We start from the raw sequence: 72,089 nt of genomic DNA, 5'->3' as shown, positions 1-72,089 counted from the left end.
AAATATCTTAATATCGCCTTCATATTTCAGAGAGAGTTTTGCTGGATATATGATCCTTGGCTGGCAGTTTTTCTCCTTCAGTGCTCTGTATATGTCGTCCTATTCCCTTCTTGCCTGCATGGTTTCTGCTGAGTAGTCTGAACTTATTGTTATAGAGTCTCCCTTGAAGGAAACCTTTCTTTTCTCCCTGGCTGCTTTTAAAATTCTCTGTTTATCTTTGGTTTTGGCGAGTTTGATGATAATCTGTCTTGGAGTTTTTCTTTTTGGATCAATCTTAAATAGGGTTCGATGAGCATCTTGGATAGATATCCTTTCATCTTTCATGACGTCAGGGAAGTTTTGTGTCAGGAGTTCTTCAACTATTTTCTCTGTGTTTTCTATTCCTCCTCCCTGTTCTGGGACTCCAATCACCCGCAAGTTATTCTTCTTGATAGAGTCCCACATGATTCTTAGGGTTTCTTCATTTTTTTTTAATTCTTTTATCTGATTTTTTTTCAGCTATGTTGGTGTTGATTCCCTGGTCCTCCAGATGTCCCAGTCTGCATTCTAATTGCTCGAGTCTGCTCCTCTGACTTCCTATTGCATTGTCTAATTCTGTAATTTTATTGTTAATCTTTTGGATTTCTACATGCTGTCTCTCTATGGATTCTTGCAACTTATTAGTTTTTCCACTATGTTCTTGAATAATCTTTTTGAGTTCTTCAACAGTTTTATCAGTGTGTTCCTTGGCTTTTTCTGCAGTTTGCCTTATTTCATTTGTGATGTCTTGAAGCATTCTGTAAATTAGTTTTTTGTATTCTGTATCTGATAATTCCAGGACTGTATCTTCATTTGGGAAGATTTTGATTCTTTTGTTTGGGGGGTTGGAGAAGCTGTCATGGTCTGCTTCTTTATGTGGTTTGATATGGACTGCTGTCTCCGAGCCATCACTGGGAAACTAGTTTTTCCAGAAAATCCGCTAAAAAAAGAATGCAGTCATATCCCTATCAGAGTTCTCCCTCTGGCTCAGGCTATTCGGATGTTAATGAAGCCGCCTGGGGAGGGTGGGGGAGGAATCAGAGAGATAGGAGAGTAGCACCTCAGAATATAGCCAGAGTTGCTTGTCTTGCTCAGAATGACTATTATATCTGAGATTTCCGTGGGAGCGTCGCCTATGTGTGCTGGCTGTGTGGAGATTGCCCCCGGGGGGTCTCGACCACTGGAGTCACGGTCAGATCCTCTGCTGCCAGCCTGGGATGGTGCACTCCCGACTCCAAAATCAGTCGCTGCCTCCCGGGGACTCCCCGTCCCACCTACCGCGTTGCCGCGCCATCCCCGCAAACCGGCTGTGCTCCCCCCCGGGGTCAGCTCAGGCGAGCGGAGCAGCTCCCCGCGCTTGCGCCGCGACCGCGTGTCCCGGCTGGGACGCCACTCTCCCCGCTCCAAGACCCGTCACTGTCTCCCGGGGACTTCTCCCACCGGCTGCGCCGCCACGCCACCTGTGCCAACTGGCTGGGCCCACCCCCGGGTCAGTTCAGGGGGATGGAGCTGCTCCCCAGGCCCGCTGTCCCCCAAAATCCCGGCGGGATGGCTCCCCGGCTAGGATGCTTCTCTCCCTGCTCCAAGACCAGTCACTGCCTCCCGGGGACTTTTCTCACCAGCTGCGCCGCCACTCCGCCTGCGTGAACTGGCTGGGCCCCCTCCCGGAATGAGTTCGGGGGCTAGGGCTAGGCCTCTCGTTTGTGCCGTCTGCCCCCCTGGGCTTTGCCCCAAATCGGGCGCCGAAGGTCACCTGACTGGTACGCTGACTCCAGGCTCTGAAAACAATCGCTGCCTCCCCGTATTTGTTCGTTCTCCGTCTCTAAATCTGTGTTTGTTGTTCAGGGTTCGTTGATTGTTATGTATGCGATCGATTCACTTGTTTTTCCGAGTCTTTGTTGCAAGAGGGATCCGCGGTAGCGTCCACCTAGTCCGCCATCTTGGCCCCGCCTGGTTTGTTTATTTTTGAATACTTCCCTACTTTCTGGCACCACCTGGTGCTCCAGGTTCCTCTTGAATATTTCCTGCCCTAGCCCTAAAATCAGCCATTTTTTCAAGGAGCCCTGGTTTCTTTAATAGAGAATGACAGTAGAAACCAAGATCTGGGCTCTAGGTGTGCTTGCTGCTAAAAACTAAACCCATTGCCATTGAGTCGATTTCAACTCATAGCAACCCTATGGGACAGAATAGAACTGCTCCATAGGGTTTCCAAAGATTGGCTGGTGGATTCGAACTACCAACCTTTTGTTTAGCAGCCATAGCTCTTAACTACTGAGCCACCAGGGCTCTGCTTGTTGCTACTAAGTTGTCATTATTTCTAGTTCCTCTCAGCTGGCACAGCATGGAAATATACTAGCATATAGACATATACATATCTATAAATATTTCTTTATGCGGCTATTTGTATCTCTATTAAGGTTCCTGAGTGGCACAGTTTGTGCTCATTTATTAACCAAAAGGCTGGCAGTTTGAACCCACCCAGCAGGAGAAAGACCTGGCAATCTGCTTCAGTAAAGATTACAGCCAAGAAAACACTATGGAACAATTCTACTCTGCAACACATGGGATTGCCATGAGTCAAAATCAACTGGATGACAATAGGTTTTCTTTTTTTTTTTTTTTGTATCTATATTAAGCTAAATATGAGTTCATACTAATGTCTTCAACTCTAATGCACTCCAAGATGAATCATTCTAGACTCCTTCCTTTGCTTATCTGTAACCTCCCACTCCAACAGTGAGAAACCTGTCTCCCATTGATACCATTATTTTTTACTATTTAGCATCTATACTTTATTTTATTGGTAATCTTACTCAAATTTCCCTCTGTAAACCACCCTTTCCCTACTCTCACTCCATGTAGTTTGATGGAGTTCCTACTCAGTGGAATAATGGTTGGACTCATCTACCTGGCCCTGGCTAGTTAGCATAATCCTTTTCCATGGCCATGGCTACTACTGGTTCTGTGACAGATATAGGGCTCAAGGTAGCCCAAACCTCAGAACTTGTACTGGAGTAAATGGAAACAAGAAATTTTCTTTCTACTGCCCTTGGAGCTCTGATGATGCAAGTCTAATTCTCTAGAGGAATGCCATCAGGGCAAAACCTGCCTGAGAAAGATGCAACATAAAGGAAAGGTGAGCCAAAAGGTGGGTGGAGACAGCTTCCTGATAATATCTCCTGAGCACCTGGATCCAGTCATGTCTCCCTGTGAATGCTTCCATTGTGAACTAATAACTTTCCCATTTTGCTTAAACTTGTTTGATTTGCATTTATGCCATTTGAAATCAGAATTTCTGAGTTCTTTATCCACCTAGGTTTAAGTGAACTAAATTAAATTTATGATCCCAGGGCACTGGAACACAAAGCACATATTAGGATAATATCCTTTAACCCCACAGACTTCACTAAGCCCAAGGTTTACCTTTAATCCATTGAGAGTTATACCTCAACAGCAGCATTTCTTTCGTGCAAAAACAAAGTAGACATTTTACGTGGACAGTTGGGAAATTCTTAACTTAGGCCACTGGAAAATAAAGTAGCGTATCTGTCTTTTGTAAGAAATTGGGACAGACTGAAAATCTTTGAACTTTTGCTTGCCCCACCCCTTTATGCAGATTTTCCTTCACTTCTTTTTTTTCCTCATTTTTAAATTACCATTTGTTGGAGAACATATAAGCCTTAAAACTAAGAGAAAAAAGAACCTTACTTAATTGAAAGCAGTTATCAGCTATCTCAGTTGCTTAAGTGTTGAAAGGAGGGTTCATGACTGTCTGCATATGCATGTTTCTTCACCAAAAAATTAATCCATTTTATTCAGATAGATTAATATTCACTCCCCTTAGTAATACCATGAAACTCTTTAATATATTTGTTCATGTATCTAGTCTTCAAAGGTTTACTGACTATCATATATATATGTAATAACTTGGTTGTTGATTATTTTCAATATGAGATTTGAACCACCTTTTAAAATAAAATGCTGAAGTAGGTATTTTGCAAGCTATCGTCCTTTTTCTGCCAAGAAAGCTGTGTAACCTTAGCAACCTCTCTGGCCCAGTGTTTCATCTTTAAATTGGAACAGATTGGACTAAATGATCTCTAAATTTTTTGTAAAGTCATGAAGCCTTTCTTTGTATGAGATGCCACTTCTCTTATATTGTTGGAAACCTACGTACCTTGACCAATGTGGAGTTAATCTGACTAAAGCCGTATTCCATACTTTGGCTTTTTGACTCCTCAATCCAAATGCTCACTTGAGTATGGCCGAAACTTAAACGGATTTCCTGGTATGAAAACAAAATCATTTTGCTGTCTTTTGCCGATATGCCTGAATAATTTCCTTCTCATCATATTCTTTTTCGATCCGATGTCATTATTAAATTCTGCACTTACCAAGAAAGAGTGGCAGTTGATCTGTCTTCTTGACATTTAGTTTTCTATTTAGCTTCATGATAACATCGAAGCACTTGTTCCTATAATTAAAGAAAAAAAAAAAAACCTCTAGGGCAATTTCAGTTTTCATTATCCTATTGACATCTGTACCACGTGTGAAATTTTAACATCATTTAAAATATTTGTTTGTTTACTTTTTTGAGTATTTGAGCTAATTCTCCACTAGAGGTAATGCTTAAAGTAATTCTCAAACTTCAGAGTGCTAACAGCAGGTGAGAAAATTTATCAGTTTTTTTGTTTTTTTGACCAAACAGTTCGGAAACTTCAGTCTGAGAGGGACATATTTATTCCTGCCCCTTATGTTTCCCCCAGGTGGAGTGACATCCATTGATGGAACACTTCTGGCCTGTCTTCATGCCCTCTCTTACTCTTGCCCTCGGATTCACCTAATGATGAGCTTGGGAGGTGGAAGTGGGCTTTCATTGCTCTTCCTTTTCTTCTGCTCTTCCTCCCAAGCAAACTGCTTCAGGGATCATGTGCTCTTTATTATTTCCTGCCATTCAACATGCTAACAGTAAAGTTTCTGCTCCCTAATGAGTACAGTCTTGTCTTGACAATGTCTATAATTGTCACCTCTCATTATAAGCCTTGGTTGGCTATTTTATCCCTATAACTATTCAAAACTTTTCCTTCTCTCACTAAGAGTGATCTTATAAACTGTCATATATTTTAAAGGAAGTTTGCATCTTTTCTGACTTACTATATGTGACTTTGTTAGTTTCCATTAGGTTGGCTTCAACTCATGGCAACCTTATGTACAACAGAAAGAAACATCGCATAGTCCTGTGCCATCTTCAAGGTCGTTTATATGTTCGAGTCCATTCTTGTGGCTATTGTATCAGTCCATCTCATCTCCCTTGTTTTCATTGGCCCTTTACTTTACCAAACATGATATTCTTTTGTAGAAAACTGTCTTTACTAATGACGTATCCAAAGTCAGGAGTCGAAGCCTCACCATCCTCACTTCAGACGAGCATTCTGGTTGTATTTTTTCTAAGATTGATCTGTCAGTTCTTTTGGTTCAAACTGATTGATAATAGCTGATTGGTTCATTCTTTCTTTTTAGGAAGAAAGGCTTGGCAACCGACTTCCAAAAATTCGCCAGTGAAAACACTGTGAATCACAACACAGTGATTATAACTCTAGGTAATATCTAAAATAGCAACAACAAAAACAAACCTGTGCGACCCAATCATTTGCTGTAAAATTGAGAGAAACTTCAGTTTTTAACTTCTTTCTCCCATTTATTCCTTATTCAATGACCTAGCTGGAAATATACAGTGACATCTGTAGCCTTAGACTAAGTGAACCATTTTCCTGGGTGTAAACACATCGCACACGCCTTCATCTTAAGGGAAAGGAACTGGTGGTACAGATTGTACATGATGAGTTCAGCCATATGAGAGAAGAGAGGAAGGAAACCATTCTATAAACGGAGTTGACTTGGGCCTTGCAAAGAAGGTGGAAGGAAGTTTGTGTTTATGGAAGGATGGGAGCTGAAAGACTGACTTGGGAAGTCATGAATAAATGTTTTTTAGACATGATGGAAGAAGATATTGCAATACACTTGTATTTGCTGTTTTGGTATACTAAAGAACCCATTGCCGTCAAGTCAATTCCAACTCACGGTGGCCCTACAGGACAGAGAAGAACTGCCCAGCAGAGTTTCCAAGGAGTAGCTGGTGGATTTGAACTGTCAACCTTTTGGTTAGCAGCCGAATGCTTAGCTACTGCACCACCTTCTTTAGGGTAAAGGAACTCGCTGTCAAATTGTGCTTTTCACTCTAAGAACTAAATTAAAATTAAGGTGTATACTTGATATTTTTTCTTCCTATTTTTATTCTACTCCCTTTGTAATGTCATTATATAAGGTACTTTGAGCCAAAAATAGGCTTGTGTGTATAAAGCAGCCAAATGAGCCAAGTGAATATGACATTTTCTAATTTAGTAGTTAATCTTAGAAAGGGCAATTACATAGTTCTCTAACTGCGCCTCCCTTTTAAAATGGAGACCCCTCCCCCAGAAAGAGAGTAGAAAATGTGAAAACACTTTAGAAGCAAGTCCAGATATTCTTTAAAATACCAAAAAATGCCTCTTTGTTTTCGCTACCCCGTACTGGTAAGGTATGCCTACTAAGATTGCCTAGAGATATTTGGCAAGGAAAAAAAAAAAAAAGTTGGCTCTCTGGGCAGTTCTTACCCTCAGGAGTAATGGGCACTCCAAGCTTCAAAATACTGGGCACTCGCACTGCCAGTTTTTGAGGGAAATTTTTCTGCCTATAGTCCCTGATGGAAGGACAGCCTCATTCCTCTAATGATTCCTTGGGGAATCGCTCCCCAAAACCCCACACAAGTGGGACAAAGCCAATTAGATTTAGAGATAGTAAATGATCCATGGGCACTCTGTCCAAGACTGGTTAGAGTACTATTATCTGTGTGTTCTACTTGAACAAAGAGAGAGAGAGAGAAAAAAAAGAGCCAATCGAATCCTTTGTTTAAGGAATTTGAACTAAGTTTTAGTTAGCAGTGTCAGTTGAGGTCAAAAGGTAGATGTAGGTTAGACCATGTGGCTGTAATGGGCAGTAACTGTGAATACCCAAAAGGAGCACCTTAACAGAGATGCAATGAAGCAGATATGCAAAAAGAAGCGGCAATGCCTTGAGAGAGACACTATTAGAGAGGGAGAGACTGAAAGAGTGTCCAGTTCCAAGAATCACCTCAGTTTTTGATGGCATCCTAGTAATATCCCCATTCCTGTTCACGGGTCTCCTTTCAACACATCCTCTTTCCCTTGAGATAATTGACTGGGCCTCTCTTTCTTGACTCCAAGGCACCAAGTAGTATTTTCAATACAAAATGCAATAACACATTGTTATAGCCATGTGGTCCCTCAGACTTCCCCAGCGCTTTAGTGGCAAAATTTATGCTCCCTTTTATGAATGAATGAACAAGGCCAGAAGAAGTATATTCTTATTCAACAACACTTTTTCAATTTTTTTTTGTCTGATAAAGTATTTCTCCTTCACTTTATTTATTTATTTTATTGTACTTTAGATGAAGGTTTACAGAACAAACTAGTTTCTCATTAAACAGTTACTACACATGTCTTATGACTTTGGTTAATAACCCCACGACATGTCAACACTCCCCCTTCTCAACCTTGGGTTCCCTATTACCAGCTTTCCAGTTCTCTCCTGCCTTCTAGTCCTTGCCCCTGGGCTGGTGTGGCCCTTTAGTCTCTTTTTTTTTTTTTTTTTAATGGGCCTGCCCAATCTTCGGCTGAAGGGTCAACATCGAGAGTGACTTCATCACTAAGTTGAAAGGGTGTCCGGGGGCCATACTCTCAGAGTTTCTCCAGTATATGTCAGGCCAGTAAGTCTGGCCTTTCTTTTTGAGTTAGAGTTCTGTTCTACATTTTTTCCCAACTCTATCAGGGACCCTCTACTGCGATTCCCTGTCAGAGCAGTCAGTGGTGGTAGCTGGGCACCATCTAGTTGTACTGGACTCAGTCTGGTGGAGGCTGTGGTAGATGTGGTCCATTAGTCCTTTGGACTAAACCTTTCCTTTGTATCTTTAGTTTTCTTCATTCTCCCTTGCTGCCAAACGGGTAAGACCGGTGGTGTATCCTAGATGGCTGCTCGTAGGCTTTTAAAACCCCAGACACTACTCACCAAAGTAGAATGTAGAACATTTTCTTTATGAACTATGTTATACCAATTGAACTAGATGCTCCCCAAGACCATAGTCCCCTCAGCCCTCAGCCCAGCAATTCAGTCCCTCAGGGAGTTTGGATGTGTCTATGGAGCTTGCATGACCTTGCCTTATAAAAGTTGTGCTGGCTTCCCCAGTATTGTGTACTGTCTTACTCTTCACCAAAGTTACCACTTGTCTATTGTCTATTTAGTGTTTTTCCATTCCCACCCCTCCCCTTCCTCATAACCATCAAAGATTGTTTCTTTTTGTGTGTAAACCTTTTCATGAGTTTTTACAGTAGTGGTCTCGTACAATATTTGTCCTTTTGTGATTGACCCATTTCACTTAGCATAATGCCCTCTAGATTCCTTCATGTTATGAGGTGCTTCACGGATTCATTATTGTTCTTCATCGTTGCATATATGTACCACAGTTTGTTTATCCATTCATCTGTTGATGGGCATCTAGGTTGTTTCCATCTTTTTGCTGTTGTGAACAATGAACATCGGTATGCATATGCCTATTTGTGTGATGACTCTTATTTGTCTAGCTTATATTCCTAGGAGTGGGATTGCTGGATCATATGGTATTTTTAGTTCTAGCTTTCTAAGGAAGCACCATATCATTTTCCAAAATGGTTGTATCATTTTGCATTCCCACTAGCAGTGCATAAGAGTTCCGATCTCCTCGCAGCCTCTCCAACATGTATTTCCTGTTTTTTTTGATTCGTGCCAGTAATGGTGGGGTGAGATGGTATCTCATTGTGGCTTTGATTTGCATTTCTCTAATGGCTAGTGATTGTGAGCATTTCCTCATGTGTCTGTTGGCTGCACGAATGTCTTCTTTGGTGAAGTGTCTGTTCATTTCCTTTGCCCTTTTTTTAATTGGATTATTTGTCTTTTTGTTGTAGAGGTGTTGGATTTTCTTGTAGATTTTAGAGATTAGACCCTTGATTTGTAATAGCCAAAAATTTTTTTCCCAGTCTGTAGTTTCTCTTTTTACTCTTTTGGTAAAGTCTTTTAATGAGCATAAGGGTTTAATTTTTAAAAGATCCCAGTTATCTAGCTTATCTTCTGGAGTTTGTGTGTTGTGGTTTGTATCCTGTTACTGCAGTGTATTAAGGCCTCTAGCATTGATCCTATTTTTTCTTCTATGAACTTCATAGTTTTGGGTTTATATTTAGGTCTTTGATATATTTTGAATTAGTTTTTGTATGTGGTGTGAGGTGTGGGTCCTGTTTCATTTTTTTGCAGATGGACATCCAGTTTTGCCAGCACCATTTGTTAAAAAGAATGTCTTTTCTCCATTTGATGGACTTTGGGCCCTTGTCAAAGATCAGGTGACCATCGGTGGATGGATTTACATCTGGGTTCTCAATCCTGTTCCATTGGTCAATGTATCTGTCATTCTACCAGTACCAGGCTGCTTTGACTACCGTAGCTGTATAGTAGGTTCTGAGGTCAGGTAGTGTGAGTACTCTTAGTTTATTCTTCTTCAACTTTAAAGAATGTTGTTGGTATTTGGATCGGGATTGAGTTGCATTTGAAAATCACTTTAGGTAGAAATGTCATTTTCACAATTTTGAGTCTATGTATCCATAGCATGGTATGTTTTTCCATTTATGTAGATCTCTTTTGCTTTCTTGTGCTGTGTTTTGTAGATTTCTTTATATAGGTCTTTTACATCCCTGGTTAGACTTATTTCAAACTGTTTTTTTTTTTTAGGGGCTACTATTATTGTTTTCATGATTTCCTTTTCATCGTTCCCTGTATTGATGTACAGGAATCCAACTGATTTTTGTATATTGTATCTTGCTACCTTGCTGAATCTTTCTATTAGTTCCAGTAGTTTTCTGGTGCAGTCTTTTGGGTTTTCTCTGTATAGTATCGTATCATCCGCAAATAGGAACAGTTTAACTTCTTCATTACTAGTTTGGATGCCCTTTATTTCTTTTTCTTACCTCATTGCTCTAGCTAGAATCTCCAGCACAATGTTAAATAGGACTGGTGATAAAGGACATCCTTGTCTTGTCCCTGTTCTCAAGGGGAATGTTTTCACCCTCTCTCCGTTAAAAATGATGTTGGCTGCTGGTTTTGCGTAAAAAAAAAAAAAAAAAAGATGCCCTTTATTATGTTGAGAAATTTCCCTTCCATACCTATTTTATTGAGAGTTTTGCCAGGAATGGGTGTTGGACTTTGTGAAATACCTTTTCTATCAATTGATAAAAAAAAAAAAAAAAAAAATACGATCATGTAATTCTTTTATTTATGTGGTGGATTACATTGATTGATTTTCTAATGTTGAACTATCCTTGCATACCCAGTATGAATCCTACTTGGTTGTGGTGTATTATGTTTTTTATATGATGCTGCGTTCTATTGGCTAGAATTTTTAAAAATAATTTTTATTGTGCTTTAAGTGAAAGTTTACAAATCAAGTCAGCCTCTCACACAAAAACTTATATACACCTTGCTACATACTGCCAATTACTCTCCCTGTAATGAGACAGCCCACTCTCTCCCTCCACTCTCTCTTTTCGTGTCCATTTCACCAGCTTTACCCTCTCATCTCCCCTCCAGGCAGGAGATGCCAATATAGTCTCAAGTGTCCACCTGATCCAAGAAGCTCACTCCTCACCAGCATCCCTCTCCAACCCATTGTCCAGTCCAATCTATGTCTGAAGAGTTGGCTTCGGGAATGGTTCCTGTCCTGGGCCAACAGAAGGTCTGGAGGGCATGACCACCGGGGTCCTTCTAGTCTTAGTCAGACCATTAAGTCTGGTCTTTTTAGGAGAATTTGGGGTCTGCATCCCACTGCTCTCCTGCTCCCTCAGGGGCTCTCTGTTGAGTTCCCTGTCGGTTGTAGTTGGGCACCATCTAGTTCTTCTGGTCGCAAGCTGATGTAGTCTCTGGTTCATGTGGCTCTTTCCGTCTCTTGGCCTTGTAATTACCTTGTGTCCTTGGTGTTCTTCACTCTCCTTTGACCCAGGAGGGTTGAGACTCATTGATGCATATTAGATGGCTGCTTGCTAGAGTTTAAGACCCCAGACGCCCCTCTTCAAAGTGGGATGCAGAATGTTTTCTTAATAGATTTTATTATGCCAATTGACTCAGATGTCCCCTGAAACCATGGTCCCTAAACACTGCACCTGCTACACTGGCCTTCTAAGCATTCAGTTTATTCAGGAAACTTCTTTGTTTTTGGTTTAGTCTAGTTGTGCTGACCTCCCCAGTATTGTGTGTCTTTCACTTGACCTAAAGTAGTTCTTGTGCTATTCACTTGACCTAAAGTAGTTCTTGTGCTAGTTCTTATCTACCATCTAATTAGTGAATACCCCTTCCCACCCTTCCTCCCTCCCCCCCTCATAACCACAAAACAATGTTTTCTTCTCAGTTTAAACTATTTCTCAAGTTCTTATACAATATTTGTCCTTTTGCAACTGACTAATACCATAATTGATTTATCCATTCATCCATTGATGGGCACCTTGGTTGCTTCCCTCTTTTTGCTATTGTCAACAGTGCTGCAATAAACATGGGTGTGCATATATCTGTTCGAGTAAAGGCTCTTATTTCTCTAGGATATATTCTGAGGAGTGGGATTGCTGGATCGTATGGTAGTTCTATTTCTAGCTTTTTAAGGAAGTGCCAAATTGATTTCCAAAGTGGTTGTATCATTTGACATTCCCACCAGCAGTGTAGAAGTATTCCAATCTCTCCATAGCCTCTCCAACATTTATTATTTTGTGTTTTTTGGATTAATGCCAGTCTGCATTTCTCTAATGGCTAATGATCATGAACATTTCCTCATGTATCTGTTAGCTACCTGAATGTCTTCTTTAGTGAAATGTCTATTCATATCTTTTGCCCATTTTTAAATTGGGTTATTTGTCTTTTTGCAGTAGAGTTATTGCAGTATCATGTAGATTTTAGAGATCAGGTGCTGATCAGAAATGTCATACCTAAAAACTTTTTCCCAGTCTGTTGGTAGTCCTTCTACCCTTTTGGTGAAGTCTTTGGATGAGCATAGGTGTTTGATTTTTAGGAGCTCCCAGTTATCTAGTTTTTCTTCTGCATTCTTAATAATGTTTTGAATACTGTTTATGCCATGTATTAGGGCTCCTAATGTTGTCCCTATTTTTTCTTCCATGATCTTCATCGTTTTAGATTTTATATTTAGGTCTTTGATCCATTTTGAGTTAGTTTTTGTGCATGGAGTGAGGTATGGGTCTTGTTTCATTTTTTTGCAGATGGATGTCCAGTTATGCCAGCATCTTTGTTAAAAAGACTGTCTTTTCCCCATTTATCTGTTTTGTGTCCTTTGTCAAATATCAACTGCTCATATGTGGATGGATTTATGTCTGGATTCTCAATTCTGTTCCACTGGTCCATGTATCTATTGTTGTACCAGTACCAGGCTGTTTTGACAACTGTGGTGGTATAATAGATTCTAACATCAGGTAAAGTAAGGCCTCCCGCTTCGTTCTTCTCTTTCAGTAATCCCTTATTTATCCAGGGCCTCCTTCCCTTCCATAAGAAGTTGGTGATTTGTTTTTCCATCTCATTACAGAATGTTGTTGGGATTTGGATCGGAATTGCTTTAAATGTATGGATCGCTTTTAGTAGAATAGATATTTTTATAATGTTAAGTCTTCCTATCCATGAGCAAGGTATGTTCTTCCACTTATATAAGTCTCTTTTGGTTTCTTGCATACTGTAGTTTTCTTTGTATAAGTCTTTTACATCTCTGGTAAGATTTATCCTCAAGTATTTTATCTTCTTGGGGGCTACTGTAAATGGCACTGATTTGGTGATTTCCTCTTCGATGTTCTTTTTGTTGGTGTAGAGGAATCCAACTGATTTTTGTATGTTTATCTTGTATCCCGATACTCTACTGAACTCTTCTATTAGTTTCAGTAGTTTTCTGGAGGATTCCTTAGGGTTTTCTGTATATAAGGTCATGTCATCTGCAAATAGACATACTTCTACTTCTTCCTTGCCACTCTGGATTCCCTTTATTTCCTTATCTAGCCTAATTGCTCTGGCTAGGACTTCCAGCACAATGTTGAATAAGAGTGGTGATAAAGGGCATCCTTGTCTGGTTCCTGATCTCAGTGGGAATGTTTTCAGGCTCTCTCCATTTAGGGTGATGTTGGCTGTTGGGTTTGTATAAATGCCCTTTATTATGTTGAGAAATTTTTCTTCTATTCCTATTTTGCTAAGAGTTTTTATCATGAATGGGTATTGAACTTTGTCAAATGCCTTTTCTGGATCAATTGATAAAATCATGTGATTCTTGTCTTTTTTTTATTTATGTGGTGGATTACCTTGATTGTTTTTCTAATGTTGAACCATCCCTGCATACCTGGTATGAATCCCACTTGGTCGTGGTGAATTATTTTTTTGATATGTTGTTGAATTCTATTGGCTAGAATTTTGTTGAGGATTTTTGCATCCACATTCATGAAGGATATAAGCCTATAATTTTCTTTTCTTGTGGCGTCTTTACCTGGCTTTGGTATCAGGGAGATGGTGGCTTCATAGAATGAGTTTGTTAGTATTCCATCTTTTTCTATGCTCTGAAATACCTTTATTTAGTAGTAGTGGTGTTAACTCTTCTCTTAAAGTTTAGTAGAACTCTGCAGTGAAACCGTCCAGGCCAGGGTTTTTTGTTGTTGTTGTCGTTGGCAGTTTTTTGATTACCTTTTCAATCTCTTCTTTTGTTATGGGTCTATTTAGTTGTTCTACCTCTGTTTGTGTTAGTTTAGGTAGGTAGTGTATTTCCAGGAATTCATCCATTTCTTCTAGGCTTTCAAATTTGTTTGAGTATAGTTTTTCATAGTAATCTGACATGATTCTTTTAATTTCAGTTGGGTCTGTTGTAATATTGCCCCTCTCATTTCTTATTCAGGTTATTTGCTTTCTCTCCTGTTTTTCTTTTGTCAGTTTGACTGGTGGCTTATCAACTTTGTTGATTTTTTCAAAAAACCAGCTTTTGGTCTTGTTAATTCTTTCAATTGTTTTTCTGTTTTCTATTTCATTTAGTTCAGCTCTAATTTTTATTGTTTGCTTTCTTCTGGTGCCTGTGGGTTTCTTTTGTTGCTCTCTTTCTATTTGTTCAAGTTGTAGGGATAATTCTTTGATTTTGGCCCTTTCTTTTTTGATGTGTGCATTTATTGATATAAACTGACCTCTGAGCACTGCTTTTGCTGTGTCCCAAAGGTTCTGATAGGAAGTGTTTTCATTCTCATTGGATTCTGTGAATTTCTTTATTCCATCCTTAATGTCTTCTATAATCCAGTCTTTTTTAGCAGGGTATTGTTCAGTTTCCAGGCGTTTGATTTCTTTTCCTGTTATTGATTTCCACTTTTATGGCCGTATGGTCAGAGAAGATGCTTTGTAATATTTCAATGTTTTGGATTCTGCTAAGGCTTGCTTTATGACCTAATTTGTAGTCTATTCCAATGAATGTTCCATGTGCAGTAGAAAAGAAAGTATGGTTGGTTGCTGTTGGGTGGAGTGTTCTGTATATGTCTACGAGGTCAGGTTGGTTGATTGCGGCCTTTAGATCTTCTGTGCCTTTATTGAGCTTCTTTCTGGATGTCCTGTCCTTCACCGAATGTGGTGTGTTAAAGTCTCCTACTATTATTGTGGAGCTGTCTATGTCACTTTTTAATGCTGATAAAGTTTGTTTTATGTATCTTGCAGCCCTGTCATTTGGGTGCATAAATATTTAATATGGTTATATCTTCTTGGTGTATTGTCCCTTTAGTCATTATATAGTGTCCTTCCTTATCCTTTCTGATGGATTTAACTTTAAAGTCAATTTTGTCAGAAATTAATATTGCCACTCCTGCTCTTTTTCCATTGTTGTTTGCTTGATATATTTGTTTCCATCCTTTGAGTTTTAGTTTGTTTGTTTCTCTAAGTCTAAGGTGTGTCTTTTGTAGGCAGCGTATAGATGGATCTTGGTTTTTCATCCATTCTGCCACTTCCTGTTTCTTTTTTGGTGCATTTAGTCCATTTACGTTCAGGGTAATTATGGATAGGTATAAATTTAGTGCTATCGTTTTGGTGTCTTTTTTTGGGTGTTGTTGACAGTTTCTTTTTCCCACTTAATTTTATGTGCTGAGTAGATTATCTTTATATATTGTCCTTTCCTCATATTTGTTGTTGTTGGTTTTGTTTCTGCTGAGTCTGTATTTTTCCCTTGTATTTTATTTTGATGAGCAGGGTAGTTTGTCTCCTTTGTGGTTACCTTATTATTTACCCCTATTTTTCTAAATTTAAACCTAACTTTTATTTCTTTGTATCGCTGTATCTTCCTCTCCATATGGAAGGTGTATGATTACATTTCTTAGTCCTTCTTTATTATTTTAATGTTGTCTTCTTTTATATAATAACATTGCTGTTACCCTGTTTTAAGCTTTTTTTTATGATCTTGCTTTGTTTTTTTGGATTTCCCTGTCTGTGTTGACTTCTGGTTGCTCTGCCCAGTGTTCTAGTCTTGGGTTGATACCTGATGTTATTGATTTTCTAACCAAAGAACTCCCTTTAGTATTTCTTGTAGTTTTGGTTTGGTTTTTACGAATTTCCTAAACTTGTGTTTATCTGGAAATGTCTTAATTTCACCTTCATATTTAAGAGACAGTTTTGCTGGATATGATTTTTGGCAGGCAATTTTTTTCCTTCAATTTTTTAAATATGTCATCCCATTGCCTTCTTTCCTGCATGGTTTCTGCCAAGTAGTCTGAACTTATTGTCTTTCCTTCGTAGGTTACCTTTCATTTATCCATCGTTGTGCTTATAATTCTCTCTTTATCTTTGGTTTTGGCAAGTTTGATTTTAACATGCCTTGGTGACTTTCTTTAAGATCTACCTTATGTGGAGTTCAATGAGCATCTTGGATAGATATCTTCTCATCTTTCACGATATCAGGGAAGTTTTCTGCCAACAAATGTTCAACAATTCTCTCTGTACTTTCTGTTATTCCTCCCTGTTCTGGTACTCCAATCACTTGTAGGTTATTTCTCTTGATAGAGTCCCACATGATTCTTAAGGTTTTTTCATTTTTTTTAATTCTTATATCTCATTTTTCTTCAAATATATTAGTGTCAAGTGATTTGTCTTCGAGTTCAGAAATTCTAGCTTCTACTTGTTCAATTCTGCTCATCTGACTTTCTACTGAGTTGTCTACTTCTGTAATTTTATTGTTAATCTTCTGAATTTCTCATTGCTGTCTGTCTATGGATTTTTCCAGTTTATAAACCTTTTCATTATGTTCCTGAATAATCTTTCTAATATCTTCAATTGCTTTATATATGTGTCTCTTGGCTTGTTCTGTGTATTGCCTCATTTCCTTCCTAATGTCTTGAAGGGCTCTGTATATTTAATTTTTGTATTCTGGTTCTGGTCATTCCAGGAATGCACTTTCATCTAGAAGATCCCTGGATTCTTTGTTTTGAGAGGCTGTTTAGGTGATCATGGTCTGTTTCTTTATGTGACTTGATATTGGCTGTTGTCTCCAAGCTATCTATAAGTTATTGTATAGTTTATGCTTGCTTACTGTGTAGTAGCTTCTTGCTTTGTTTTATTTTGGTGTACCCCAATGGGTTGCTTGAGTGAGCTAGCTTGATTATTTTCACCTTTGGAGCTCTGACATCCTGTCCCCAGATTGCTAGAGCTGTTATTTGGTACATCGGTCTAGGAATCCATTCAGTTTTCTTGTATGAATTCAGCTCAGGTTTCCAGGTAGGTGATCATCAAATGTGTGGTACAGGCTCTGTCTCTACAGTCTTAGAGGGGCAGAGGTGATAGGCGTATATACCGGTATCTGATTGTAGCAGGGGCTCACGCTCTGAACAAGGCAGGGGGCTGAGAATCAACCCCTGATTGTCTCTGAGGAAAGTGCGCCCCTGTTCCCTAGAGCATGCAGGTGGGTGGGTTCTGCAGATGGGCCATGGGCACCCAAAGTTTTTGGTTGTAAGAACTGGGGGGTACCAGTTATCTTTGGATCCCTGTTGCAGGTTGGTGGGTGACTTGAATGGAGCTACCTATCCTAGGCCCCTGATGTGGGTAGGTGAGGACCTTGTTTAATAGGCAAAGCAATGTCAAACATCAAATACCCACCTCCCCACTGCACAACTGAAAGGTTGGAGTCTGCCAGCAAGGGCCTATTCTCCTGAAACAGGCTCACACAGGTTCGTGGAGAAGGGAAAGATGCTTAAAATCCATGGACCGTTTATGCCTGGACAGGAGCCGCTTCTGTGTGAGCTCCCTGGGTTAGTGGAGCTAGCAAATTATCTTTTCCCCAATTGAAAATTTTTTCCTTTCCCAAGGCTGGGAGGATAGCTCTAGGTGCTCAACAGTGCCTATCTCAGGCCCAGGGAATTCAGTTGCTGAAGCCGGCTTGGGGGGGAGGGGGGGAGGAGGGGGCACGGTAATATATACGCAAGTACTTAGCTTTTGCTGAGAGCACCCTTATTCTCACGTTCTGGAGGTGCGAGAAGGCTGTGTGGCTGGCTGCTTCTCCCTGAGAAAACTGTAGCTGAACGCTAGTACCAGCCTGCCACCACCGTCACTCCTGGAATGGTGCCTGATTGCTCCCCGCTATTCAGGTCCGGTAACTCCTCTCTGTTTCTGAAGGGTCTTGTCCTCCCCCTGCTCCTCAGTTTGTTTTCTAAGCTTGCCATTGAAGTTCAGGGCTCCCAGCTTGTCAGAAATATACTTGTTTCACTTGTATTTTCAGGTCTCTGTCGTATTTATTTCTTTTTGTTGTAAAGAGAGCTCGCAGGAAGCGTCTGTCTATTCCGCCATCTTGGCTCCGCATCCTCTATTGGCTAGAATTTTGTTGAAAATTTTTGCATCTATATTCATGAGAGGTACTGATCTGTAATTTTCTTTTTTTCGGTGTCTTTGCCTGGTTTTGGTATCAGGGTTATGCTGGCTGTATAGAATGAATTCAGAAATATCGCTTCCTTTTCTACATTCTGAAATAGTTTGAGTAATACTAGTGTAAGCTCTTCTCAATATTTTTAAATGGAAATATCTCAGCTATCTCAGGCAGGTAGGGCAGCTTCTGTTGATCTCCTGGTTCTAATAAAACAATGTACTTACTATATTCTCTCTGGCCAAAAGTCAAGAATGGTAAGTATATCACTTTTAAACATTTTATATAGTCGAATTTTATCATAGCTTTTATTAAACCTAGAGTCAGAAAACTTAATCTCATCAACTCTATAAACTCAGTCACTTTAATATTTTCTCAGTAATTTCAGGCTTCTTATCACAGGTGGTATTTATGGTTTGGGGGCACTGAACTATTGTTGCTGTAGATGTTCCTTGCTCTATAACTTGTCCTGTCTGGACTTTTGTCATTTACATTCATTCTCATGTCTGCTGAGATGTCTCTGGACCTGTTTTAGTCTCTTTACAGTTGGAATAGATCAGTGCTACTCAAGTTATCTGTGGTGAAGAATATTTTTTTTTCCCTAAATTCTTGTTAACAATCTTAGTATGCAACCCATACCGCATGCAACTCTCCATGTCAATTTGAGACTGGTCTATACCTTTTTCAAAAGGGGAATCTACTCATCAGGCATTTGGATGTTGTAATAATGTCAAATTGTTACAAAAAGTTTCCGAATGCTTACTTTCAATTCTTGTGCTTATTTTTATCACAGGCTCTTAATGCGCAGTTTGTGGAACATCATCCATCCATGGACCACACCTTGAGTAGCATGGGCTGAGGCTACTCTTTTCAGTGGATCCCCTGTTGGAACCTGAAAACACCATTTTAGATCACCAGCTTATTCAACTAACTTATTTGCTCCTCTTAGGGGCAGAAGAATCTAAAATATTCTCCCGTATTACTCTGAGTTTGTAAGAAACTTGGAGTTCTTTCTTAGACACTACTTGCCTAGGCACTCAACAGCCGTGTCACAACTTATGGCATGGAGAGTCTCCTCTGTGATGTTTGTCACCTCCTGTTCTTCATCAGGAAGGAAGATACAGGTTATCCCACCACCAACTTCTTTGCTCTTGGATATCTAACCCTATGTTGGGATTTATCATGGCTACAATTTTTTTTTTAATACCCACCTGGTTTGAGTCCTGGGTTAGGAGGGAGGGAACACCAGACATTTCTCAGGATCTTATCAGCATCTTTTTCAAATCACCTTTCTTAAGTTCCTTCCTATTCCAGATTAGGCAAGATTTGTCTAGTGTTGGAGTGTAGGTAGGGGAAAAATTGGCTTTTAGTCGCTTTTTTTTTTTTTTACTATTTAACTTATAAAGTATACTTCACTCCTTAGATCTTTATGGCTCAGTTTTGTGGAACCTAAAAGACAGACCAAAAGAACCTTTTATTTTACTCCCCCCAAAGCTCCACTTTACGATGCTTTTTCTTTGCTGTGAATTCAAGTAACATATCAAGGTCAAAATTTTGCTTATATTTCTCTGTATTCAGCTGTTTTAGCCCTTGCCTGAAGCAATGGAATCACTTGGATGGAGGGTGGTGAGAAATTTCAAGTAATTTCACAGATATTAACTCTGCATCATGAGTATACATGTAGTCCCAAAAATGTTGTTGTTGTTCTTAGTTGCCATTGATTCAATTCCATCTCGTGGTGACCCCCATGTATAACAGAATGAAATATAGCCCAGTACTGTGCCATCTTCATGACTTTGGTATTTTTGAGTCCATTGTAGCTTTTGTGTAAAGTCATCTCATGGAGGGTTTCTCTCATTTTTGGTAACCCTCTGCTTTATCAAACATGCTACACTTATCTACCAATTGGTCTTTCCTGATGATGTGTCTAAAGTAAGTGAGCTAAATTTTCACCATCCTCACTTCTAAGGAGCATTCTGGTTGTATTTCTTCTAAGACTGATTTGTTTGTTCTTCTGGAACTCCATGGTATATTCAATAATCTCAGCCAACAGCACAATTCAGATGCATCAATTCTTTTTTTTTCTTTTTCATTGTCCAGTTTTCACAAGCATATGAGGTGATTGAAAAGGCCATGGCGTGGGTCAGGCACTCATATGGAAATCTGCCTTTAGCAGTAATGTATTATTCTTACTTTTCAAATATCTAGAACATGTACTGGAAGCTTTTAGGATGGAGTGGCAGCTATGGAGGGGCCCTGCTCAGATCTAAAGCAACTGTTGCATGGAGCATAGCTGGTTGATAGTCCCAACTGCCACATCTTTGGATCCTGCATTCATGCCAGGCCACAGTTCCCTGAGGCTGCTTCCAGCCAACACCTAAGCAATGTGTCAGTATTAGAACCAGGCATCCTGTAGTGGCGGGATTCCTCTAATGGGCAACTGAGACTTCCATTGGCCTGATTGAGACTTTCTCAGAATCTGCTGTAGTCTGAGGATGTCCCTACCTAATTCTTCCTTCCCTCTCACAGGCATGATTCCTGCATTGATGACTGAAGGCTCTCTATGCCCACACTGACTCCCTCTCTGTTAATCCTTCACGACTGTTTCCCCCAATAAACCTCTTGCAACTATAATCACAGGTTCGAATGTGTTTTTTTGGAGGACACAAACTGACACAGAATTGTAGATTTAGCAACCTTCTAAAACCATTTGTATAAGCCATACAGCTATGGTTTTCAAGTAAAAGGTCAAGGGAAAGATGAAGATACAAACCAAGGTAAAGGCTCCTGATTGAAGTGAATCTGGGTTGCCCAGAGGTGGGTAAGTTCTATCAAGGTCTCCCAGGGTTCCTAGGCTCTATGGGAGAGTTGGAAACCACAGAATCCACTACTGTTGGTGAAAGTGGAATTAGTGCATGAAGAAAATGTGAAGAGAATCTATACACTGTTCCTAACCCATCTTAGGCTATAATTTGTCTCCCTGCACTCTGAAGGAGTAAGCAATTAGGGTCCTAATCGTTGTAATATGTCCATCATTGGGTGATCAAGCAGGGGTGGCTCTTGCACAGGAATGTATGCCTAGAAATGAGTCTGAATATTGATTCCCTTCTCAAATTATAGACAGGGGGAAGAATTTGTATGACATGCAATCCACGTTATTGAGATCCTCAACTAGTTTAGCTTTGAGTTTCCTGGACCTATTGGAAGAAAAAAGAAAAAGAGAATACTTGAGACCACCTGGTAATCTCTGTACACTAAGGTGTAATATCTTGTGGGTCACACCACTTATTTTTGAGGTGACAGAGAGTTGTTTCTATAAGAAATAAGTTACTAATTAGATTTGATTTGGTTTAAGTTTTCTGGCTGGAAGAGAGTATATGTCTCCATACAGAGACCTATAAAAACTATGCATTTGATCCATTTTTAATGCCCAGAGCTTGTTGTAGCCAGGTATAATGATTTCAAGGAATAAAACCAATTATTTTTTGCAGTTTAGCACCAAGACAGAGATGCTGCTGCAAGGATAATTACCAGCTGGGTTAGAAGCCTCCTAGATTGTTCCGCTATGCCAAAAAGCTGCATTTGGAGAGCTATGGGCTTTAAAAGACAACTTGGACATAAAGAAAGCACTGACTAGGAAAGTTAAGGTTACAGACATAAGCTCCTAATAGTTCATTCTAGCAGAAGGTGTAGATGATAACAACTCTCAACTCAGGAGTGTTTAATGATGTCATTGGAGAATTGAAGATGCACAACAGAGATATTATTTCCTTCCCTCTGTCTCACCATTCTTTCCATCCTCCCTCCCTCCTTTTTTTTCTTTTGTTGTCTTTTCTTTGGAGAGAACTAATCAGACTTACCAGGGTTGGAATACTGTCTCTGTGATTGATGTGGCCTTGGACCAATTGAATACTCTATAGGCCTCAATTCCTTCTTTGTGGAGCTAATAAAATATGCTTGTAAGAGTAGTGTGAGGAATATGTAAGAAAACTTCTTTCTATTGGGACACAGTGAATTTAGAGTACTGTAATTTATGTTTATATAGGACTCAAAGGTCCCTGGATTTTTCAAAGTAAAACTTCCTTTTGGTAGGCATTGTAAGTGTGCTTCAAACAGAGGAGTTGGTGTCAGCCTAATGGGTAACCTCAGGGAAAAGATTCTCTGTGGAAGCTCTGAGCCAGTGGAAGTACTAGAGTCCCTTCATGAGGGTCTCTAACAATTCTGTTGCTCTGCTGTAGTATTGCCAAAGCCTTAAAGAATCCATAGCTCTGTAAACTTCTAAGATAATGGGAAAAAAATCTCAAATGATTTAAGCATTTTAGTTGCAGAGCCCATCTTCACTTCAGGATCTACCTGTTACCACCAGGGAATCTAGCTTTTATCCCCTCATCCAATGTTCTCCATGATGTCCACACACCTGCAGGGCTTGGGGAACCATGCTAGTATTGTTCTCTCCCACAGAAACCATCTAAAATGATGAGGTCTATTTTAGTTACCTAGTGCTGCTGTAACAAAAAATACCAGAGGTGGGAGTCTTTAAAGAAAAGAAATTTATTTTCTTAGAGTTCTGGAGGCTAAAATTCCAAACGAAGGTCTTGGCTGTTTCTACTCTTTCTCTGGGCCTCTCTTTTCTTTCCTTATGACTGTTGGTGTCCCTTGGCATTCCTTGGTGTTCTTTGGCATGATTTGGTTTCTGTCTTCTTCCGTGTGTGTCTGTGTGTCTATTTTGCTCTTTTTATAACTCAGAAGTGATTAGGTTTAGGACCCATGGTACTTTAGTATAACCTCATTAACATAGCAAGAGAAAACCACTATTTCCAAACAGGGTCGTATTTATAGGTATAGGGTTAAGATTTCAATACTTTTTTTAGGTGACACAATTCAATCCATAACACGTGAGATACAAAGCTTGTTATATTGATTCTGATCTCATACCTGCTTTATCCTGTGACTTTGATTCTTTCACACTTTCTGCTTGTCTTTGGGAGGAAAGTTAGAAAAACAAAGAACTTACCAGTTATTTAGAACCCACTGTGTGCTATGTACTATGTTAAGTGTTGACATTTGTGTGTATGTGTGACATTCCATAGCACTTTTATGAGATATGTATTATGTTGGTGAGGAAACTGTTGCTCAGCCAGAGTTATGTAGTTTATAAGTGGAGGTACCTTATTTCAGGGAGTCCTTGGATGGTGCAAACAGTTAATGTATTCCTTGCTAACCTAAATGCTAGAGGTTCAAATCCACCTAGAGGTACTGCAGAATAAAAACCTGGTGATATACTTTCAAAAAGTCAGTCACTGAAAACCCTATACAGCACAATCCTACTCTGACATGCATGGGGTCGCCAGGAGTCAGAGTTGGCTTTATAGCAATTGGTTAACCTATTTGAATTCTGGTCCATCAACTTGAACTTAGATTATATTCTTACTTTGCCTTCTGGTACTTAGTCTTCCAGGTTCTTTTCTGTCTACTTTGATACTGACTTTCTATTTTAGTCTTTATTCTCATTCTTTGGGCATACTGTATGATTGGATTTTGTCCTCTAATGCTCTCTGTCCTTCAAGACTGGCTTTAGTCTTCTGTTAAAGTCTGTCACACTGTCATCAAAACGTGTTGTGAACCAGCACCCTCCACCCCCACCTACTGTTCATGTTCTAAGGCATACTAGATTTGTGCAATGCTGGAAATCCTTTCCTTCAGATCCCACACTGAATTTCTTCTTGACAACATATCTCTATAATTTTGATTAATATAGACTTTACAGTAATTAACATTTGCCACAGGTTCAAAATTAGAAAGAAATTATGCCAAGTTTAAATAAAATCAAGAAAGTCTAAAACTGTTTAAAAAATGGACTTAACTTTCTAATAGAACATAGGTAGGTTCCCAAACACATTTTTGTTACAGAAAGATTTTTGTGTACATTTGGCCATATAAATTTATATTTACTTTATGCTTTAGTCTTATAAACTGGGCAGCAGCAAGAATGTAGAGAATTAGGAGGAGAGTAAGTAACGTCAGAAACCATGGGCTTTATCGGTGCAACTATTGAAGCTATCAACAGTTTTGGGGGCTGCCTGAAAATTTGAATAGAAAAGACTCAGATCATATAAAAATTCTGTTCCTTTCCTGAATTCAACTACTAACCTTTCAAAATACCATAGAAAGAAGATTATCCCATTGCACTTTACTTTGGAGAGAAATAAAACAAAGTATTTTCAGAGATGTTATAAGATATGGATAGAATTTGAACAAAAGAATAAAATTTAGACAAAATATGATTTGAACAGAAAAGAGATCAGCTTATAAGATAAGGCCAACTGCTGATTTTAAATTGTTACAGCTAAGTATTCATATGGAGTTTTACATATTGCAACTGGAGATTATGAAATTTTTTTTTTTTAAATAGAGTTATTTTTCTATCTACTAATTGCTTTATGGCTATGGGCTGTCCAATAGAGCCTGTTACAGGCATCCAGTTATTTCGAAGGAAGCTTCAGGAAATCTCTAATAAGTGCAAATACCACCAGGAAATATCAACTTGTCCTTTCACACACTTGCCAAACAACAACAAGAATAACGGTCAAATTTTAATGTTTTGATATACCCAGGTTTTATTTATCTGCATCATATTTTTCTGATGTCACTAAGCTTTCAAATGTCATAACCTCTGGGGCAGAGAATGGCAGTTGCATCTCACTGAAAACTTCCTCAGCATGGTGTTCAAGACATTGCTTGTCTTTGAAGAAGAAAGGAGCTCCGGTGGTACAGGTATTAAGAGTTTGGCAGCTAACCAAAAAGGTGGCGGTTCATATCTACCAGCCACTCCTTGTAATCCTTATTGGGCAGTTCTACTCTATCCTATAGGGTTGCTATGAGTCAGAATTGACTCGATGGCAATAGATTTGGTTTGGATTTTATAAGGAAGGAGTTGAATGAAGAAATCAACTCTGTACCATCTTCCCAGATGACCATTTAAGAAGGGAAGAGAGAAGAGAGAGCGGCAGGAAAAAGCCTACAAAAAAGCCTTGCAAATCTTACAGTGTAGTTGAAGTGGTTACTGGGGTTCTTCCGAGCAATGAGATCAGCTTTACCAACAGTGTGCTCTTTGTCAATCGCTAGATGTTACAATCAAAAAATTAAAAAATGTATAAACAATGAAAATCAATTATTCATTGGCTTGCTTCAACATCCCACCCAGATCACATGAACTGTGAATTCTGACCACAAAATCTCTGAGAAGGTTGGTTCATAAAAAGCTTGTGAGGAATGGATGTGATCATCTAAGTTATTTGAAACATCTGAAATAAATTAATGGACATTTTTATCCTCAAGAAAACGAGAAGAATTCTTCTCTGCCTGTGTTGATAGAATGTTTCAACAAACAGATGCAACACTGGAATGCTCGCTTGTTTATGTCAAGAAATTTGGAAGACAGCTACCTGGCCAACCAACTGGAAGAGGTCTATATACGTGCCCATTCCAAATAAAGGTGATCCAAAGGAATGCAGAAATTATCAAACAATATCATCAGTGTCACACACAAGTAAAATTTTGTTGAAGATGGCTCAAAAATGGTTGCAGCAGTACCTTCACAAGGAAGTGCCAGAAATTCAAGCCAGATTCAGAAGAGGATGCAGAACCAGGGATATCATTGCTGATGTCAGATGGATCTTGGATGAAAGCAGAGAATACAAGACAGATGTTTACCTGTGTTTTATTGCGTATGCAAAGGCGTGTGTGTGTATGGATCATAACAAATTATGGGTAACATTGAGAAGAATGAGAGTTTCAGAACACTTAATTGTGCTCGTGAGGAACCTGTACATAGTTGTTCAAAGAGCACAAGGGGATACTGCATGGTTTAAAATCAGAAAAGCTGTGTGTCAGGGTTATATCCTTTCACCATACTTAGTCTGTGCTAGCAAATAATCTGAAGAGCTGGGCTCTAAGAAGGAGAATGTGGCATCAGGATTGGAAGAAGACTCATTAAGAACCTGCGATATGCAAAAGACACAACCTTACTTGCTGAAAGTGAAGCGGACTTGAAGCACTTACTGATGAAGATCAAAGGCTACAGCCTTCAATATGAATTACACCTCAACATAAAGAAAATAAAAATCTTTACAGCTGGACCAATAAGCCACATCATGATAAACGGAGGAAAGATTGAAATTGTCAAGGATTTCATTTCACTTAGATCCACAATCAACACCTATGGAAGCAGCAGCCCAGAAATCGAATGATATATTGCATTGGGCAAATCTGCTGCAAAAGACCTCTTTAAAGTGTCAAAAAGCATAGATGTCACTTTGAGAATTAATGTGCACCTGACCCAAGCCATGGTGTTTTCAATCTCCTCATATACATGTGAAAACTGGACAATGAATAAGAAAGAATGAAGAAGAATTGATGCTTTCAAATTATGGTATTAATGAAGAATATTGAATAGACCATGGACTGCCAGAAAAACAAACACATCTGTCTTGGAAGAAGTACAATCAGAATGCTCCTTAGAAGTGAGGACAGCGAGACTTTGTCTCATGTACTTTGGACATGTGATCAAGAGAGATCAGTCTCTGGATAAGGACATTTAAAAAAAAAGCAAACCAAACCCGTTGTCATCGAGTTGATTCCGACTCATAGTGACCCTATAGAGGGCCTGGTGGATTTGAACTGCTGACCTTTTGGTTAGCAGCTGTAGCACTTAACCACCATGCCACCGGGGTTTCCAGTAAGGACATTACGCTTGGTAAAGTAGAGGAAAAGTGAAGAAGAGGAAAACCCTCAACAAGATGAATTAACACAGTGGCTACAACAATGGACTCAAACATAACTACGACTGTGAGGATGGTGCAGGACTGGGCAGTGTTTCCTTCTGTCTTACGTAGGGTCACTACGAGTTGGAACTAACTCGATGGCACCTAACAACAACAATATATTTGACAGAATTTTTAGATTAGTTTAGCATTCATGCACTACCATTATAATAGAAAATAATCTATATGGCATGGAGAATATTTAGAAGATATATTAGCCATCCAGTCTCTTTCAATGCACTGTAACTTTTTGACTCAGTAACAATTCTGTTTTCTCTTATCTCTGTGTTCCCCGTCCACCTGCAAGCATCATTAATGCTATGCTTCCTACTAACATTTATCTGCTGTATTTCAGTTTATCTTCTCCTCTGCCCCCACCAGAATGAAAGGTCAAGAATGTGGAAGATAACATCTCCTAGCTATTTCCTTTAACAAACTACAATTAAACTGAAAATATTATTCTTATATGAATTGAGACTTAGAGCAGCATCTTTGCATCTAAGGCTCAATGTATAACTTCTATTTGGTTGAGGCAAGCAAGCCAAGTTGAACAAGTTGAGAATGGCTCTATAGGGTTCAGAAAAGTAACTGAGTATATTTAATTTAAGTTTTGCTGGCCCTTTGAGGTCAAATGCCCAGAAGCCTGAACCTATGCTCAAGGTATAAATGAAAGCCATCGTCCACATTCCCCTTAATTTTTTTTTTCCTATAAAAAAAGGTCAGTGAGAATTTTTCACGTATCTGAGTATTGGATTTTTGAGAGTTTAACTTCCTTTTAAAAGAATATTGTAGCATCTTTATTTGTGCTGTCTGATATAGTAGCCACTAGCCACAGGTGGTTATGTAACTTAATTAAAAACAAATAAAATAGAAAATTCAGTTTCTCTGTCAGACTAACCACATTTCACGTGCGTGATAGCCACATGCGACTCGTGTCTCCTGTATTGGATAGGGTAGATTATAACTCATTTCCCTCAATGCAGAAAGTTCTGTTGGGCTGCATTGCTGATCCTAAATCAAGTCATTGTTGGAGACAGTCACCGAAACATGGATATTCAGAAAACGTTGTCTTCTTCCACTATTTGTGCATTTCTAAAAAAGTTTAGTGAAAGTCTATCAATATGATGTTGCTATTTTTTCTTTCCTTTGAGAAAAAGGCAAGAAAGTGAGGGAAAGAAGTCTTTGGTAAATAATTGAAAGTATATCTTTTGGATTTTCTTCCTTTTGTCTTAACTTATCAATATCCAGCAGAGAAGTGATTCAGTTAAGGAAACACGTGCTAACTTGCAAGGTAGGGAACAATGAAAAGGTGGAGAACATCAGAAGCAACCAGAGAAGATAAAAAATGTGAGGAAGGAAGATATGAATGTTAATGTAATAAATAATAAGTTTGACAAAACCTGGATCCCCAAATAGCCAAATAAAATTATGAGACTGAAGATCATTATGTAAGGTGAATCATAGGTATTTGAAAATATAACTGATTATTTTTAAGATGCCTAACTGGTGACTTAGTGATGTCAAGAATCCTATTTGTTAGAATAAAAATGGTCATACCTGGGTCTTCTTAAGGAATGGTTTCTGTGCTCCCAGGCCTGAGCTGTAGATCAATGATGGAAGATTTGAAGCTCCCATTTAGCCTGCACCTTATTTTATACTGCAATTTAGAAGCATACAAAAGACCATTGAATCATCAGCATGTGCAAACAAATAAGCAAACACTCATTCATTTTCATGATTGAAGAAATAAACAAGAGTGGTATTAATTATCTGGCTAAAATAAATTATAATGATTGCAAACTCATTACTGTTGAAATTGATGCATGCATAGCAGAAGGTGCATTTATTGAAGTCAACATACTTAATTACATTTGGAGTAATAAAGAGAGTAGGTATGAAGTCCAATGTCTCTTGAGCCTACACATTAATTTTGATCTAATTTTCTTTTGCCTTGATGTGGAGAAAATGGAAAGGCAAACAAAATTAAGAGACCAACGTTAACTTCATTAGCTTTGTTAACAGGAGATATAAGCTGTTTGCACTATGTGTATTCCACATTGTGATCCCAGGCAAGGTCACTTGGTTTTAAAACCAGTTATGCCATTATAAGAATAAAAGTAACCATATGGTCTTTCTCATTCTGCAAGAGTACAGGAGACATATATGACGCTGCAAGAGCCGCAGTGGTAAGAGCAGAAAATACAGGCAAATTTGACACCATGGCAGAGAGTCTATATCTTTATGATACTTCAGTTTTTGTCCAAGAGGTTTCTTCTTCCTTTTATCCATTTTATCCAAACTACATCCAGATTTTCGATGCATTCTAGTGATTTTTCTTGGCTCCAGGCTCCTAGGTACTTGCTGTCAACATTGGGGTTTTGTGAAGTCGCTTAAACTTTCAGTTTCCCCACTAATATCTGAGAACTGCAACTCACACTTCTTTTGTGCCCTTCATAGCACCTAGCACAATGTGGGCAGATGGGTGTATTGCTGGGTAAATAACTGTTAGATGAGTAAATGAAGAGTGGCACCTGGGTATCCATTACAAAAAATGACTCCTTGGTCAAAATGATATTTTCCCCCATTGAGAAGCAAAAAACAGCATAGTCAAGTAAATGGCCCGCTAACTGGTCTCATCATACCACTTTGCTTTTAAAGATTCAAGTTGTGATTCAGAGTATTAATTTAGAAGGACCCAACTAACATTTCTTAGAAGCTACCGGGCTGTGCCATATCTCTGATAGATGTGTCTGATCAGCATTTCCCACACAGCCTCTTCCTTACGTATGTAAATGTTTAGCAGGGAAGGTCCCTGGGTAGCTTCAAAGAAAAAATCATTTCTGTTGCTTTTCTTCAGAGAAAAATATCAGTCTTTTAAAATTATGGTACTTAAGATACCTTGTTCATGGGTAATAATAATAGGGCTAGGGAAAGAGGGACACTAGTTTTTTTTTTTTTTTTTTGGTAGGGGGCCAGTAAAATTGAGGAAAACCCTGCATGAGATGGATTGATAACAATGGCTGCAACAATGGGCTCAAACATACCAAAGATTGTGAGGATGGTGTAAGACAGGGCAGTGTGTGGTTCTGTTAAACGTAAGGTCATCAAAAGTGGAAGCCGACCAACAAAGCAAGCATTTTAGTATGTCATCCAATTTTTAAACTTATTGTTATTTAAGCCTTTTTTTCCACCAATGCCTTCAGTGCAGCTTGGACTTCTTCCTTCAGAACTACGGGTTCTTGATTATATGCTACCTCCTAAAATGGGTGAACATCAACCAATTTGTTTTGGTACAGTGACTGTGTATTTTTCTTCCATCTGCTTTTGATGCTTCCTGTGTCGTTCAATATTTTGCCCATAGAATCCTTCAATATTGTAACTTGAAGCTTGAATTTTTTTATTTAGCTCTTGCAGCTTGAAAAATGCTGAGCATGTTCTTCCTTTTTTGGCTTTCTAACTCCAAGTCTTTGCACATGTCATTATAATGGTTTACTTTGTGTCCTTGAGTTGTCCCTTGAAATCTTCCGTTCAGCTCTTTTACTTCATCATTTCTTCGTTTTGCTTTAGCTACTGTACGTTCAAGAGCAAGTTTCCAAGTCTCTCCTGACAACTGTTTTGGTCTTTTCTTTCTTTCCTGTCTTTTTAATGCCCTTTTGCTTTCTTCATGTATGATGTCCTTGATGTCATCTCACAACTTGTCTGGTCTTCAGTCATTAGTGTTCAATGCATCAAATCTATTCATGAGATGGTCTCTAAATTCAGGTGGGATATACTTAAGGTCATATATTAGCTCTTGTGACCTTGCTCTAATTTTATTCAGCTTCAACTTCAACTTGCATATGAGAAGTTGATGGTCTGTTTCACAGTCGGCACCCAGCCTTGTTCTGACTAACGATATTGAGCCTCTCTGTTGTCTCTTTCCACAGATGTTGTCAATTTGATTTCTGTGTCTTCCAGCTGGAGAAGTCCATGTGTATAGTTGCCATTTATGTTGTTGAAAAAAGGTATTTGTAATGAATAAGTAGTTAGTCTTGCAAAATTCTATCATGCGATCTCCAGCATGGTTTCTATCACCAAGGCCATATTTTCCAAGTACTAGTCCTTCTTTATTTCCAACTTTTGCATCCCAATCACTGGTAATTAACAATGCATCTTGATTGCATGTTTGATCAATTTCAGATTGCAGAAGTTGATAAAAATCTTCAATTTCTTTATCTTTGGAGTTAGTGATTGGTGCATGAATTTGAATAATAGTTGTATCAACTGGTGTTCCTTGTAGGCATATGGATATTATCCTACCACTGACCGCATTGTACTTCAGGGTAGATCTTGAAATGTTCTTTTTGAGGATGAATGCGATGCCATTCCTCTTCAATTTGTCACTCTTGGCATAGTACAGCATACAATTGTCCAATTCAAAATGACTAATACCAGCCCATTTCAGCTCAGTAATGCCTAGCATATCAATGCTTATGTGTTCCATTTCATTTTTGATGACTTCCAAATTTCGAAGGTTCATAGTTTGTACATTCCACTTTCTGATTATTAATGGTTTGCACCTGTTTCTTCCCATTTTGTATCATGCCACATCAGCAAATGAAGGTCCCAAAAGTTTTACTCCATCCACATCATTAAGGTCGACTGTAATTAGAGGCAGACGCCCTGGTGGCACAGTGGTTAAAGCACTTGGCTGCTAACCAAAGAAGTTTGGTGGTTCAAGCCCACCATCTGCTCTGTGGGAGAAATATATGGCAGTCTGCTTCTGTGAAGATTTATAGCCTTGGAAACCCTATGGAGTTGCTATGAGTTGGAATTGACTGGAACACAGTGGGTTTGGATTTGGTACTTTGAGGCAGCAGCTCTTCTCCAGTCGTATTTCAAATGTCTTCCAACCTGAGGAACTCATCTTCCAGCACTATATCAGGCAATGTTCTGCTGCTATTCCTAAGGTTTTCACTTGCGATTTTTTAAGAATTAGATCATCAGGTCCTTCTTTCTAGTCTTAACCTGGAAGCTCTGCTGAAACCTGTCCACCATGGGTGACCCTGCTGGTATTTGAAATACTGATGGCATAGCTTCCAGAGTCACAGCAATGTGCACACCACCACAGTATGACAAACTGACGAACTAGTGGTGGTGAAATAATGAATAGGTAAACATGTGAAAAAGAAGGAATGCTATCTATAATGGAGTAATAGCAAAGTGTTACATTGAAAAATAGAAAAAATTAAGCTAAAACTAATATACATATCCCCTGCAAATACATGGGAAGTATTCCCACCTACTCACACCAAGAGGTGGCCTTTGAAAAAGTCTTAGTGGAAGTCTAACTGGGCCAGATATTGTTGACGTGAAAACAATTTGGCATGATGGGTGATGTCAAAAATTATGAAAAGAGACTGATCTCCCCTCATATGTAAAATAAAAAAAGTTGGATATTACATTCTCCAGGTTTAATATGATATGTAACAAGAAGAAGTTAAGATATGGGGTGATATTAGAGATTTTCCTGCTCCATTTGATTTTGCATTAATTTTTTTTTATGACTTCCTGCAAAGCTGATAGTTTTCTGGGTAGTGTTACAGCAGAGGACTGGAGACGTTTAAGTGGAGCCCAGTTAACACCTGTTCCACTGGCTTTCAGCTGGAGACAACTTTTGATGCCTCACCACATCAGCTCTGACCCCCACCAGTAGGTCTTCCCTTTGCATAGATGCCTTCCTCATCCTTCCAGGCTCTGACACTTCACCCCAGGCTGCTCCCTGGCTGGGAGCACTATTCATGCTGTGCCTCCTGTGAGCTTTTCAGTTAGCAACTAAGGTGATTTTGATACTGGGAATAAAGATCATTTTTATATCATTTTTATAATATTCTTGCTCTAGTCCCGGTCTGGTGATCCCATTCTGCAAATGGGCCAATAGCTAGTAATTGCAGAAGCCATTACAGAGAGGTAAATCCCAGCCTAGCTCTAGCTGACTGGAATCTCAGAGAAGGTCATAGGAACAGGTGTCATTGTCCTCAGGTTTTCACTATAAGTCAGATAATAACAGTTTCTTGAGACACCAGCAAAGATACCAGCTTTAGAGCTGTACCTCTTCTCCTGCATATTAATCAAGGTTATGCAGTTAGTAAGATTATTATATTCACCATCCCCATTCACCTGAGAATGCCTACCATTTGCATTGTCACCTTCCTGGTACCAAATGGCTGTCCCCTCAGCTGTTCAGAGCTCTGGGCAGGCAACAGTGCTTTTATCATTTCTCTCATACTTACTTCATGCTTTGAATTTTTAGCCCAAGACTTGAAAATTCTTCTCATTCCCACAGGTTTTTAGCCTTTGTACTAACAGATATGTCACATAAATCCTTGTTTTGCAATGTTTACTTTTCCATGTCACGTCGTCTCTCTTGAGACAGCATATTGTAAGCACAAGTTTTGACTCAAGCTGTATTATTTGTGGTTCTGTGGCAAGCTGGCTAGCACAAGAGACTTGGGACAGACTGCTACCCATCTCTCATGATGTATAGTAAAACTGTGCAGGGTTGGCCTTGAATTTGCCACTGAAGGAGAACCAGGAAGCAGGCTTGAGAACACAGAAACCATGCCAGCCAAATTAAAAAGCATCTGGGTCTAGTTTTTCCTTTGCTCACTGCTGTTTCTAATTAGATATTTCATTTGGACTTCAATGTGAAATGTCCTTGGGGGGTGAGGGAATGTTAGATACCATTCTTGGCTTTTGTCCTATTCTATATATTTTTTTTTCTTGTATTTCCTCTTGGTTGACCTTGCCACTTGCTGTAATAAGGGTTGTTTTAGGCTGGGTTCTCCAGAGAAGCAAAACTAGTGAAGTATATATTTATATAAAGACAGACAGAGAGATTTATCTCAAGGAAATGACTCATGCAGTTGTGAAGGCTGGCAAGTCCCAGAGTCTGTGGGTCAGACATCTCCTGACTCATGTGGTTGCAGGGGCTGAGAAACATAAGTCAGATGGCAGGCTGCTGGCTCACAGGGCTGTGAAGCTAGTGAATCCCAAAGTTGGCAGGTTAGATGACGGGCTCCTAGCTCAAGTCTCAAGGACCGAAGGTCAGATAATGAAGAACCAGAAACAGAATCCAGAACAAGCAAGCAAGCTTTGCCAGAAAGTCCATATATATATTGCATGTAGGCCACACCCCAGAGGAAGCTCCCCTTAGAACTGATGGGCTGATCACGTCAGGTCATATCATGGAGGTGATTACATTATATTACTTATGGGAGATCACAAAATGGAGGTTAATTACATCAGATTACAAAATGGAGGATAATTACATAATGCTTAGACTCATGGCCTAGCCAAGTTGACACATAACATTAACTATCACATGGGTCTATGTTAAATATAGGAAAAGTACCCCCCAAAAGGGGGTGGTGTCAAAAATTGTAAGTAACTTGAGCAGTTAAGAATATACATACACACACACACCCCAAAACCAAAACCAAAACCAACCCACTGCTGTCAAGTCCATTCCAACTCATAGCGACTCTGTGGGACAGAGTAGAACTGCTCCATAGGGTTTCCAAGGCTGCAAATCTTTATGGAGGAAATGGCCATATCTTCCTCCCATGGAGCATCTGGTGGGTTTGAACCTCTGACATTTTGATTAGCTGCTGGGAGCTTTAACCATTGTACCACCAGGGCTCCTTATATTTTTTATTTTTTCCAATATGTTTTAAGCAATCAGAAACAACCATATGCAGCTGTGTAAAAATTTGAGTTTTTAATCAGCACAATTACTAAAAGCTATTTCCAAATTTACTGAAGAATTTCATTGTAAAATATATTTGTTATAGTCAAATGGAAGCCACGTGAAAAAACATTTTATCTGGCAGGATTTTTTAATGGGTTGTTCTACAGTGCAACTCTTCTTCACATGGCTTCCTTGCTGAGTTGAATCCCAGAAAGCAGAATGATGGAGGCAGTGGCAAAGTGGGGCTCTGTAACAAAATGTGAGATGTGCAAAGATGGAGTGCCCGAGCCCTCCCTACATGGGCCTGCCTGAGGCCTCCAGCTTCCCAGCCTGAAGATATTGGTTCCTGAAAGCTCTTAAAACATACAAATATGTTACCGTGGACAGGGACCTGTGTTTTATTACCAGGTATTATAGCAGATTATGAGGGAAGTGGTGGTTCAGCTGTAGAATTCTCACTTTCCATCCGAAAGACTGGGATTTAATTCCTGGTCAATGCACCTCTTTCCCAGCTACCACCTGTCAGTGGAGGCTTATTTGTTGCTATGATGCTGAACAGGTTTCAGAGGAGTTTCCAGACTAAGATGGACTAGAAAGATCAGCCAATGAAAACCCTATGGATCAAGAATAGTACAATCCCATTGTGCATAGGGTAGCCATGAGCTCAGGGCAACTTGACAGCAGCTAACAAGAACAAGAATTCAAGTACTAGGACTTGGTAAAGGGGGCAAGAGTGGCTGGGCTAGTAGACGGGAGTGGAACAGGAAATGTGTCCCATAATGTGGTGACCTGCTTAAGTGGAGATAACTTTGTTAGATGCCAAGTGGGAGATTCTGATTAGCACCAAGTCAGTGGGCACCTGTGGAGAAAGTAGGGAAAGGGGGTAGATTGTGCACAGAGCCAAAGACTGTCCACTTCACAGCCTTGCTGAGGGAAGATAACTGGAATGCGGCCACCGACTAGTGTGATATGATATTCTCTACAAGAGCCGAAGGAATTAGTAGTTTCCAGTGAGCATAGCATGGACCTTGAAGTTATGCCACCTGCAAAAGAGATTTATATATATTATCTCTCCTCTTGGGAGCTCAATTTTACTGTTATATTTGTGTGATGTTGTTGCCACAATTTAATGAATTGTTATGTACCAGGAATTATGCAAAAAGATGATGTATGTTATCTCATTTAATCTTTTTAACATTCCTGTGAAGTAGGTGTTACCACCCATAGCTCCCCATTTGATAGATGAATGTGAGGTTAGAAGGTGAGATGAAGTGATTAGCTCAGATTAGCATTGTAGGTTACCAGGAATTGACCCAAGTCTGTCTTATTCCAAATGCCATACTCTATTTCAAAGAGGTAGTACTCAACAGTACCTCCAATCCCACCCTACATATTTTTAAGGTCATAGCTGTTGCAATGGTTAAGATTGTGTGTCAGCTTGGCTGGGCCATGATTCTCAGTGTTTTGGCAGTTGTATAACGTTGTGATCACTTCCCTGTTGAAACATGGTATGTGATCACCTCCATGATGGAATCTGCTGAGTGGTACTGGTGGGGGCGGGGTCTGTAGTGGTTCACCACCCCCTCAGCCTTCACCTCTCTGCCTCTGCCACCTACTTCCTTCCAGCTCACTTTGCAAATGTTGTTGGCTTTTTCTGGATCCAGCAGCTGTCATTCGCCTGACCTCTGGTTCTTGGGACTTGAGCTAGTGGCTTACCTATCCATCTTGGGATTTGCCGATCTTCACGGCCTGCGAGCAATACTCCTGCTCCCCGACCTGCCTACCTTGGGTTCACTAGCCCCTGCAGCTAAATGACTCAGGAGAAAGCTTGGGGTCTTGCCTGCAAAACTTGTGGATTCCTCAACCGTCACAGCCTGTGAGTGGGATCCCTGCTCTCCAACCTGGTCATCTTGGGTTCACCAGCTTCTGTGGCTCCGTGAATGCAGAAAGGACTCTATCCTGATCCCAGGACTTGGGAAGTTCCAACCCCTACAATCGCATGAGCTATTTCCTTAATATAAATCTCTCTTTATATATTGATACGCATTACTGGTTTTGCTTCTCTGGAGAACCCAGCCTAAGACAGCTGTTGAAGAGTTTAGTTCTGTAGAAATTCTGGACTCTGACACCTAGTCCCTAAGAACCATATTCTTACTTACTGAGATGACCAATTGCTTGCTGTGTCAGTTAGTTTTTGCTGTGTGATAAACCACCCTAAAGCTTAGCAGGTTAAAACAAACAACAAACAAAACAAAAACAGCCAATTTATTTAATTCATGATTTTGTGGATTAGTAATTTGGGGTAGGCTTGGCTGGGCAGCCATTGGTATCAGGGTCAGGCTCAACTATTCTTGGCAGGACTTTCTCACATGTGTGGGACCTCAGCTTTGACTATAGGAAAGACCTCCAGTTACTTATTGAATTGCGAACCTCAAAATATGTATTGCAGTCTTAATCTCTGTACCTGCGGATGTGATCCTACTTGGAAATAGAAGTTTTCTTTCATTACATTAATAAGGTCATACCAAATCATATCTAAACCTAGTCACTTCTGAGCTACAAAAAGAGCAAAATAGACACAGAGACACACACATGGGGGAAGAAAGATGCCATGTGAGGGTTGTCCACAAGCCAAGAAATGGCAAGGAACCAAGGAATTCCCAGGACTACCAAAAAGGAAGGATTGACATAGCAGAGTCCCTGATTTAGATGTCTAGCCTCCAGAACTGTGAGACAATAAATTTCTGGTCTTTAAAGCCACCCACCTGTGATATTTGTGTTACACCAGCTCTAGGTAACTAAGACACTTCCCTCCATGGGGTCTATCATCCTTTGGTAGGCTAGCCTGGTCTTGTTCATATGGTGACAAAAGGGTTTCCAAGAGCACCAAGAAACAAGAAGTCTAAATGTACAAGCACTTTTCAAGTCTTTATTTGTGTAAGGTTCACTAATGTCCCACTGGCCAAAGCTAGTCACATGGTCAGCCCAGGCTCAAGAAGTGAAGAAATAGACACCACCTCGAGATGGAAGGACATGGAACATCATTTTGTAAGGGCATCACATTATAGAGGTGGCACACTTCAAAGTTGTGAATGCAGGGAGAAGAACTTGTAGTCACTTAAAAAAAAAAATCTATCATACTTGCTTAATTCTACCCAGTACTTTTACATATATGTGGTGCTCCCCACAAAGGATGGCCAGGCAAAAACTGGGGCTATACGGTAGAAAACCATTCTTTACTACTGAACATAGACTTACAAATATGAAGCCCCATTTTCTCTTGGTCAAGTAGTAAAAGATACTAATAAGCCTTAAGCAAGTCCAAAAAGTTGGACTGCTATAGTCATTGCTCATGTTTCTTCACAAATTTCATTTTTAATCGGAAGCGGGGAGCTCTAAAGACAGTTTATAAGCCATATATGAATTTTCAAAAATGAATGTAAAGATATCCAGAAAATAAAATACTTTCTGTTCCAATATGCTCTAAAACCCAAGGAACATTGCTTATTTGGGTTTTGGATTTTCCCCAGGAAGGTTCAAAAGCAGGTGATTATATAATTTAGAAGAGCGTGGAGAAGCTACATTTTTAAAGAAAATAACAATGACCTGTTCCATCAAAAAGAAAAGTTACCATTAAATGCCATGGGGAAGACAAATTATTATGGGCAAGAAAACAGATACACTCTACCACATGAAAAAAAATTTTTTTTTAAAAAATTTTTATTGTGCTTTAAGTGACAGTTTACAAATCAAGTCAGTCTCTCACACAAAAACCCGTATACACCTTGCTACACACTCCCAATTACTCTCCCCCTAATGAGACAGCCCACTTTCTCCCTCCACTCTCTCTTTTTGTGTCCATTTCGCCAGCTTCTAACCCCCTCCACCCTCTCATCTCCCCTCTAGGCAGGAGGTGCCAACATAGTCTCAAGTGTCCACCTGATCCAAGAGGCTCACTCCTCACCAGCATCCCTCTCCAATCCATTGTCCAGTCCAATCTATGTCTGAAGAGTTGGCTTCGGGAATGGTTCCTGTCCTGGGTCAACAGAAGGTCTGGGGGCCATGACCACCGGGGTCCTTCTAGTCTCAGTCAGAAGATTAAGTCTGGTCTTATGAGAATTTGGGGACTGCATCCCACTGCTCTCCTGTTCCCTCAGGGGTTCTCTGTTGTGTTTCCTGTCAGGGCAGTCATCGGTTGTAGCTGGGCAACATCTAGTTCTTCTTGTCTCAGGATGATGTTGTTGCTGGTTCATGTGGCCCTTTCTGTCTCTTGGGCTTGTAATCACCTTGTGTCCTTGGTGTTCTTCATTCTCCTTTGATCCAGGTGGGTTGAGACAAATTGATGCATCTTAGATGGCTGCTTGCTAGCGTTTAAGACCCCAGACGCCACTCTTCAAAGTGGGATGCAGAATGTTTTCTTAATAGATTTTATTATGCCAATTGACTTAGATGTCCCCTGAAACCATGGTCCCCAGACCCTTGCCCCTGCTACGCTGGCCTTCGAAGCATTCAGTTTAGTCAGGAAACTTCTTTGCTTTTGGTTTAGTCCAATTGTGCTGACCTCCCCTGTATTGTGTGCTGTCTTTCCCTTCACCTAAAGTAGTTCTTATCTACTATTTAATTAGTGAATACCCCTCTCCCACCCTCCCTCTCTTCCCCCTCTCGTAACCACAAGAGAATGTTTTCTTCTCAGTTTAAACTATTTTTCAAGTTCTTGTAATAGTGGTCTTATACAATATTTGTCCTTTTGCAACTGACTAATTTCACTCGGCATAATGTCTTCCAGGTTCCTCCATGTTATGAAATGTTTCACAGATTCCTCACTGTTCTTTATCGATGCATAGCATTCCATTGAGTGAATTTACCATAATTAATTTATCCATTCATCCATTGATGGGCACCTTGGTTACCTCCATGTTTTTACTATTGTCAACAGTGCTGCAATAAACATGGATGTGCATATACCTGTTCGTGTAAAGGCTCTTATTTCTCTAGGACAGATTCAAAGGAGTGGGATTGCTGGATCGTATGATAGTTCTATTTCTAGCTTTTTAAGGAAGTGCCAGATCGATTTCCAGAGTGGTTGTACCATTTGACATTCCCACCAGCAGTGTATACGTGTTCCAGTCTCTCCACAACCTCTCCAAAATTTATTATTTTGTGTTTTTTGGGTTAATGCCAGCCTTGTTGGAGTGAGATGAAATCTCATTGTAGTTTTGATCTGCATTTCTCTAATGGCTAATAATTGTGCACATTTCCTCATATATCTGTTAGCTACCTGAATGTCTTCTTTAGTGAACTGTCTATTCGTATCTTTTGCCCATTTTTTAATTGGGTTATTTGTCTTTTTGCAGTTGAATTTTTGCAGTATCATGTAGATTTTAAAGATCAGCTGCTGATCAGAAATTTCATAGCTGAAAACCTTTTACCACTCAGTTAGTCTTTTTACTCTTTTGGTGAAGTCTTTGGATGAGCCTAAGAGTTTGATTTTTAGAAGCTCCCAGTTATCTAATTTTTTCTTCGACATTCTTTATAATGTTTTGTATGCTGTTTATGCCACGTATTAGGGCTCCTAACATTGTCCTTATTTTTTCTTCCATGATCTTTATCGTTTTAGATTTTATATTTAGCTCTTTGATCCATTTTGAGTTAGTTTTTGTGCATGGAGTGAGGTATGGGTCTTGTTTCATTTTTTTGCAGATGGATATCCAGTTATGCCAGCACCATTTGTTAAAAAGACTGTCTTTTCCCCATTTAACTCTTTTGGGGCATTTGTCAAATATCAAGTGCTCTTATGTGGTTGGATTTATGTCTGGATTCTCAATTCTGTTCCATTAGCCCATGTATCTGTTGTTGTACCAGTACCAGGCTGTTTTGACTACTGTGGTGGTATAATAGGTTCTAAAATCAGGTAAAGTAAGGCCTCCCACTTTGTTCTTCTTTTTCAGTAATGCCTATTTATCCCGGGCCTTTTTCCCCTTCCATATGAAATTGGTGATTTGTTTTTCCATCTCCTTAAAGAACGTCGTAGGGATTTGGATGGGAATTGTATTAAATGTATAGATAACTTTTGGTAGACTAGACATTTTTATAATGTTAAGTCTTTCTATCCAAGAGCAAGGTATGTTCGTGCACTTATGTAAGTCTCTTTTGGTTTCTTGCAGAAGCGTACTGTAGTTTTCTTTGTATAAGTCTTTTACATCTCTGGTAAGATTTATTCCTAAGTATTTTATCTTCTTGGGAGCTACTATAAATGGCATTGATTTGGTGATTTCCTCTTCGATGTTCTCTTTGTTGGTGTAGAGGAATCCAACTGATTTTTGTATGTTTATCTTGTATCCTGATACTCTGCTAAACTCTTTTATTAGTTTCAGTAGTTTTCTGGAGGATTACTTAGGGTTTTCTGTGTATAAGATCATGTCATCTGCAAATAGAGATAATTTTACTTCTTCCTTGCCAATCTGGATGCCCTTTATTTCTTTATCTAGCCTAATTGCTCTGGCTGGGACTTCTAGCACAATGTTGAATAAGAGTGGTGATAAAGGCCATCCTTGTCTGGTACCCGATCTGAGTGGGAATGTTTTCAGGCTCTCTCCATTTAGGGTGATGTTGGCTGTTGGCTTTCTGTAAATTCCCTTTAGTATGTTGAGAAATTTTCCTTCTATTCCTATTTGCTGAGAGTTTTTTGTCATGAATGAGTGTTGAACTTTGTCAAATGCCTTTTCAGCATCAATTGATAAAATCATGTGATTCTTGTCTTTTGTTTTATTTATGTGGTGGATTATGTTAATTGTTTTTCTAATGTTGAACCATCCCTGCATACCTGGTATGAATCCCACATGGTCATGGTGAATTATTTTTTTCATATGTTGTTGAATTCTATTGGCTAGAATATTGAGGTTTTACATCTACATTCATGAGGCATATAGGTCTATAATTTTCTTTTCTTGTGGTGTCTTTACTTGGTTTTGGTATCAGGGATATGGTGGCTTTATAGAATGAGTTTGGTAGTATTCCATCCTTTTCTATGCTCTGAAATACCTTTAGTAGTAGTGGTGTTAACTCTTCTCTTAAAGTTTGGTAGAACTCTGCAGTGAAGCCGTCCGGACCAGGGATTTTTTTTGTTGGGAGTTTTTTGATTACCTTTTCAATCTCTTCTTTTGTTATGGGTTTATTTAGTTGTTCTACCTCTGTTTGTGTTAGTTTAGGTAGATAGTGTATTTCTAGGAATTCATCCAGTTCTTCTAAGTTTTCAAATTTGTTTGAGTATAGTTTTTCATAGTAATCTGATATGATTCTTTTAATTTCAGTTGGGTCTGTTGTAATATTGCCCCTCTCATTTCTTATTCAGGTTATTTGCTTCCTCTCCTGTTTTTCTTTTGTCAGTTTGGCCAGTGGTTTATGAATTTTGTTGAGTTTTTCAAAAAAACAGCTTTTGGTCTTGCTAATTCTTTCAATTGTTTTTCTGTTTTCTATTTCATTTAGTTCAGCTCTGATTTTTATTATTTGTTTTCTTCTGGTGCCTGTGGGTTGCTTTTGTTGCTCTCTCTGTTTGTTCAAGTTGTAGGGATAATTCTTTGATTTTGGCCCTTTCTGCTTTTTGGATGTGTGTATTTATTGATATAAATTAGCCTCTGAGCACCGTTTTTGCTGTGTCCCAAAGGTTCTTATAGGAAGTGTTTTCATTCTCATTGGATTCTCTGAATTTCTTTATTCCATCCTTAATGTCTTCTATAATCTAGTCTTTTTTGAGCAGGGTATTGTTCAGTTTCCAAGCGTTTGATTTCTTTTCCTGTTATTGATTTCCACTTTTATGGCCTTATGATCAGAGAAGGTGCTTTGTAATATTTCAATGTTTTGGATTCTGCTAAAGTTTGCTTTATGACCTAATTTGTAGTCTATTCTAGAGAATGTTCCATGTGCACTAGAAAAGAAAGTATGGTTGGTTGCTGTTGGGTGGAGTGTTCTGTATATGTCTACAAGGTCAGGTTAGTTGATTGCGCCTTTTAGATCTCCTGTGTCTTTATTGAGCTTCTTTCTGGATGTCCTGTCCTTCACCGAAAGTGGTGTGTTGAAGTCTCCTACTATTATTGTGGAGCTGTCTATCTCACTTTTCAATGCTGATAAAGTTTGTTTTATGTATCTTGCAACCCTGTCACTGGATGCATAAATATTTAATATGGTTATATCTTCTTGGTGTATTGTCCCTTTAACCATTATATAGTGTCCTTCCTTATCGTCTCTGATGGATTTAACTTTAAAGTCTATTTTGTCAGAAATTAATATTGCCACTCCTGCTCTTTTTTGATTGTTGTTTGCTTGATATATTTGTTTCCATCCTTTGAGCTTTAGTTTGTGTCTCTAAGTCTAAGGTGTGTCTCTTGTAGGCAGCATATAGACGGGTCTTGTTTTTTAATCCATTCTGCCACTCTCTGCCTCTTTATTGTTGCATTTAGTCCATTTACATTCAGGGTAATTATGGATAGGTATGAATTTAGTGCTATCATGTTGATGTCTTTTTTTGTGTGTTGTTGACAGTTTCTTTTTCCCACTTGATTTTATGTGCTGAGTAGATTTTCCTTATATATTGTCGTTTCCTTATATTTTTTGTTGTTGATTTTGTTTCTGCTGAGTCTCTATTTTTCCCTTGTATTTTATTTTTATGAGTAGCATAGTTTGCTTCCTTTGTGGTTACCTTATTATTTACCCCTTTTTTTCTAAATTTAAAAGTAGCTTTTATTTCTTTGTATCGCTGTATTTTCCTCTCCATATGGAAGGTGTATGATTACATTTTTTAGTCCCTCTTTATTATTTTAATGTTGTCTTCTTTTATATAATAACATTGCCATTACCCTGTGTTGGGCTTTTTTTTTTTTTTTAATCTTGCTTTTTTTTGTATTTACCTGCCTGGGTTGATTTTGGTTGCTCTGCCCAGTATTCTACTCTTGGGTCGATACCTGATATTATTGATTTTCTAACCAAAGAATTCCCTTTAGGATTTCTTGCAGTTTTGGTTTGGTTTTTACGAATTCCCTAAACTTGTGTTTATCTGGAAATGTCTTAATTTCACCTTCATATTTAAGAGACAGTTTTGATGGATATATGATTCTTGGCAGGCAATTTTTTTCCTTCAACTTTTTAAATATGTCATCCCATTGTCTGCTTGCCTGCATCGTTTCTGCCAAGTAGTCCGAGTTTATTCTTATTGGCTGTCCTTTGTAGGTGACTTTTCTTTTATCCCTCGCTGCGCTTATAGTTCTCTCTTTATCTTTGGTTTTGGCAAGCTTGATTATAATGTGTCTTGGTGACTTTCTTTGAAGATCTACCTCATGTGAAGTTCGATTAGCATCTTGGATAGATATCTTCTCATCTTTTACAATATCAGGGAAGTTTTCTGCCAACAAATCTTCAACAATTCTCTGTACTTTCTGTTATTCCTCCCTGTTCTGGTACTCCAGTCACTTGTAGGTTATTTCTCTTGATAGAGTCCCACATGATTCTTAAGGTTTCTTCATTTTTTTTAAATCTTTTATCTGATTTTTCTTCAAATATATTAGTGCCAAGTGATTTGTCTTCGAGTTCAGAAATTCTAGCTTCTACTTACTCAGTTCTGCCCCTCTGACTTTCTATTGAGTTATCTAATTCTGTGATTTTATTGTTAATCTTCTGAATTTCTCATTGCTGTCTGTCTATGGATTTTTCCAGCTTATTAAACTTTTCATTATGTTCCCGAATAATCTTTCTAATTTCTTCAGTTGCTTTATCTGTGTGTTCCTTGGCTTGTTCTGCATATTGCCTGGTTTTCTTCCTGATGTCTTGAAGGGTTCTGTATATTAAACTTTTGTATTCTGCATCTGGTCATTCCAGGAATGCACTTTCATCTAGAAGATCCCTGGATTCTTTGTTTTGAGAGCCCGTTGAGGTGATCATGGTCTGTTTCTTTATGTGACTTGATATTGACTGTTGTCTCCAAGCCATCTATAAGTTATTGTATTAGTTTATGCTTGCTTACTGTGTTGTAGCTGCTTACTTTGTTTTGTTTTGGTATACCCCTATGGATTGCTTGGTGAGCTAGCTTGATTATTTTCGCCTTTGGAGCTCCATTGTCCTGTCCCCAGCTGGCCAGAGCTTTTATCAGGTATATCAGTCTAGGAGTCCATTCAGTTTTCTTGTATGAATTCAGCTCAGGTTTCCAGGTAGCTGATCATAAAGTGTGTGGTATAGGCTCTGTCCTACAGTCTTAGAGGGGCAGAGGTGATTGGTGTATTTACCAGTATCTGATTGTAGCAGGGGTTCACGCTCTGAACAAGGCAGGGGGCTGGGAACCAATCCCCAAGTGTCTCTGAGGAAAATGCATCTCTGTTCCCCAGAGTGTGCTGGTGGGTGGGTTCTGCAGAGAGACCATGGGCACCCAGTTTTTATTGTAAGGACTGGGAGGTACCAGTTATCTTTGGACCCCTGTCACGGGTGGCTGGGTGACTTGAGTGGAGCTACCAGTCCTTAGGTCCCTGTTGTGCATAGGTGAGGACCTTGTTTAGGCAAAGCAATGTCAAACGTCAAACACCCACCTCTCCATCGCACAGCTGAAATGGTTGGAGTTTGCCAACAAGGGCCTGTTCTCTTGAAATAGGCCCACACAAGTCTATGCAGAAGGGAAAGGTGCTCAAGGTTCATGGACAATTTATGCCTGGACAGGAGCCGCTTCTGTCCTGAGCTCCCCTGGTTAATGGAGCTAGGAAATTATCTTTTCCCCCCTGTTGCAAATTTTTTCCTTCCCCAAGGCTGGGAGGACGACTCTAGGTGCTCACCGAGGTCTAACTCAGGCCCAGGGATTCAGCAGCTGAAGCCAGCTCGGGGGTGGGGGGGGGGGGGGTACGGTAAAATATACACAAGTACTTAGCTTTTGCCAAGAGTGCTGTTCTCCTCAGGTTCCATAGATGTGAGTAGGCTGTGTGGCTGGCTGCTTCTCCCTGAGGGAACTGCAGCCAACTGCTAGTACCAGCCTGCCGCCTGCGCTTTGGGAATGGTGCCTGAGGGCTCCCTGGGATTCAGGTCCGGTAACTCCTTTCCACTTCTGAATGGCCTCTTCCTCCCCCTGCCCCTCAGTTCGTTGTCTAAGCTTGCCTTTGATGCTCAGGGCACCCAGCTTGTCACAAATATACTCCTTTCACTTGTTTTCTCGTGTCTTTGTTGTAAAGAGGGCTCGATGGATGCGTCTGTCTATTCCACCATCTTGGCTCCACCCCCAAAAAAATTTTTCAAAAAGAAAAAAAAAGAGACTTCCCTTGAGATTTTGCACCTCTGACATTTGTTTTATGGTTAAGTTGCAGAGGTGTTTTCAGTACAATGCTTCTTTTCCTTCACAGTGTTCTTGATTGCTATTGTGTCTGATTCTCTCTTCCTGAAAGCACTAAGCTGTTTTGTCTTGACTAGGAACCTAAAACCCCACTCTCATGGCAGCTAGACAGGTTGAAGCAAAAGCTTAAGAGGGAAGAGCTTTCTCATCTCTCTGCAAGAGATGCGTTCATTATTCTGGGCCAGAATTCATCTTCTTGAAGGTAATAAGTTTCATCACAATTCGGTCTTTGGCTATGAAGACACTTCATACTATAAAATAAAAATAAAAAGCCATACTGGATGTGTACAAAGTGTGAGTGTGTATGTGTCTAAATAAAACCATAAAAAGGAACCTCAAATGGTGAAGTTAAACTTCTCTTGACCTCAAATCAGAAATGTGTCACCACGAGATTTTAAGTACATACATTATTATAGTTTCAAACCTGGCCTTTCCAATTATTTTAACAACTAAATATACGATTTTTGTTTTCATGGCAAAGGATATGTAAATACTCTCAGGTTAAGCTCTGGGATTCTTTCTCTTGGCAAACCTTAGTTTTGAAGTGTAAGGCCCTTGAGTAAACAAACTTAATAATGATGTACTTGCGATGACGAATCATCTCTGTGGCTTTTGTGCATCACGTATTATTGGCTGCAGGCTCATTTGCTAATTGCCAGTTGGCCAAAAGCAATTTTTCACAAGCTTATTTATCAAACTCTGCTCTCCAAATGACATATTTGCAGTGTGGCCAATTTCTCTATTGAGAGGAAGTCCTTGTTGCTGAACCCATGCATAACTTCCATTCTTTCTGCCATAGCTGCTTTGTTCATAAGCCCATTGGGCAATAACAGAGGGGACTGTGGGAGGAAGTTAATAGATGTCCACAAAATGGGGTTATCCCCATCATTCTCTGTTGAGGCCTTCTTTTAGAGTCCCTGTGCCTATTCATAGAGATCACCAGTTTTTCCACCTGTGTTCCTTCCAAGTCCCTGAGCTTCCAGTTAAACCATTAGACACACAGCATTTTATTTGTGTCTTTCTAGGCAAGTGTTCCTTTCTCCACTGTCCTGTAGAGATGTCCAGGTGATGCCTATGTGTTGCACCAACTATCTATAAAACAAGCCTGAGTTTTTTTCTTCTTCAGCCAACTGATCTAGAGAACTCCACCAGAGACTATAGGTGCAGGGTGAGAGAAAGAAGGCAAATAGCAGGAACAGGGCCTATGCAACTTACTTGTGCCCTCAATACCTCCTCTAACCCAATCTCTTTTATATCACTTCCATGTTACGATGGTGTACATGCCCAATTTTATGTCTTGGTTGGTCAGAACACACCTGGTTCATAATGGAAGCTCAGGTCACATAGTCACTTGGTAGCCCATGTCATGTGATCCGTCTCTATTAAAGTCCAGTTGCAAGCTGAAATCTCTTTCTTAAAAGAATAGCTATCTGCAAAGGATGGCATATTAGTTTCCTACCAAAAAAACCAAACCAAGCCCAGTGCCGTTGAGTCAATTCCGACTCATAGCGACCCTATCGGACAGAGTAGGACTGCCCCGTAGAGTTTCCAAGGGGCGCCTAGTGGATTTGAACTGCCAACCCTTTGGTTAGCAGCCATAGAACTTAACCACTAAGCCACCAGGGTTTCCATTAGTTTCCTAGGCATGCCATAACAAAGCACCACAAACTGGGTGGCTTATAAGAAGAGAAATTTATTATCTCACAGTTCTAGAATAATTAATTTTGGGCCATGTTTTTTCTGAAGTTTCCAGAGAAAGATTCTCTCTTGCCTCTCGCAGCCTCTGGTAGCCCTAGGAGCTTCTTGGTTTGTTTAGCTGCAGCATAACGCTGTCATCACATGGCTGTTTGCCATCTCTGTCTCTCCTTGTCTCTTCCCTTTTGTAGGATACCACTTAGATAGAATTAGGACCCACCCTAGTGTGGTGCAACCTCATGTTAACTGATAACATCTTCAAAGAACTTATTTCCCAAAAAATGTCATATTCCAGGTACCAGAGGTTAGGACTTCAACATATCTTTTTGGGAAGACACGATTAAACCCTTAACAGTTGGCATAACTTTGCTTTAAAATTCTGAGGAACTGTGCTGTGATTTACTTATAAGCATCTGCCAAATAGCAGCATCCTTCTCTATCATTGACACTTCAAGGACCATTGGATCTTCTGGATCATATAACCTGAGTGAAGGAACAGCTTTTATGGCAGACTGGATCTGTTGCAGAGCCTTCTTTTATTCTGGGGCCCACTAAAAACTGGGAGCATTCAGATTACTTATTAAATGGGTCAGAAAGCATGCATAAATGAGGTATATATGGCCTCTAAAATCCAAGGAGGTTCACTAAGTGTTGTACCTTTTTCTTTGTGTTAGAAGGGACCAGATGCAATGTCTTGTCCTTCACCCTGGGCAGGATTTCACTGAGATGGCAGATTCCAGAGGCTTTTTTGAGGGAATTTTTTTCCAGTCTTATGGCATGCAAGTGTCTTACTAATGTGTGCAGAGTAGTTGCTACTCCTGCTCACGAGGTCCAATCAGCATGATTTCATCTATGTAATGGACCAGCATGATGACTATTGAAATGAAAAGGCAATCAAGGTCCCTGTAGACTAGATTATGACATAGTGCTGAGAGTTGATAGTTCTGAAGTAGGACAGTGAAAGTGCATTGCTGGCCATGCCAGCTGAAAACAAACTACTTTTGATGGTCTTTACTAACAGATATAGACAGAATAACATTTGCCAGATCAATAGCTACGTAGCAGGTAACAGAGTATGTGTCGATTTGCTCCAGCAATGGAACCATATTTGGAATAGCAGCTGCAATTAGAGCCACCACTTGATAATGGTACTAATACACTGTCATAGTCTAAAATCCACCTGTCTTCTGCACAGCCCAAATAAGTGAATATGGAATCTCTGTTTAGTGAGCTTATATCAATAAATTCAGTTTGATCCATCTTTTAATTCCTTCCACACTAATCCTACACTTTTAACGTCTAATTCCTACATATTCCTCAGGCTGCCGTAAATATACGTCGGCAAAATCATACAATTCTTCTGGGGTGTATCACACTCTAATGAGTCACACTTTGAATCTAATTATTTGGAAATCACTTAGATGTGAGTCTAGTTAAAGGTCTAGAAAGCAAGAGAGGAGGTGGGAGTAGGATATGAGGAAGACCACTAGTCCTGTGCATGACAACTACCCTAGGAAAGGCAATTATAGTTTCTTCAGACCAAGAGAGTCTAACCTCCTTAGGCATGAGTGGAAGGCTGCTTCTACTGGCAAAGGAGGTTCAGAAGAATTTGAGAGTCTAATATGTTATAATTAAATGTGCAAAGACCTGGAGATAGAAAACCAAAAGGGAAGAACACATTGGACACTTCTCAAACAAGGAAAAGAAGAAAACTTCAAGCATCAAGTTGCAATGTTGAAAGATTCTATGGGCAAAATATCAAATGATGCAGGAAGTGTGAGAAGAAGATCAAAGGAATACACAGAGACACTGTATCAAAAAAAATTGATCAACTTTCAATTTCAGGAGATAGCGTATGATCAAGAATCAATGATACTGAAGGAAGAAGTCCAAGCTGCACTGAAGGCATTGATGAAAAACAAGGCTCCAGGAATTGATCAAATACCAATTGAGATGTTTCAGCAAATGGACCCAACACTGGAAGTGCTCACTTGTCTATGCCAAGAAATTTGCAAGACAGCTACCTGGCCCACTGACTGGAAGAGATCCATATTGTTGCCCATTCCAAAGAAAGCTGATCCAACAGAAAGTGGAAATTATTGAACAATATCTTTAATACCAAATGCAAGTAAAATTTTGCTGAAGATAATTAAAAAAAATAACTGCAGCAGTACATCTACAGGGTACTGCCAGAAATTCAAGCCAGATTCAGAAGAGGTCATAAAGGGATATCATTGCTGATGTCATATGGTTCTTGGCTGAAAGCAGAGAATACCAGAAAGATATTTACCTATGTTTTATTGACTATGCAAAGACATTCGACTGTGGGGATCATAACAAATTATGGAGAACATTGCGAAGAACGGGAATTCTGGCACACTTAGTGTGCTTGTGAGGAACCTGTACATAGATCAAGAGGCAGTCGTTCTAACAGAAAAGGGGGATACTACAAGGTTTAAAGTCAGGAAAGCTGTGAGTCAGGGTTCTATCCTTTCACCACACTTATTCAATCTGTGTACTGAGCAAATGATCCAAAAACCTGGAGTATCTGAAGAACAGGGCATTAGGATTGGAGGAAGGCTCGTTAGCAACCTGCAATATACAGATGACACAACGTTACTTGCAGAAAGTGAAGATGACTTGAAGCACTTACTGATGAAGACCAAAGACTACAGCCTTTCATATAGATTACACCTTACCATTATAAAGACAAAAATCCTCACAACTGCACCAATAAGCAACATGATTCTAAATTTTATTTATTTTATTGTTGTTGTTGAGAATATACATAACGAAACATACACCAACGCAACAGTTTCTACATATAAAATTTAGGGACATTGATTAATTCTTTGAGTTTTGCAACCATTCTCACCCTCCTCTTCTGAGTTGTTCCTCCCTCATTAACATAAACTCACTGCCCTCTAAGGTTCCTGTCTAATCTTTCCTGTTGCTACTGTCAATTTGATCCCAAGTAGATAGTTCTTAAAAGAGCATAATGCCCAAGGCAGACATTTTTTATTAGTTAAACTAAACTATTTTTTGGTTTTAAGATGATTTCAGCAGATATTTTTGGTTTAAAGTTTAAAGATGATCTCAGGGCAATAGTTTTAGGGGTTTATCACCCTCCATGGCTCTGGAAAGTCTAGAGTCCATAAGAGTTTAAAATCCTGTTCTACATTTTCCCCCTTTTGATCTGGATGCTTCTGTGGAATCTTTGATCAAAATGTTCAGTAATAGTAGCCGGACACCATCCAGTTCTGGTCTCATGGCAAAGGAGGCAGTTGTTCACGGAGGCAATTAGCCACACATCCCATATCCTTCTCCTATTCCTGACTCTGCTTCTTCCTCTGTTGTTCCAGGTGAATGGAGACTAATTGTTGTGCCTTGGATGGCCACTTGCAAGCTTTTAAGACCCCAGGAACTACCCAACAAACTAGGAGGTAGAACAGAAGCACTAAACACATTATTAGGCCAATTAGCTGTGATGTACTATGAAATCATGACCCTAAACCTCCAAACCAAGGAACCAAATCTCATGAGGTGTTTGGTTGTGTATAAGCAGCCTCAGCAACTACTCTTTTTTGTTGTGGTTGTTATTATAAATATATATCACACAACTTCTGCTAATTCAACTTTTTACAGGTGTAGAACTTATTGACTGCAATTGCAATCATTGACTGTGCAACCCTACCCTTAATCAATGAGATTTTCCCACCTCCCTTTGCTTTCCCCCACTCCCACCTCCCACCCCCTGGTAACCACTAATAAATTTTGGTCTCTATCCATTTGCTTTTTCTTGTGTTTTTATATAAGTGAGGTCATACACTATTTGTCCTTTTGTAATTGGCTTATTTTGCTCAGCATAATGTATTCAAACTCCATTCATACTGCAGCATGTATCAAGATATCGTTTCTCCTACCGGCTGAGTAGTATTCCATTGTACGTGTGTATCACATTTTGTTTATCCATTCATCTATTGATGGGCATTTAAGTTGTTTTCACCTTCGGCTATTTGAATAGTGCTGCAATAAACAAGTGTACAAGTCTCTTTTTAAGTCTCTACATTTAAGCCTTTTGGGTATATACCTAGGAGTGGAATTGCTGGATCTAATGATAGTTCCATTTTTAGTTTTTTGAGGAAGTGGCGCACTGTTTTCCACAATAGTTGTGCCATTTTGCATTCCCACCAGCAATGGATAAGGTTTCCAATTTCCCCGTATCCTGCTAAATTTTGGAAATCCTGGTAGCCTAGTGGTTAAGAGCTACAGCTGCTAACCTACAGGTCGGCAGTTTGAATCCACCAGGCACTCCTTGGAAAGTCTATGCAGCAGTTCTACTCTGTCCTATATGGCTCCCATGAGTTGGAGTTGACTCGACTGCAATGGGTTTGGTTTTGGTTTTGCTAATGTCTGCTATTTTCTGTTTTTAATCTTAGCCATCCTAGTGGGAGTGAAGTGGTATCTCATCGTGGTTTTGATTTGCGTCTCTCTTATGGAGAATGATTCTGTGCATCTTTTTATGTGTTTGGTGGCCATTTGAATGCCCTCTTTGTTGAAACGTCTATTACTCAAGTCCTTTGCAAATTTTGTGATTGGGTTGTCTTTTTGTTGTTAAGTTGTCGAAGTTTTATATATATTTTGGTTATTAGATTCTTGTTGGATTTCTGGTATCTGAAGACATTCTACAGTTGGTAGCTTGTCTTTTCACTTTTTTTGGTAAAGTCTTTTGGTGAACAAATGTTTTTAATTTTCATGAAAAAAAATGAGGTCCCATTTATTTTGTTTTTTGCTGTTTGTGCTCTTGTTATTGTCTTAGATACTCCATTGTTGAACACTAGGTGTGGCAGAGCTGCCTGATTGTTCTTCTAAGAATTTCATAATTTTAGTTTGCACATTTAGATCCTTAATCCATTTTGAATTTGTTTTTGTGTATGGTGTGAGTCATGGATCTTGTTTCATTTTCTGCATATGGAAGTCCTATTTTCCCAGTACCATTTATTGAAGAGACTCTTCTTTCCCCATTGAATGGACTTAGCATCCTTGTAAAAATTAGCCGACCATAGATGTGTGGGTTTATGTGTCTATTCCATTGGTTTATGTGTCTATTGTTATATCAGTACTGGGCTTTTTTGATTACTGTAGCTGTAGGGTATGTTTTAAAATCAGGAAGTGTGAGTCCTCCTACTTTGTTTTTCTTCAACATTGATTTAACTATTTTGGAGCCACTTTCCATTCCATATAAAGTTGAGGATAAGTTTTTCTATTTTGCTAAAGAAGGCTATTGGAATTTTGATCAGGATAGCGTTGAACCTATAGTTTGCTTTGGGTAGTATTGACATCTTAACAATATTAAGTCTTCCAATTCATGAACATGGAACATCTTTCAATTTATTTAAGTCTTCTTTAATCGCTTTCAGGAGTCTTTTATAGTTTTCATTATGTAAGACCTTTATGTTCCTGGTTAGGTTTATTCGTAGGTATTTTATTCCCTTAGATTATATTGTAAATGGAATTGCTTCCCTGATTTCCCTTTCAGATTTCTCATTACTAGTGTCTAGAAACCTACATGATTTTTATTTGTTGACCTTGTACTCTGCAACTTTCCTAAATTTCTCTATTAGTTCTATAAGTTTTTTTGTGGACTCTTTGAGATTTTCTACATATAGGATCATATCATCTGTGGATAGAGACAATTTTACTTCTTTTATTTCGTTTTCTTTTTTGTCTTATTGCTCCAGCTAAGTGGGATTTCTAATACAATATTAATTAGAAGTGGTGAGAGTGAGCACCCTTGTCTTATTCCCAATTTCAAGGGGAAAGCTCTCTGTTTCCTCTATTAAGTATAATGTTGGCTGTTGGCTTTTCACATATGCTCTGAATCATATTAAGGGATGTCCCTTCTATTCCAATCTTTAGGGTTTTCACCAAGAAAGGATGTTGGATGTGATCAAATACTTTGTCTACATCCATAGAGATGATTATGTAGTTCTCTCCCTTTATTCTATTGATGTGGTGTATTACGTTGATTGATTTTCTAATGTTGAACCATCCCTGCATTCCTGAAATAAATCCCACTTGATCATAGTGTATGACTCTTTTAATATACTGTTGGATTCTGTTGGCTAGTATTTTGCTGAGGATTTTTGCATTTATATTCTTATGAGATATTGGCTTGTAGTTTTCTTTTCTTGTGGTATCTTTATCTGGTTTGGGTATCAGGGTTATGTTTGCTTCATAGAATGAATTAGGAAGTATTCCTTCCTTCTCTATCTTTTGGAAGAATTTAAACAGTATTAGTGTCAATTCTGTAAATGTTTGGTAGAATTCCTCAATAAAGCCATCTGGTCCAGGGCTTTTTTTGTCATTGTTGGGAGATTTTAATCACTGATTTGATCTCTTCACTTGTTATGGGTCTGTTGAGAATTTATTTCCTCTTGAGGCAGTTTGAGTAGGTTGTGTGGTTCTAAGAATTTGTCCATTTCATCTAGGTTATCCAGTTTGTTGCCTTACAGTTATTCATAATATTCTATAATAATTCTCTTTATTTCTATCAGATTAGTTGTAATGTCCCCTCTTTCATTTTTTATATAGATTATTTGCATCTTTCCTCTGTCGGTCTAGCTAGTTTGTCAGTTTTACTGATCTTTTCAAAGAACTAACTTCCGGTTTTATTGATTCTATTTTTTGTTGTTGTTGTTTTCAATTTTATTTATTTCTGCTCTGATCTTTGTTATTTCCTTTCTTCTGGTAAGTTTAGGTTTAGTTTATTCTTTTCTTTCTAATTCCAGGAGTTATTGAGTTAGACTAGTAATTTGAGATTTTTCTTTTTTATGTAGGCATTTATTGCTCTAAGTTTCCCTCTGAGTACTGTTTTCACCACATCCCATAAGTTTTGGTATATTGTGCTTTCATTTTCATTTGACTCTAGGACATTCATGATTTATCTTGTGATTTCTTCCTTGACCCATTGGTAGTTTAATAGTGTGTTGCTTAATTTCCATATGTTTGTGTATTTTCTATGTTTTTTATTTCTGTTACTTATTTCTAACTTCACTCCATTGTAGTCAGAGAAAATACTTTGTATGATTTCAATCTTTTTAAATTTATCAAGACTTGCTTTGTGACCTAAAATGTGGCTTATCCTAGAGAATGGTCCACATACACTGGAGTAGGAATGTATATTGTGCTGATTTGGGGTGAAGTGTTCTATATATGTCTGTTAATTCTAGGAGGTTTAGAGTGTCGTTCAGGTCCTCTGTTTCCCTGCTGATCTTCTGTCTAGATGTTCTGGCCAATACTGCAAGTGGTGTATTGAAGTCTCCAACTATTGTAGTATTATCTATCTCTCTCTTCAATTCTCTGAGTATTTGGTTTATATATTTAGGCGCCCCAGTGTTGGGTGCATATATAATTGCTAAATCTTCTTGATTAATTGACTCTTTTGGCTGTAATCTTTATGGAAGCAGATTGACAAGTCTTTCTTCTAGGATGCTGCAGGGTTGGGTTCAAACCACCAACAATTAGGTTAGTCAAGGAAGGCAAACTGTTTGCGGCACCCAGGGACGTATTTCCTCAGCATCTGCGTCAAATTCTTGCCCATTAAAAAATGTTTATGGCTGGTAATAGGGAACCCAAGGTTCAGAAGGGACAGTATTGACATGTCATGAGATTGTTAACCAATGTCATACAACAATGTGTGTACTAACTGTTTGATGGGAAACTAGTTTGTTCTGTAAATCTTCATCCAAAGTTCAATAAAAAAAAAAGTTCACGACTTTCATGACTGAGAAAACTCAAAGTTTAAAATTTCAGATATATATCAAAATATCAATAATTGTACATGTGAAAAATGTTGATTGGCAAACATTTTGTTCTTTATATTTTAACAATAAAAATTTTTAAATGTCAATAATATTATTTTTTATATTTTGTGTATATTCCAATGTAAACATGTGTATGGAGTCCTGACGGCACAGTGGTTAAGAGTTTGGCTGCTAACTGAAAGGTCAGCAGTTCAAATCTACCAGCCACTCCTTGGAAACCCTATTGGGCAATTCTACTTTGTCCTGTGGGGTGTCTATGAATCAGAATCAACTCAATGGCAACGGGTATGGTTTGGGATTTAAATGTGTGAATATAATTTTATGATGTTGTTAGTTGTCCTTGAGTTGGCTCCAACTCACAGCGACCCCAGGTGTCATAGAATAGAACTTTTCCATAGAATTTTCTTGGCTGTAATCTTTACTGAAGCAAATCACCAGATCTTTCTTCTGTGGTACTACTGAGTGGGTTCAAACCACCAATCTTTAGGCTAGTAGAGGAAGGCAAATCATTTGTGCCACCCAGGAACTTAATATTTATTTATTTATTTATTGTGCTTTAAGTGATAGTTTACAAATCAAGTCAGTCTCTCATACAAAAAGTTATACACACCTTTTTATGTACTCCTAGCTGCTCTCCCCCAATGAGACAGCACATTCCTCCTCTCCACCCTGTATTCCCTGTTTCCATTCAGTCAGCTCCTGTCCCCCTCTGCCTTCTCATCTCACCTCCAGACAGGAGGTGCCCACATAGTATCATGTGTCTACTTGAGCCAAGAAGCTCACTCCTCACCAGTATCATTGTCTATGTTATAGTGCAGTCCCATCCCTGTCTGAAGAGTTGGCTTCGGGAATGGTTCCAGTTTTGGGCTAACAAAGGGTCCAGGGACCACGTCCTCCGGGGTTCCTCTAGTCTCAGTCAGACAATTAAGTCTGGTTTTTTATGAGAATTTGAGATCTGCATCACACTGTTCTCCTCCTCCATCAGGGACTCTCTGTTGTGTTCCCTATCAGGGCAGTGATCAGTGGTAGCACCATCTAGTTCTTCCAGCCTCAGGCTGATACAGTCTCTTGTTTATGTGTCCCTTTCTGTCTCTTGGGCTCATCTTTACCATATGTGTTAGGTGTTCTTCATCCTCCTTTGCTCCTGGTGGGTTGAGACCAATTGATACATCATGGCTGCTTGCTAGCATTTAAGACCACAGACACCTCTCACCAAAGTGGGAAGCAAAAAGTTTTCTTAATACATTTTGTTATGCCAATTGACCTAAATGTACCCCGAAACCACGATCAGGGATCTAATTTCATGATAGCTAATAACAACTAACTTCTTTTTTTTTTTTGATGAGCAATGCACTGTGCCAATCATTTTACATGCAGAAATTAATTTAATCCTCAAAACAACCATGTAGGGCATTTGTCAATCTTCTTGGCTAGCATCTGAATATCCTTCCTATATTTGCAAAATACTCTTTATGTGACAGAATCTGCCCCCATAATAGAAGTTGAATGTGTCAGACAACAGTTCACCCAGCTTTCTTTACTGCTGTGACCAGGCATATGATGGACATTCCAATAGATATATCTGCACCGAACCTGGAATTCAAAGTTTGCGATATGAGTGAGAAGATGCCCTTCAAACCCATTGTGGTGATGGTGGTGGGAGTATATACAGCCAGGATCCTGGATAAAAGTGACATAACTAGTTTTACAGATGGTTTTTACTCTTAAGCAAATTAATGGTGGTAGCTATATTGCAAGGGCCAGGCTTCAAATACCTTGGGAAAAAAGCTATTTTCAAAAACTTTGTTGTTGTTAGGTACCCTCGAGTCGGTTCTGACTCATAGCCACCCTATGCACAACAGAACGAAACACTGCCTGGTCCTGGGCCATCCTTACAATCGCTGTTATGCTTGAGCTCATTGTCACAGCCACTGTGTCAGTGCACCTCGTTGAGGGTCTTCCTTTCTGCTGACCCTGTACTTTGCCAAGCATGATGTCCTTCTCCAGGCACTGATCCCTCCTGACAAAATGTCCAAAGAATGTAAGATGCAGTCTCACCATCTTTGCTTCTAAGGAGCATTCTGGTTGTATTTTGTTCGTTCTTTTGACAGTCCATGGAATATTCAATATTCTTCTCCAATGCCACAATTCAAAGGTGTCAACTCTTCTTCAGCCTTCCTTATTCATTGTCCAGCTTTCACATGCATACGATGTGATTGAAAATACCATGGCTTGGGTCAGATGCACCCTAGTCTTCAAGGTGACATCTTTGCTTTTTAACACTTTAAAGAGGTCCTTTGCAGTAGATTTACCCAATGCATTTCTCAACTGCAGCTTCCATGGCTGTTGATCGTGGATCCAAGTAAGAAGAAATCCTTGACAACTTCAACCTTTTCTCCGTTTATCATGATGTTGTTCATTGGTCCAGTTGTGAGGATTTTTGTTTTCTTTATGTTGAGGCACAATCCATACTGATCTTCACTAGTAAGCGCTTCAAGTCCTCCTCACTTTCAGCAAGCAAGGTTGTGTCATCTGCATAACGCAGGTTGTTAATGAGTCTTCCTCCAATCCTGATCCTCCGTTCTTCTTCATATAGCCCAGCTTCTCAGATTATTTGCTTAGCATACAGATTGAATAGGTATGGTGAAAGGATACAACCCTGACACACACTTTTCCTGACTTTAAACCAAACAGTATCCCCTTGTTCTGTCTGAACAACTGCCTCTTCATCTATGTAAAAGTTCCTCATGAGCACAATTAAGTGTTCTAGAATTCCCATTCTTTGCAATGTCTTCCATAATTTGTTATGATCCACACAGTTGAATGCCTTTGCACAGTCAATAAAACACAGGTAAATATCCTCTGGCATTCTCTGCTTTTAGCCAGGATCCATCTGACATCAGCAATGATATCCCTGGTTCCATGTCTTCTTCTAAAACCAGCCTGAATTTCTGGCAGTTCCCTGTTGATGTACTGCTGCAGCTATTTTTGAGTGATCTTCAGCAAAATTTTACTTACTTGTGGTATTAATGATAAAAAAAAAATGATATTGGTCTATAATTTCCACATTCGGTTGGATTATCTTTCTTGGAAATAGGCATAAATATAGATCTCTTCTGGTCAGTTGGCCAGGAAGCTGTCTTCCAAATTTCTTGGCATAGACAAGTGAGCACCTCCAGCGCTGCATCTGTTTGTTGAAACATCTCAATTGACATTCCGTCAATTCCTGGACTCTTGTTTTTTGCCAATATGTTCAGAGCAGCTTGGACTTCTTCCTTCAGTACCATTGCTCCTGTTCATATGCTACCTCTTGAAATGGTTGAACATGGACTAATTCTTTTGGTATAATGACTTTTGGTATATTCCTTCCATGTTCTTTTGATGCTTCCTATGCCATTTAATATTTTCCGCATAGAATCCTTCAGTATTGCAACTCGAGGCTTGAATTTTTCCTTCAGTTCTTTCAGCTTGAGAAACGCTGAGCACATTCTTCCCTTTTGGTTTTCTACCTCCAGCTCTTTGTACGTGTCTTTATAATACTTTGTCTTCTCGAGACGCACTTTGAAATCTTCCATTCAGTTCTTTTACTTCATCATTTCTTCCTTTTGCTTTAGCTGCTCGATGTTCATGGACAAGTTTCAGAGTCTCCTCTGACATCCATCTTGGTCTTTTCTTTCTTGCCTGTCTTTTCAATGACCTCTTGCTTTCTTCATGGATGATGTCCTTGATGTCATTCCACAACTCATCTGGTCTCTGGTTACTAGTGTTCAATGCGTCAAATTTATTCTTTGGATGGTCTCTAAATTCAGGTGGAATATAATCAAGGTCATATTTTGGCTTTCATGGACTTGCTCTGATTTTCTTCAGTTTCAGCTTGAACTTGCATATGAGCAATTGATGGTCTGTTCCACAGAGGGCCCTGGCCTTGTTCCGACTGACGATATTGAGCTTTCCATCGTCTCTTTCCACAGATGTAGTCAGCTTGATTCCTGTGTGTTCCATCTGGGGAGGTCCATGTGTATAGTCGCCGTCTATGTTGGTGAAAGAAGGTATTTGCAATGAAGAAGTTGTTGGTCTTGCAAAATTCTATCATTTGATCTACGGCATTGTTTCTATCACCAAGGCCATATTTTCCAACTACCGGTCCTCCTTCTTTGTTTCCAACTTTCGCATTCCAATTACCAGTAATTATCAATGCATCCTAATTGGATGTTTGATCAATTCCAGACTTCAGCTGCTGATAAAAATCTTCTATTTCTTCATCTTTGGTCTTAGCGGTTGGTGTGTAAATTTGAATATTAGTTGTATTAACTGTAGGTGTATGGATATTATCCTATCACTGACAGCGTTGTACTTCAGGATAGATCTTGAAATGTTCTTTTTGACGATGAATGCAAAACCATTCCTCTTCGAGTTGTCATTCCCAGCATAGTAGACTATATGATAGTCTAATTCAAAATGCCCAGTACTAGTCCATTTCAGCTCACTAATACCTAGGATATTGATGTTTATGCATTCCATTTCATTTTTGATGATTTCCAATTTTCCTAGATTCATACTTCGTACATTCCGGGTTTTGATTATTAATGGATGTTTGTAGCTGTTTCTTCTCATTTTGAGTCGTGCCACATCAGCAAATGAAGATCCCAAAAGCTTTACTCCATCCATGTCATTATGGTCGACTCTACTTTGAGGAGGCAGCTCTTCCCCAGTCATCTTTTGAGTGCCTTCCGCCCTGGGGTTCTCATCTTCCAGGACTATATCAGACAATGTTATTCATAACGTTTTCCTCCATGTGTCTGTCAGTTTGTTGTATTGTGGGTTCTCGTGTGTTGCTGTGATGCTGGAAGCTATGCCACAGGTATTCAGATACCAGCAGGGTCACCCATGGAGGACAGGTTTCAGCTGAGCTTCCAGACTAAGACAGACTAAGAAGAAGGACCCAGCACTCTACTTCTGAATAGAATTAGCCAGTGAAAACCTTATGAATAGCAGCAGAATATTCAAAAACTTAGTACCATTTTCATGCATAGAACAATTGGTCTACTAATATAAGTGACTCAGTTTAACAGACCTTTGAACAAAGTGGAAACACTTGGCACTAGTTCTAAATTGTACTATTCTTTCAAAAGCAATACAATTTTAATTCTTAATAAAATTCTCATATGTAACTTTTCACTATTTCTGGTTGTCCTTCCCCTCTATACAATCTGGATAGCCGAGGTTCTGTTGGTTCCCAAGAGAGTTTTCCTGAGGCACAGTCTCATCATTGATGCCATTCTGTGGTATTTTATTTAGATTAGATTTTTCTTATATAGCCCAGTATTCAAGTCTTTATTTAAAGACACAGAGGAACTAGTGCAGCCAAAGACAGACGAACCAAGCATTTGAGAAAGTAAAAATACTTTTGATGCATTCAAGATTTTTCCTATTCTTACTGGTTATTTGGAAAGAAAGAGTGGGATTTTGCCCACTTTAGTAGTAGGAGTACCACGACTCATAGTGACCCTATAGGACAGAGCATAGCTGCCCCATAGAGTTTCCAAGGAATGCCTGGCAGATTCAAACTGCTGACCTTTTGATTAGCACCCATAGCACTTAAACACTACACCACCAGAGTTTCCAATAGTAGGAGTAGAAAGAAAGTAATCTTATGTAGGAGTCAAGATTAAAATGATTCATCCTTTGTTATTTTCATTAAGAAGTAGTTTGGAAACCCAGATGGCAATGGGTTTGGAGTTGGTTTTTGGTTTGCTTAGAGTATAAATCAAAGTCCTCTGAATTAAAAATTCTCATAGCAAAAGCTCCCACCACACACAAGTGGCAACAGACACACTCATATAAAATGTAGATTTCTTTTTGTTTGTAGATAACACTGAGTCTAAGAAGATGGGCTTAACATTCTAGATGACTGTAGTGATTAGAACCTCATGACAAACAACAACAAAAAAAACCCATTGCCATCTAATCGATTCCAACTCATAGTGACCCTATAGGGCACCATAGAATTGCCCCATAGGGCTTCCAAAGAGCAGCTTATGGATTTGAACTGCTGACCTTATGGCCGAGCTCTTAACCAGTGCACCGTCAGGTCTCATGGCAGTCATAAATAATTCTAGCTTAGACACCGGCCCCTGAGGAAGGGTACTGCCATTTACAAAACAGGAAATAAATGGCAGAACAGAACCAATGAGGGTGCTTTGTCAATATAAATGACCAAATACTGGGGTCAAAGGAGCACAGAGAGTGAGGGAATTCAAAATAAATAATTTAATTCATGGGGTCTTGATGGTGAAGTGGTTAAGAGCTCAGGCTACTAACCAAAAGTCAGCAATTGGAATCCACCAGCTGCCCCTTGGAAACCCTTTGGGGTGGTACTACTCTGTCCTATAGAGTTGCTATGAGTCGAAATTGACTCAATGGCACACAACAACAGCAACTTAATTTATATTCCTTAATGGTTAGACTCTTTTAAGGTCCCCTGTGTGGTGCAAATGATTGATGTTTTTGGTTGCTAACTGAAAGTTTGGCAGTTAGAGTACATCCAGGGGCACCTCAGAAGAAAGGTCTTGTGATCTATTTCTGAAAAATCAGTCATTGAAAATCCCTTGGATTGCAGTTATACTCTGAGACACATGGGATCAGCATTAGTTGGAATCAACTGGACAGCAACTGTTTCTTTTTGGTAGGAGAAACATGAAGAAGTGGTAAATAAGGAGAGAGTCCTTAGAACTAATGAGTCCTGTTGTTATGCACCCAGCCTCAGATGTTTAGAATAGAGCTAGTTCCTTGGGAGGTGCCTGGGTCTTCCTACCCATCAACATACCCAGAAAACCCAGTGCTGTTGAGTTGATTCTGACTCATAGCGACCCTATGAGTAGGGTCTACAGAGTAGAACTGCCACATAGAGTTTCCAAGGAGCGCCTGGTGGATTCGAACTGCCGAACGTTTGGTTAGCATCTGTAGCACTTAACCACTATGCCACCAACATGCTGCTGTTCTATTATGCAGTCTGGCTGTGAGAATCCAGGCCTCTATCATTATGGACTTTCTGCAAAGTCACCAAAAGAAATTTTCATTTTCTTTTTGGGGCATTAATCTTTCTTGTCTGCTTATCCTTTACACCTATCAAGAAAATCTTTAAACCCAAAGCTTTTGTGCTTTCTCTTCTCTGCAATTTCTTCTAGGCCGCTGAGCACCACTAGAGCAAAAACAAACAAAAAGCAAGTGAAACTATATAACTACAGTTTCTTGGTCTCGGAACTCAGCTTAATCTTCAAGGTTATCAGGGAATCTTTCTGTGTGTTTCTATTCCCATTCCCCATATTATCTTTGCTAACTGTTTCTCATTGAGAACAAGCCCTCCAACTACTGCTTCATTCTCAACTATTGACCTCATCTCCCAAATCACAGAAAAATTGGACGTGTCAGGGAGGATGATTTCTTCATCATTCCAACTTTTACCTTCTCTCCCCTCTAATCCCCAACCTACCATCTCAGTGGGAAAATGTTTCTGTACCTCCATCCTGGAGCCTCCTACCTCCAGCCATCTCAGTGATCTCACTCCGCGAGTTACCTCTTCTCTTAGATCTCCCTCTTCACTGACTCTCTTTAACCTATAAAATATATCCAATCTCTTCTAGCTTAAAAATAATTCTTGGTCTTTCATCATCCTCAAATTACAACTATGTTTATTTATTTACCTTCACAATTAGATTTATTGAAAGGATAGTCTTAAGTCTGTATCTTATTGCCAATTAGGGTTCGTGCCCTGGAGCAGTCAAGCCGATGAAACTTACTCCAAGTCAGAAAGAGAGAGAAAATTTATTTAGGAGGTGGCACCAATGGAAAGTCTGACAGCAACACAGGCTGTCTTTGTGGAGTCCCAAAAGGCAATTTTGCATTACAGCTTATACATTATTTCTACAAGGGTTAGAAGTGTCTTCGTAGCCTGCAGATGGCGTGGCTGGATGAGTTATTCGTTACAACATAATTACAAGAGGCTCTCTATCAGACTAAAGGGATACATTTGGGATATCTCCTTATCAGGCTAAAGATAAACATGCCAAACATCTGGGCTCTACTTTCCAAGCGGGGGATCATAGGGCGCAAGTGGCCAGACAGAACAAAACAAAGTCATTAACAAAGGCATGCAGAAAGGAAAAAGCAGGCAAAAAAAAAAAAAAAAAAATTATAGGTTCATCATGGCGTTAGTTATGTCGTGCTCTTAACCGCTCATTTTAAAAAGGAAAAAGCATGCTGTGGAGTATTAGGGTCACAGTCTCCATTTCTTTATCTTACTTTCACTTCTTTACTTGTTGTTATATGACTCCATTAAATCTACCCTCGGGAATAAATTCACAGTTGCTGAATTTAAGTGGTCACATATACAATCTTTATCCTTTTGACTTGGCAATATTTGATAATGTGGATGGCTTTCTCCTCCTTAAAGTTCTCCTCTCTTTAGTTTCCAGAATACCATTTCTTTCACCTCCTAGACATTCCTTTTGGTCAATCTCATTAACTCTCCTTCTCTGTCTATTCTTTATACATCACTCTGTTTTCTGTTGTTCTATCCTTGACCACATTCTCTGATTTTGCACTTTCTTTCTGGGGATCTTACCAACTCAGGTTGCTTTCTGGGGATCTTACCAACTCAGGATGCAAGAACTAATATGAATTAATTGATTACTCCCAATTTTTCTTTCTTATGCTTCCATATAACCAAATTTCTCTTGGATATTTCCATTTGAATGGAATGCACAGGTAACACACACAACTTAATACATAAAAAATTGAATTTATCATGCTTTCCATCAAATTCATTTTGAATATATTTACTCTGTTAGTTGTACCACTATCAATCAGATACTCAAGAAAGAACCGGGGAATCATTCCTCAATCCTTCTTCCCTCTTCACCTTCAATCATACACAGCCAGGCCCCAAATTCTATTAGTTATACACCTTAGATAACTCTAACACCTATCACCTCTTCTCCATTCTCACTGCCATTGTCTTACTTTAGGTTTTCACCACTTCTCACTTGAAACACTGCAAAATTATTTTCAATAGTTTCTTGTATACAAGACTTATTCTTCCTTTCTGTTACTACCTGAGTGATTTTTATGTAATATAAACCTGATTATATCATTCCATTCCTTAAATTTTTCAGTGTCTCCCATTACCTTCAGTCTTTTTCCATACGTTTCAACTCCTTTCCATACCTTGATTTAGCCTTTGCTTCCCTGTCTTGCCTCATGTCTTAGTGTTCTCCAAATCTTACTGTGTTCTTGCTTTGCTTAACAATGTACATATAGTTCTCCCAGAGTCATATCTTCATAAAGCTAAGTTCCTTTTGCATGGACTCCTCTATCAGCACTGCCTGGGTGTCTTTACCTGGCTAAGTCCTTTTCATCATATAAAACTCAAATATCTCCTCTTCTGAGACAGCTTCCCTGACCTACCCCGTCTGGGATAAACTTATTTTAATCACATGCTTCCAAGTGCCCTCATGCCCGCATATAACACAGCACTTGTCATTCTTTATTGTAAGTATTTATATGTCTATCTTTTTCACTAGATTGACATCTTTATTACTTTATTACCAATATCAGAAACACTGCCTGGTGTGTTACAGTTGTTAAAGGCATATTTATAGAATGAATGAATGAATGGATAAATGAACAAAATAAAAGCCATAGTGAAAAAAATATGAATGACTGAGTTGAACTTCAATAATGAAAATGAAGGTTTTTTTTTTTAATCATTTCTTAAAAACAGAGCCTGATTATGTGTTATATATTGTGAAGTAAGAATTATGAACTATGAGGATTGAAACTCAAGATTATAATTCTTTCAGGGGACTGTATTCTCTCTCTCTGGCAAAGTTTCTCTTCAGAAAGTATAGTAAAAAACAGAAAAAACAGGATTGATTTTTATCTCTCAGGATAGTTTATATATGCGTCCAGAGGCTAAGGTAAGTCATCTGAAGGACTTCTGTTTTGAAAAATCCTTAAAGTACAAAAAACACACAAAATAAAATTTCACAATGAAATCTCTATTTCTCTTTCATCTTCCAGAGCCTGGATAAAATGCAAATATTTTATTACACAGATTTTTTTAAAAGTTTGGATCTTGGAAATTAAACAATTATAGGACAGTAAACATTTTGTATTAATTATAAAATTCTGTTCTTAATACTTGAAGACTTAATAAGACACTTATTTCTGGACACTGATTATCTTCTGGATGCTTGATTATCTGGAAAACTTATTATCATGGCAAAATGAATTTTGCTATTTCAAATGTATCTCTGTTATCATATCCATTTATCTCAGTCTATTTACTCTTTATGTGTCCATAACAAACTCAGGATAGTACCAATAAATTCCTAAGAACAGTAGTAATACAAGAAGAACCATATCACAACAGAGACGGTTAACACTCACTCTCCTTACTTCTGCTTATCTTATGTTTTTTCTTTGTCTTATTTTTCTAGTGTGAGTATAAACTTCGATTGTTTATTAAGATCTGTTGTCTTTTTTTCATACAAGAACTTGGTATATACATTTTTCTTAAGGCACCGTTTTGCTATTATCCAGTAAATTTTAATATTTTTTTTTTACTTAAATATTTTCTAATTCTTTTGAGATGTTTGTTTCTATCCTTTAGTCATTTAGAAGTATATTTTTTAAATTTCAAAATATATGGGGCGGTGGTTTTCTAAGTATCTTTCCTTTTTTTAGTTTAATTTCGTTTTTTTTCAGAAAACATACTTCATATTATTTCCATTCTTTTGAACTTTTTGAGATTTTTGTTTGTTTGTGTTTTGCTTTCTTATGTGGTCAGTTTTGTTGAATATCCAATTGCAATTAAAAACAATGAGTCAGAATTGACTTGACGTCAACTAACAGCAACAACAACTGCACAGACATTCTAAAAATGTCAATTAGATCAAGTTTATAGTGTTGATAGTGTTAAACACAGCAGGTATGAGTTAAGGCTGCTAACCAAAGGGTTGGCAGTTTGAATTCACCAGCTGCTCCTTGGAAACCTTATGGGGCAGGCCTATTCTATCCTATAGGATCACTATGAGTCAGAGTCGGGTTTGGTGTTTTGTTTTTTTTACACTTTCTCTGACTTTTTCTCTATTTGTTCTAGCAATTATGGTGAAAGGAATGATGATGTCTCCATTTACAATTACAAAATTTTTCTTTTTTTAAATTTTCATTTCTATTGCGCTTTAGGTGAAAATTACTGAGTGAATTAGTTTTTCATTAAACAATACACAAATTGTTTTGTGACTTTGGTTGCCAACCCTGAGATGTGTCAACACTCTTCTTTTCCACACCTGGGTTCCCTGTTTTCATTTGTCTAGTTTTCCTGTCACTTTCTGCCTTCTTGTCTTTACTTTTGGGCTGGTGTACCCATTTAGTCTTGTGTACATGATTGGATTATGAAGCATGTTCCTCATGTGTGTCATTGTTTGCCCTATGTTGTTAGGTGCCCTTGAGTTGGTTCTGACTCATAGTGATGCTATGTACAAGAGAACAAAATGCTGCTCAGTCCTGTGCCATCCTCACAATCATTTTTATGCTTGAGCCCATTGTTGCAGCCATTGTATCAATCCATATCTTTGAGGGTCTTCTTCTTTTTTGCTGACTCTGTACTTTACCAAGCATGATGTCCTTCTCCTGGGGCTCATCTCTCCCGATAACATGTCCAAGTTATGTGAGACGTAGTCTTGCCATCCTCTCTTCCAAGGAGTATTCTGCTTGTACTTCTTCTAAGAGAGATTTGTTTGCTCTTTTGACAGTTTGTGGTATATCCAATATTCTTTGCCAGCACCACAATTCAAGGCATCAATTGTTTTTTGGTCTCCCTTATTCGTTGTCCAGCTTTTGCATACGTATGAGGTGATTGAAAACACCATGGCCTGGGTCAGGAGCACCTTAGTCCTCAAGGTGAGATCTTTGCTTTTCAACACTTTTAAGAGGTCTTTTGCAGCCAATTTGCCCAATGAAATGCATCTTTTGACTCCTTGACTGCTGCTTCCATGGGTGTTGATTGTGGATCCAAGTAAAATAAAACCCTTGGCAATCTCAATCTTTTCTCCATTTATCATAATGTTGTTCACTGGTCCAGTTGTGAGGATTTTTGTTTTCTTTACGTTGAGGTGTAATCCATAGTGAAGGCTGGGGTCTTTGATCTCCCTCAGTAAGTGCTTCAAGTCCTCTTTGCTTTCAGCTAGCATGTGTCATCTGAATAACACAGGTTGTTAATGAATCTTCCTCCAAACCTGATGCCTTGTTCTTCTTCATATAGTCCAGCGTCTTGGATTATTTGCTCAGTATACAGAATGAATCGGTATGGTGAAAGGATACAACCCAAAACACACCTTTTCTGACTTTAAACCACACAGTATCCCCTTGTTGTGTTCAAACGACTGCCTCTCAATTTATGTACATGTTACTCATGAACACAATTAAGTGTTCTGAAATTCCCATTCTTTGCAATGTTATCCATAATTTGTTATGATCCACACAGTCAAACGCCTTTGGGTAGTCAATAAAGCACAAGTGAACATCGTTCTGGTATTCTCTGCTTTCAGCCAGGGTTCATTGGACATCAGCAATGATACCCCTGGTTCCACGTCCTCTTCTGAATCTGGCTTGAATTTCTGACAGTTCCCTGTCGATGTACAGCTGCAGCCACTTTTGAATGATCTTCAGCAAAATTTTGCTTGTGTGTGATATTAATATAGTTTGATAATTTCCACATTCAGTTGGATCACCTTTCTGGGGAATAGACATAAATACGGATCTCTTCCAGTCAGTTGGCCAGGTAGCTATCTTTCAAATTTCTTGGCATAGATGAGTGAGCACTTCCAGTGCTGCATCCATTTATTTAAACACCTCAATTGGTATTGTCAATTCCTGGAGCCTTGTTTTTTTTTTTGCCAATGTCTTCAGTACAGCTTGGACTTCTTCTTTCAGTACTATCAGTTCCTGATCATATGGTACCTCCTAAAATGGTTGAACTTCGACCAATTCTTTTTAGTACAATGACTCTGTGTATTCATTCCATCTTCTTTTGATGCTTCCTGCATCATTTAATATTTTCCCCCATAGAATCCTTCACTATTGCAACTTGAGGCTTGACTTTTTTCTTTAGTTCTTTCAGCTTGAGAAATGCTGAACCTGTTCTTCCCTTTTGGTTTTCTATCTCCAGGTCTTTGCACTTTTCATTATAATACTTTACTTTATCTTCTGGAGCTGCCCTTCCAAATCTTTTCTTCACTTCTTTTACTTCATCATTTCTTCCTTTTGCTACTGAATGTTTAAGAGCAAGTTTCAGAGTCTCTTCTGACACCCATTTTGATCTTTTCTTTCTTTCCCGTCTTTTTAATGACCTTTTGCTTTCTTCATGTATGATGTGCTTGATGTCATTCCACAACTTGTTTGGTCTTCGGCCATTAATATTAAGCATGTCAAATCTATTCTTGAGATGGTCTCTAAATTCAGGTGGAATATACTCAAGGTTGCACTTTTGTACTCATGGAATTAAGCTTCAACTTGAACTTGTGTATGAGCAATTGATGGTGTGTTCTGTAGACAGCCCCTGGCCTTGTTCTGACTGATGAGACTGAGCTTTTCCATCATCTCTTTCTACAGATGTAATCAATTTGATTACTGTATATTCCCCCTGGCAAGGTCAAAGTGTGTAGTCACCACTTATGTTGGTGAAAAAATGTATTTGCCATGAAGAAGTTGTTGGTTTTGCAAAACTCTGTCATGAGATCTCCGTCACTGTTTCTATCACCAAGGCTATATTTTCCAACTACTAATTCTTCTTTGTTTCCAACTTTCCCATTCCAATCACCAGTTGTTATCAATGCATCCTGACTGCATGTTCAATCGATTTCAGACTGCAGAAGTTGGTAAAAAAAATCTTTTATTTTCTTTATCTTTGGCCTTAGTGGTTGTTGCAAAAATTTGAATAATTGTTGTATTAACTGGTCTTCCTTGTAGGTGTATGGATAGCATCCTATCAATGACATCATTGTACTTTAGGTTAGATCTTGAAATGATCTTCTCGACAATGAAAGCAATGCAGTACATCTTCAAGCTGTCATTCCTGGAATAGTAGATCATATGATTTTCTGTTTCAAAGTGGCCAACACCAGCCAATTTCAGCTCACTAATGCCTAGGATTTTGATGTTTAGGTATTCCATTTCATTTTTGATGATTTCCAGTTTTCCTGGATTCATATTTCATACATTCCATGTTTTGATTATTAATGGATGTTTGCAGCTGTTTCTTCTCATTTTGAGTGGTGCTACATCAGCAAAAGAAAGTCCCAAATGCTTGACTCCATCCACATCATTAAGGTCGACTCTACTTTGAGAAGGCAGCTCTTCCACATTCATATTTTGAGTGCCTGCCAACCTGAGGGGCTCATCTTCCGGCGCCGTATCAGATGATGTTCTGCTGCTGTTCATAAGGTTTTCATTGCCTAATCTTTTTCAGAAGTAGACCACTGAGTCTTTCTTCCTAGTCTGTCTTAGTCTGGAAAACTCAGCTGAAACCTGTTACTCTGCTGGTATTTAAATACCGGTGGCATAGCTTCCAGCATTACAGCAACAAGCAAGCCACCACAGTTCGACAAACTGACAGATGCATGGGCTGTTCGCCCTATAGACCTGTCTAATCTTTGACTGAATGTGAACCTGGAGAGTGACTTCTGAGTTAAAAGGGTGTCTGAGAGCCATACACTTGGGGTTTCTCCAGTCTCTGCCAGAGTAGCAAATCTGGTCTTTTGTGTGTGCATGTGTGAATTTGAATTTTGTCTTACATTTTTCTCCTACTCTGTCTAGGATCCTCTATTGTGATCCCTGTCAGAGCAGTTAGTGGTAGTGGCCAGGTACCATCTAGATGTTCTAGGCTTAGCCTGGCAGAGGTTGTGGTACTTGTGTTCCATTAGTCCTTTAGACTTATCGTTCCCTTGTGCCTTTTTTTCCTTCATTCTCCTTTGTTCCAGCTGGCATGGGGCCAGTAAATGTATCTTAGATGGCCACTTGAAGGCTTTTAAGACCCCAGATACTACTTACCACAATCGAAAGTAGGACATTTTCTTTGTAAATTATGTTATGCCAATTAAGCTAGATGTCCCCCAAGACTATGGTCTCCAGCCCTTAGCCCATTAATTTCTATTTTTTCCATGTAATTATTTTATTCATTTTGAATCTCAGTTGTTAAATACATTTAGGGTTGTTACGTTTTTGTGACGAACTGATTTTTTAATCACTGCGTAATATCTCTATTGCTTAAAAGCAATTTTCGTAGCTTTTTTTTTTTTTGAAATCAACTTCGTATGGTATTTACACATTGATTAAGGAGCCTGGTGGTGAAATGGTTAAGTGCTGCACTGTTTTTTTTTTTTTTCTTTCCTTTTATCCTATCGATAGCATTAGAGTTATATAGGTTTCTTGTAGACAGCACGTAGTCGGGCCTTATATTTTTATGTAATCTGACAATCTCTGTCTTTTATTTGGTATATTTATACCTGCATTCTACAAATTTAACATGAAATGTAATTATTGATAAAATTTAATGTAGGTCTAACATTTTATTCTTTGCGTTCTGTTTTTCCCTTTTATTTCTCTATTCCCTCTTTCTTGAATTCTTTTGGATTAGTTGGACATTTATAGTACTTCACTTTAATTCACTGTAAAAAAAAAAGCATTCCTCCTCATATTTCTGCCTCACAGGAGCCCTTTCCCCCAATCCTTCCCAATAAAAGGAAGTTTCTTTAAGAGTTTTTTCTCCTGCACCTGTTGTATGATTTTAGGACTGGAGTCATTCTCTGTTCAAAGCCAACATATAAAAGATGGAAAAAAATTTTTAAAAACTTATGACTGTACTTTTTTTCCTCAAATTTTACTTCCTTTTCCAAGCCACTTGCTACTGTTTACTTTTCAGAATACTTGGAGGTTATTCTTTCTAGATTTTTTTTCTGATTGTTTTGTATTTTATCTAGATGGAGTGTTTGTATACAAAAAGGGCAAAAGAACGACACTCTTATATAATAGATAGTCTGATCAAACTTACAGTGCAAATGAGAAATGCCTTTTAGGGAACCACTGCATCGAAATCCCAGACTGCTTGCCTAAGACGCATAGCTCAGGCTGGGCTTATCTTGTCCCATTCTATCAGCCATTTAAGCTTGTCCTTTGGTTTTCTATTAAAGTGCTCAATCATCCTTATGGATTGAAGGTGTTATAGAACGTGAAGAGTTCATTTAAGGTCCAGCGGAAGCCTCTGCATAGCATGAAAGCCCTGATGTGATTTACCTGCTGAGAATGCTCTGGCCCATTGGCTCAGGAATCTGTCCCTGGGCAGTGATTTTAGCCTTGGCCAAGTGTCTCATAGCCAGGACACCTTTTCCATGCTGTCTGGCACCTTCTGATGAAAGTATCAATCCATGTGTGTAGGCCCAGTCTAGGATGGTGAGTGAATCCCTATGGTCCATTCATCGTCTTGTAAGTCCAGAAGGCGATCATTTGGACATCTCCTTGCTCTGGAGCAGAGGACACTTTGGCCTCTGCA

The sequence above is a fragment of the Elephas maximus genome, chromosome 13 (assembly GCF_024166365.1).
Source record: "Elephas maximus indicus isolate mEleMax1 chromosome 13, mEleMax1 primary haplotype, whole genome shotgun sequence".
In the NCBI taxonomy this organism is placed as follows: Eukaryota; Metazoa; Chordata; class Mammalia; order Proboscidea; family Elephantidae; genus Elephas; species Elephas maximus.
The sequence above is the reverse complement of the archived record's forward strand: the minus strand, read 5'-3'. Positions refer to the sequence as shown.